Source organism: Cupressus sempervirens, chromosome 9 (genome assembly GCF_028749045.1).
Source record: "Cupressus sempervirens isolate cs-2001-9-10 chromosome 9, ASM2874904v1, whole genome shotgun sequence".
Lineage (NCBI taxonomy): Eukaryota > Viridiplantae > Streptophyta > Pinopsida > Cupressales > Cupressaceae > Cupressus > Cupressus sempervirens.
Genome location: NC_143126.1, coordinates 622,689,056 through 622,761,144, shown reverse-complemented (window position 1 = coordinate 622,761,144; position 72,089 = coordinate 622,689,056). Strand labels below are relative to the sequence as shown.

The 72,089-nt window shown below is 33.7% G+C and overlaps 3 protein-coding genes and 1 long non-coding RNA gene across 4 annotated transcripts; all 4 read left to right on the top strand.

Annotated features, from left to right (window-relative positions):
- Positions 1-5,992: 5,992 nt before the first annotated feature.
- Positions 5,993-6,538, top strand: LOC149540247 (uncharacterized). The gene has a single exon (XM_089802670.1). The coding sequence runs from the start codon at positions 5,993-5,995 to the stop codon at positions 6,536-6,538; it is 546 nt and encodes a 181-aa protein (XP_089658796.1).
- Positions 6,539-6,592: 54 nt separating this feature from the next.
- Positions 6,593-7,606, top strand: LOC149540246 (uncharacterized). Its single transcript, XM_089802669.1, has 2 exons — positions 6,593-6,962; positions 7,263-7,606. The coding sequence occupies exons 1-2, from the start codon at positions 6,593-6,595 to the stop codon at positions 7,604-7,606; spliced, it is 714 nt and encodes a 237-aa protein (XP_089658795.1).
- Positions 7,607-29,262: 21,656 nt separating this feature from the next.
- U1-70K (U1 small nuclear ribonucleoprotein-70K) lies at positions 29,263-37,006 on the top strand. The gene is made up of 10 exons (XM_089801389.1): positions 29,263-29,623; positions 29,817-29,931; positions 30,634-30,713; positions 34,127-34,202; positions 34,282-34,346; positions 34,528-34,590; positions 35,279-35,360; positions 35,683-35,845; positions 35,955-36,029; positions 36,123-37,006. The coding sequence occupies exons 1-10, from the start codon at positions 29,525-29,527 to the stop codon at positions 36,472-36,474; spliced, it is 1,170 nt and encodes a 389-aa protein (XP_089657515.1). The 5' UTR covers positions 29,263-29,524; the 3' UTR covers positions 36,475-37,006.
- Positions 37,007-37,061: 55 nt separating this feature from the next.
- LOC149540244 (uncharacterized) lies at positions 37,062-39,487 on the top strand. Its single transcript, XR_016356376.1, has 3 exons — positions 37,062-37,692; positions 37,773-38,320; positions 38,455-39,487. It is a non-coding gene; the product is annotated as an uncharacterized LOC149540244 (long non-coding RNA).
- Positions 39,488-72,089: the final 32,602 nt, after the last annotated feature.

The following is a 72,089-nucleotide window of genomic DNA, read 5'->3' as shown; positions in this document are numbered from 1 at the left end:
TATGCATATCCTTTAATTGATGCACAATATAGATGTCACAGATACTGGCTCCTCCTTGCATACGATGGCCTAGCTAAAGAAAATCAATGCCTCTTAAGGCATATATCTCACCTCACTTCTTGAGGATATTAATATCACTTCTTTTATTTAATAATTGCCTTGCAAATTATCAAATCAACAGACAAATAAAGACATCCAATCCAATAGAAAAATAGAAATAGAAATCTCCAACAATATAAAATTCTTTGACTTTATTTGGAAAGTATCTTTCCTAGTTCCTCCTTTTGTGGATATGGAGGATTCATGTTAGATGGTTGATGGTTATGTTTCTAAATTCAAAGTATGACTCATATTAGATCATCTGCCACATAAAACCTAGGTCAAATGGGGGTGAGTTTCCTCTATTATGCAATGTTTCCTTTTTAATACTGATGTAGGAGCATCTTGCATGGGAAAATTATTTTAAAAATAAAAAATAAAAAAATTGTGGAGGAGAGAGAAAGTGATGAAAATAGAAAGAGAATAATAAAAACTAGAAAAATAGGAAAAAAGGAGGAAAGAGGAATTTCTATTTTCAAGGCGCAAAGGTGGCATAAATAGGAAAATAATAAAAATAGTTGTTATTCCATTAATCGAGGTGTGTAGGTGGCATCTTAAGAAGTTTGTGGAAAGTTCCTTAAATTATGCATTTAATATTTGTTGTGATCTACAAAAGAAATGCAATTTTCTAATTAGGCCATGTGGTGGTGCTTAGTTGTATTTAGGTGGAATTCTAGAAAGTTGTGGTTATTGTGGAAGGATGTGTATATTGTGTAGGAGGAATTCTAGAAGGTTGTGGATAAATCATGCATTGGGTGGTAAGTGCCTATTTAAGCAAGGCATATGAGCATTTCTAATCAAGCTTTGGAAGGTGAAAGCTTAAAGGTGTGAAAGTTGTGGAAGGTGAAGCTAGAGATGTAGAAGCTTTGGAAGGAAAAGCTTCAAGGTGTGAAAGTTGGAAGGTGTGAAGGCTTCAAGATGTGAAAGAGGAGGAGGAAGTGAAGAGTGAGTTTTCCTAAGTCTGTGGACAAAGCGCCGAATGTGAGGTAGTTTACAATAGGATTGTGATGGAGTTGTGAGTGTGTAGACAGAGCACCGAATGTGAGGTAGTTTACACTTGGATCTTGGATAAAGTTGGAGAAGAGCTAGTGACTGAGGTTTAGAAACAAGGAGGTTGCTTGGTGGCTTGCGAGCACAAGGTAAGATCTCGGAGGTTTCTACTAGAGTGTGGATTTGGACTAGCTTGGGCTTGGATTGGATCTTGAGGGATCTTGTAGAAATGTTATTGTAATTAATATTGGATTTTCAAGTATAATAAAATTGTTTGAAGCATTTTTTCATCTCTTGTCTTCATATTGTGGCATTTTTGGTTATTTGTTGGTAGGGTGGTGTGGCCCTTCATCAAGTGGTATCAAAGCATACCTTCATTAGTGGTATCAGAGCAGGAGTTCCTAAGTGTACAAGCAGATTGCCGAAGTGTGAGGTAGTTTGTACCAGTACCTTAGTTGGGTGAAGTTTATCAGAGCGGGAGTTCTTGAGCGTGTAGACAGATCGTCGAAGCTGAGGCAGTTTGCACTAGGACCTTGGAAGGACATGCAAATTGATCGATGGATGACTAATCTTGTTGAGGCATGATTGCAGAGAGTTTTTGGATTACAGATCTGTTGTCCTAGACTTGTGATGTGGTTCTTGATTGTTCGTGCGAGGTGGCAGGTTGCGATCTGACTTGCAAACAATTTGGTTGTCACAAGGAGCGTGGGAAGGATTTGTTGCAGAGGGTTTACGAAGATCTTGGGAGATGGCCCTGAGAGGATTGGACCCTAAGGTGATTGCGAAAATCCATGATATAGTGGAGAGGAATTTTTCTAAGATGTTTTCTCAGTTGGATGCTAGATTGGCTGATCAAGCTAAGAAGGTCAAGGTGGAAGAGGTTGGTTTTGCTGATCAGTTTGTGGAGCTTGATGCAAAACCTATAGAGCAACTAGAGGTTGTTGCTAAAGATATTCATAACCTTGTTGATGCTAGGACAAAGGTTGGTTTTCATGATCAGTTGGTTGAGTTTGACATGGAGGCTGCATAGCACTTGGCCGTGGATGATCAGGCTGTTGTTGGTGGTGAGTTATGTATTGTAGAGCATCTTGTTGTGAGCAATGATATTGCTAGTTTGGCATGTATTGATGGAGATCTACATGTTGGTGTTGATATGGAGTTTTTTGTTGCTGATGCGGGGTTTGTTTCTACTGGTGTGGAATCACTAGTTGCTAATGTGAATGAAGTTTTGTTGATGAAGCATTATGTGCAGTTTGTTCTTGCGGGTGAGCATGCTAATTGGATGGTTGAGATTCTGGTGTTTGATAGAGCAATGCAGATGTGGAAGATTTGCATGGTGGTTTTCTTGTCCCTATTGAGGTGGAAACCTTTGGTGAAGATGAAGATGGTTGTAGATCTTTCCTTTTGGTGTCAAAGTGTGGGACACACTTTTCTATCTATCGGGGGAGTCTGATGCAGGAGCATCTTGCATGGGAGAATTATTTTTTTTAAAATAGAAATTTGTAGAAGAGAGAGAAAGTGACGAAAATAGAAAGAAAATAATAAAAAACTAGAAAAATAGGAAAAAAGGAGGAAAGAGGAATTTCTATTTTCAACGCGAAAAGGTGGCATAAATAGGAAAATAATAAAAATAGTTGTTATTCCATTAATCGAGGTGTGTAGGTGGCATCTTAAGAAGTTTGTGGAAAGTTCCTTAAATCATGCATTTAATATTTGTTGTGATCTACAAAAGAAATGTAATTTTCTAATTGGGCCATGTGGTGGTGCTTAGTTGTATTTAGGTGGAATTCTAGAAAGTTGTGGTTATTGTGGAAGGATGTGGATATTGTGTAGGAGGAATTCTAGAAGGTTGTGGATAAATCATGCATTGGGTGGTAAATGCCTATTTAAGCAAGGCATATGAGCATTTCTAATCAAGCTTTGGAAGGTGAAAGCTTCAAGGTGTGAAAGCTGTGGAAGGTGAAGCTCGAGAAGTAGAAGCTTTGGAAGGAAAAGCTTCAAGGTGTGAAAGCTGGAAGGTGTGAAGGCTTCAAGGTGTGGAAGAGAAGGAGGAAGTGAAGAGTGAGTTTTCCTGAGTCTGTGGACAAAGTGTTGAATGTGAGGCAGTTTACAACAGGATTGTGATGGAGTTGTGAGTGTGTAGACAGAGCGTCGAATGTGAGGTAGTTTACACCTGGATCTTGGATAAAGTTGGAGAAGAGCTAGTGACTATGATTTAGAAATAAGGAGGTTTCTTGATGGCTTGTGAGCACAAGTTGAGATCTCGGAGGTTTCTACTAGATTATGGATCTAGACTAACTTGAGCTTGGATTGGATCTTGAGGGATCTTGTAGAAATGTTATTGTAATTAATATTGGATTTTCAAGTATAATAAAATTGTTTGAAGCATTTTGTCATCTGTTGTCTTCATATTGTGGCATTTTGGTAATGAGTTGGTAGGGTGGTGTGGCCCTTCATCAAGTGGTATCAGGGCATACCTTCATCAATTATGTTTCTCCTTTTGGTTAGCACATTAGTGGAATTTGATGTTTTGTGTGGACCATGATATCCACATAGGTGCACATTGAACTTAACTATTAAATTAATTTCACAATATTTAAGTATCAAGCCACCTGAGCACAATTTGCATCATACAGGCAGTCATGATAATTCTTGGGGTTCAAAACTTGGTTGTTCCTTTCCATTTTATATTTTTTCCATGCTACTTTCCACTGAAAATTACTTGCAGGGTTTCATGAATAAGAAAGTCAAGGATGGTGGAAAAAAATGGCATTCCTAGTCTGCATTTTGGCCTGGGTGCCCTAGCCGACCCGTGCCCTATTTCATGGTTTCTTCGCAGAGTGTGAGGTGTTTCGGGGGCTGTGGTGCCTTTTTTGTGGGTGGTCATTGGGTTAGGGACCAGTTTGGTCTGCTACGTGCTTGTGGGAGTCCAACCTGCGTGCCTGGTTGCAAATTTCAACACCAAGGGCATGTTTTGGTGGGAGACATGAGGCACACGGTGTGTGTGGGGCCTCTGCCCCGTCGTCCTCCCGTCGTCCTCTTCTTTTTGCTGCGTCCCAGTTCATTGATGAATGGGGGACCGAGGGTTACCGTCTTCGTAGATTTTGATCAGAGATATGGAGATGGGTGAGCCATCCTCTTTGATGCATGAAAATAATAAGACTCTAAATGGTGAAATCTAGGTAGAGGAAGGTGTTTCCTCTCCCAAAGGGATGTTACGATTAAAGAAAGTTAACGGTTACTTGTAGTGATATGAGGACCAGCCTGTTCTGGTTATTCAACCAGAACAAGTATCAAAGGATGTTGAATACTGGAGTAATCATGCCCTTATTTGTAAATTTTTGGGCCTTCGACTCTCTTTTCCTGTGATGGATTCTTGGGCTCGTCGAGTGTGGAACCCGGAAGGAGATATGTAGATTTTGCTAGCAGCAAATAACTATTTTATGATTATCTTTTCAAGCATGACGGATAGGAATAGGGCTTTTGAAGGGGGGCCATATTTCTTTAATTAGGTGGGGCTTTTCATTAAACCCTGGCACATGGGATTCAACTTTGCTGAGGAGATCCCTTCGTGAGTTTCGGTGTGGGTTTGCTTGTTGAGGCTTCCTTTGGAATTCTGGAGGGAGGACATTCTTCACTCGATCTCTTTGCTGCTTGGAAAACCTGTGGGTTCAGCTACTCAGACACAAGATTGTAAGGTAATTTCTTTTGCCCACATTTGTGTTGAAGTAGATTTAAATAATCCATTGCTAGAATTTATGGAGATTTGCATGGGATCATCTTCCTAGATCCAACAGTTGGACTATGAGACCCTTCCATTCAGGTGCAGAATTTGCCATGAGTATGGACATTTACACTGCAGATGTCCCAAGAATAAATCCTCCTCCTTGGTTGCCCCTAGTCTCCCTAAGGAGAATGTGAGGAAGGCCCCCCAATCTAAGTGACCTATTGATAGTGAAGGATTTATTCAAGTCAAGTCTCATAACAAGGCAAGGGTAAGCAGAGAATTGGGGTGGATAGGCAGACTGATGACACCTTTAACAGATTTGACGCTCTTGGAGATATGGTCCAAGAGGAAGGCAATCCAATTAAGCACTCTTTGGGGGTTATAGGTCAACATGAATTTCCAGTTGAGGCTATGCAGAAGGAAGATCTGATTCAACCTGCAAGGAACCAACAGGTTGGATAGGTGGATATTGATTTGTCATCTCCTGCTCAGGACAATGGAGACCTTCGAGGGTCATAGGTTTTGAAGGGCTTAGTCTTGGTGATTCCTGATCTCACTACACCTAAGGGGGGCTCGGATTCTGTTAAGTGCAATAAGGCTCCTCTCGTCTTAGGCATACAAAATAAATCCTTCAAAAAGGGGACTTTAGACAAAGCATCAAAGAGTGGCAGAAAGACTGATCAAGAGAAGGTAAAGATAATAGGTGAGAATTTGGTTGAGTCTGGGTTTGTAAAACCCATTGATTCTCATTTCTCCCAACCCCATAAATGATTTTTTTGTCATGGAATGTAAGGGGGTTGAACATCATCCCCAAAAAAAAGGTTGTTCGTAGATTAATTGAGTCTTAGTCTCCGAATGTGGTCTTTATTCAAGAAACTAAGCTTACAATGGAAGGATTAGCTACTTGTGCCCCATGGATTTGGTCCTAGGGCTCTTGGTAGGGGGTGGGTGCTTTGAATAGTTCAGGGGGGTGGCTTGTCTGTGGAACCCGAGGAAAGTTTCCCCCTATGGTGGATTTCTAACCAAACCTCTATTTCTTTGGTTGCTTCTAGTTTTGAGACTATGGAAAGATGTCTTCTATCCAATATTTATGCACCTACTAACTTTACAGGTAAATCCCATTTATGGGCCCATATTAGATTCATCTAATCCCTGGACCCGTTTCTTCCATGGATTATGGCTGGTGATTTTAATGTTGTTATTAGTTTGGAGGAAAAATGTGGTGGCTTGGCTAGGTTGGATATGTCTTCAAATCTGCTCAGAGATATAATTGGTTTTTTGAATCTCATTGATGTAAAGCTAGTTAACGGTGTCTTTACATGGAATAATCAGAGATGCAGTGGCACGGCTATCTCAGAAAGGCTTGATAGATTTTTAGTTTCCTACTATTGGATGAACAACAAGTGGGCCACTAGCTCTGAAATTCTTGACTGGAGGGGATCCGACCATTGGCCTATTAAACTCTCTATCACCTCATACAGTGCAACCAAGAATCCCTCTTTCAAATTTCAGTTGATGTGGTTAAGGGATTCATCCCTTTCAGATTACGTGTTGGATTGGTGGTATGAGGGGAAGCCTGCCCATGGAACAGCTATGTACACTTTCAGCAAAAGGCTCCAACATGTGAAGTATAGGCTTAAGAGATGGAATAAACAACACTTTGGGAATTTAAAGGCTCAGAAGGTTGCTGCCCAAACCAAACTAAATGATATCACCCGTTAGATTCGAGACCAGGGGTTGACCTTTGATTTGAGTAAACCTGAATCCTTGGCTCTTATGGGATTGGAAGAATGGGAGCTTCGAGAGGAGATTTTCTGGAAGCAAAAATATTGCATTGATTGGCTGCAGGAGGGGGATAGGAACACTACTTTCTTTCATAACTTAGTCAAGGCCTGGAGACAGGGGAACTCTCTCTCCTCTCTTGTTGCATCTAATGGCACTCAGATCTTTTCTTGTGAAGAAATCTTGAGGGAAGTTGTTAATTACTTTTCTAGTTTGTTCACCAGAGAGGACCTTTCTGCTAGGGATGAGAAGCATGCCATCCTGGATTGTGTGCCTTGCCTTGTCTCTACTGAGATGAATGAGGCCCTCTTGTGCCCTATCTTGTTACCTAAATTGGAGAAAGTTTTGTTTAATATGAAGAAAGGTAAGGCCCCTAGCCCAGATGGATTTCCAATTGAGTTTTTTCAGGAATTCTGGGAGATAGTTAAGTACGATCTCCTAGATGTAGTCCAAGAATCCAATAGGAACACACATATGCTGAAGTCTTTGAACTCTACATTCTTGGCTATCATTCTTAAGAAAGAAGGGGCTAATTAGTTGGATCAATTCAGGCCTATAGCGTTATGCAACGTTGTCTACAAGATCATCACCAAATTGATTGTTGAGAGACTCAAGCCTATTCTCGATTCATTGATATCTGTTGAATAGGGGGGCTTTGTTGAAGGTAGGCAAATTTTGGATGGAGTTGTGATAGTTGTGGAGGCGGTCCACTCTGTGGCGACTTCTAAAGAGAAAGCTATGTTCATTAAACTGGACATGTCTAAAGCCTACGACAGGGTGAGTTGGGAATTCTTACAAAAGACTCTTTTGACTTTTGGGTTTGACAAGGAGTGGGTGGATTGGGTTCTTAGCTGTGTGACTTCATCCTCCTTCTCTGTTCTCATAAATGGGGAACCTTTAGACCTATTTGGTGCTTCTCAAGGACTTCGGCAAGGGGACCCTCTATCTCCCTACTTGTTCATTATCATGGCGGAGGGTCTTGGTAGATTTCTAAGATCTCAGGTGTAGTAGGGTCTTATCCAAGGTTGGAGCTGGAATAATGATAGTCCTTCCTATTCCCATCTTTAGTTCGTGGATGACACTGGGTTGATGGGCATGGCTAGAATCAACGAGGCAGTAAATATCAGGAAAGCTTTGGATATCTATTTGAAAGCTTTAGGTTAGAAGATTAATGATGATAAATCATCCATGTATTTCTTTAATACCCCTTAGCTTATACAGAGCAGGATTGCTAGAATTCTTAGGTTCCAAATCGGTCCCTCCCTTTGATGTATCTTAGAGTCCCTTTGTCCTTGGGTGCTCAGCGAAGGGGTTACTGGCACAAGATTTTGGATAAGTTTTGGAATAAGGTTACTCACTTATCTTTTGCTGGGAGAGTGATTCTGTTAAAGACTATGGTGCAGTCTCTTCCCATTTATAGGTGTTGTGTTCAGGTCCCTCCCTCAAAATTTTTGAGGGATTTCGATGCTTTATCTGGTAATTCCTTTGGTCTGGTAACCTTCTATCCTCGAAGTGGAGCTTGGTTAAGTGGGAGTCTGTGTGTAGGCCGAAGCATGCTGGTGGCCTTAGTCTTAGATCGATGGCTCTGGTTGTCACGGCTTTGGCTGCCAAGCTATACTAGCGCTAGTGCAACAATCAAGATCAAGATTGGGCCAAGATTCTTATCCATAAGTACCTTCCTGGAGTTGATCACTTTGATGTGCCACACCTTCCTTTGATGGGTAGGGGCTCTTATATTTGGGACACTCTTAATAAGGGAGCTTATCTGGTTAAGGCAGGTCTCTTCTGGATTCGCAACAGAGTTTTGGAGGCTCTTTTTTGGTAGGACTCTTGGGATGGCCATCCTCACATTCTCTCTAGCTATCCCCAACTCCAGCCTCTTTGTCATACTTTCACTAATGCTGGTTGGTATAAGGTGAAACATTTTAAGACTGTTAAGCAATTAGGTCAGGTGGAGGTAACTTACTGGAAGGATACTCAGGAGTGGCCTGCTAGCAGCTCTAATGAGGACCATGACCCCTCCTTTCTAAAGCTTTGGAGAATAGGTTTTGTAGCTCCCTCAATGAGAGGGATATTCTGGCTTGGAGTCCTAGCCCTAAAGGTAAATATACTATGGCTCAAGGATATGCTACACTTGACAACAACTTACACGGTCCAGATGAAGTGTAGTGGTGGAAGAAGGTATGGAGCCACTTCTCTTGGCCCAAATGTAATTTTTTCTTATGGTTGTTGGCTCAGAAGAAATGCCTCACTTGGGAGAACCTTCGCAAATGAGATTTTTAGGGTCCCTCTATTTGCTTTCTCTATTCACACAATGAGGAGTGTGCCTCCCACTTGTTCTTTCTCTACCCCTTTTCGAGAGAGATATGGCACAGATGGTGGGAAGCTTGGTGTCAGGGATGTACCCATGCTACTTCTCTGATTGATTTCTAGGATAGTTTGGGTAGACCGCCAGTGAAGACTCCTTTCTTGCAGGTGGCCTGGATGGTTGGGCCAATTTTCATTCTCTGGAACCTTTGGTTGGAATGAAATCATAGAATTTTTTGTGATTCCAAACTTGGAAGCTTTCAACTATGGAAGGTCATTCTTAATAGGCTTCAGGAGATTCTTTTTGCTAGGTGTGATATGTCCATAGCTATAGATCATGGTGATCAAGTTATTGTGAGGAATCTTAATTTGGGGGATAACAGTTGGAGATGCACTCTTCAAAAAAAGATCTCCCCCTGTTAAGCAGTGGGTTTGCCGAGTTGGAAGATGGACACTCCCTCTAGTTGGTATCTTGAAGATTAATACTGATGGCTCTTCTCGCGGGAACCCGAGTCATGCTGGTATTGGGGCTATAGGTAGAGGTAACAATGGTGATGTTTTTCTCTTCTCTACTTACAAGGGTCAACATTATAATAACCTGATGGAAGCCCTTGCTATCAAGATGGTTGTTAAGCGTGGATGTTCTTTAGGGTGGAAGAAAATCATCTGTGATTCTAGCTCTCAGATCATTGTGGATATGTTGAACAACTAGAGCTTGGAGGATGTTAGCTGGCAACTTGTTTCTTTGGCCAAACAAATTCTTAGTCTTTGTAGCTCCTTGGACTTTGTCTCTTTTCATCATATCCCTCGCGAATGGAACAAAGTGGCAAATTGTTTGGCAAAATGGGCTTCAGAGAATGTGGGTACATGGGATATTAGAGGTAGGGATGAGTTACCTTTGGAGTATTCTGAGATTCTTGAGCAATTGCTAGTGGAAGACAGGAGTATGTAATGTTTTCTTGGGCCTTTGGCTTATGCTCTATAACTTGGTTTTGATTGAATAAATTTTTACCCCTCTTTTTCAAAAAGAAGAAGAAAGAAAGTCAAGGATTAATATGACTTATTTTTCTTATTTTTTATTATTTGTGTTTGAATTTAGGATCGTCGCGTATGTAGTACGAAAAGTCACAAGCACTCGTATGGTCATGGCCATTAGTCAATGTTTAATTTAGTTTATTTATATTGTCTCTAATATTATCGTTAGGTTGGCTTCGATCAACTGTGAAACAACAGGCCTAACTTACACATTGAATCACACACTCCATTCATTGTACAATCTCATACTTCTAAGTAGTAGTGATCTAGTAAAAACTCGTATAGTTTTATACAATCTTTGACCAACAGTTTAAGTAGTGCAGATCGTTCTTCCTCTCATACAATAAGGAGTGAGTCTCAGATCATAGTCTGAGATCTTGAATCATCTTGGAGGCCCACCTTGATCCATCTCAGATGGTAGAGATTACATACACAACTCTTAGATTTGGATAGTCAGGGGTCCAATGGTAGAGACCGAGAAGCTCATCTCAATGAAGATAATATCAATAAAGATGACCCTATCAAATGTCTAATAAGTGCATAGAATCCAATCTATGCCCTTTCCAATGAATCTTTGATGAAGACTTCCATCATCCCAACTTGTGCTCCATTGGTCTAACCATCTATTTCAGAAAAAACATGTCTTCTTAGATTTGCAAACCTTACTCTAATACCATGTTGAGTAACGAAGATCGTTTCTGCAAATGTAATTATATTACCATTGTTATAGATATGTTCCAAATGCATATTTGGATCTCACATAAGTATGAGAGAAGGAGACATGTCTCTTCAATAACTAAGATTGTTCCTACAAATGTAATTATATTGTCATTGTTATAGATGTAATGCCCCGCCAAGGGATCCAAAGAATTTTACTAAGTTTGCCAAACAATTTATTTTTTAAACATGAAAGATAAAATCATTCATAACATTTGCGGAAGCAAAAGTAACAATTCAAATGAAAATAAACATAACATATATACATAACAGGCTACATTCTTTAAAGATCCCTTAACGTTGTATCACATCTAAATGAACTATTCATCTAACATCCCATCCTTATAAAATAACAATGATACATCCAATGTACTTAAACAATATACAAGTGTCCTTTTGTAATTATATTTTAGTTTAGCTCAATCATCCACTGTACATATCATAGGGTATGAAAAGCTTAAAAGAATAAACATCCAAGTAAATAAAGTACATCATCATCATCTAATATTAATCCATGATGCAATAACATAAATGAAACTACATATCATACATGATACATCATCACAAAAGATATAAACATCCATCATAAAAGATAACCATGTATCACAAATATAAATAACTAAGTGCACGGTTCCTCCCAACCGTAAATATCATCATTAGACCATCGTGGATCTTAGCCATCCCTCTGTGAGTAACATTCCAAAGCACCGAAGAGATCATCAGTATTAACATAGTAAGAATGTCACTCCTAAAACATCCTACTAACATGCAAAGTAAAACATAATAAATCATCAATTAACATATGCAAAATAAAGCAAATTGTCAATATAAGAAACATACCAGTAAATACATCCATCATAAGGTATATTATCTATCATAATGCTCAAAGAACATAATGAAAAATAAATACCAACCAAGGATACTCCAGTCACGGTGTCTTGGACGGATCTCAAATGATAAGAGTGAAAATACACTACCACCCGACCGCGTGGAACCTAAGTGGTCCACTCCCACCATGCTGAGGAGATAATCTCAAGTCCCAAACAGGATATCAATACACATAGCATAAAAAGTTCAGGAATCTTAAAAGTATACTAACTCAATAGTTTCAACACACACAAAATCGACATCTAATTCCCAGAGGCACACAAAGACATGTAGAAAACCTACTCTGCAAGCGGGAAAGTGTCATCGCAATTATCACGTACAAGTTACCCTAGCAGTTAGCTAAACTCCACGGGTCCATACTGATCTCATGCGGCCACTAGTATCCTCTCATACTGACAAGGCATACTATGGAATGCACGGTCACAACCATGCGTTCTCACTACTCCCATCCTAGCCTGTACAAGCACTCAAGGCATGGGCGAGAACATCAAAACAATTATCTTTTTAGGTTCATTTAATCTCCATTTAGTGTGTAAATGTTATCACTTATTAACCAAACTTACAATGAGTTACCCTGATAGCCACTTAGGGCCCCGACCCCCATTGCAAGCCACTTCCCGACACTACAAGTAGATTACCTACTCTAAGCTCATGGAATCATAAATCTCAAAATCATAAAAGATAATCCATAATAAAATCATTAAATATGCATAAAAGCATCAAATATCCATAATAAGAATCATCAAATCTCCATGAGCATCTGAAAAAGCATCCATAGAAAATCATGACCACAACAGTTCTCTATTGGCAACTGAAAGCATCACTGATAATCATAAGTATCAATTGGTTCTCAATAACCAAAATATATCTCAAGATAAATGGTTCTCGACAAGCAACCAAGAATATCTCAAAATTATACTGATCAAAGACTCCAAAATGGTTGAGTCAAACATGTCACAACATGACATCGTCAAGAAATAAATTCACATTTCAGTCTCATCATGGCGACTAGAAAGTAATCCAAGGATAACTGATCGATGACTCAAAAATGATTAGCTCAAGTGTTTCATATACATCTCAGCTTCACATATGAAGACTGATGAACAAATACAAACAGTAAATACAAACATTTCATAGAGCATACGATCACATTACCATGGTTGGGCTTATAAAGATCGAGACCAAATAAGATCAACATGCCAACACATCTCATAACCCCCGAGCCTTTGGTAACAACCTAGGACTGGTCAACACTAGTCAACCCAAAAACTCAAAACAAGAAGCATATAGAATATACGATGCAAACACATGTTTTGGTTTACTAAATTCACATAGTTGAATAATGTGTAGGGGTTTCTAGTTTTCTGTTTGCAAGTATACTTCAAGTGTTTTAAGTTTCATTATTTGACCTACAAGTCAACCCAATTGTTCCCCGCTAGTATTATCCTTCCATTATTAAAAATTACATTCTAAGAATAACTTAAGGATAAATATTTACTCATTAAATCATTTGCTTTACTTGCTAAGATCCATAGTACTAATTGGACAACTCTTCCTTAATGTTACTTCTACATTTCAACATAATCAAAGGATCATTATTATTCATAAAAGAACCAATTATCAATCTTCGAATAAGTTAAAATAATCAATTTAATCCACCAATTAACTTAGGTGCACAATTCCATGATCCATTAACATTTTAATAGTTAAAACTCAATTAAGTATCTCTAACACTTAAGCCTCTTAATTATAATCATTATTAAATTGTCACTAATAACCGTTAAAATATCTAAGTCATTAAAATAAGACTCATCAACTTGATATCAATATTTCTACAATCTTATTAGAAAAATTATATCAATTAAATCTTCATTACATAACTTAATTATTAGTTAAATCTAATTAACTATCATTAATTGATTTAATTAATAATTACATAACCATAGCAACGTTCCAACTAATATCAGTTGACTAATAACCAACTAGAATTCTATAAGTTGAAAGTTAACTATAATTCAATACTCAAATGATCATATTAAGAATTCAATAATAATAATCTTGTTAATAATTAATAATAAGCTATATTGAAAATCTTATTAATAATTCTATACTAACCAAATTCATCACTCTTCAACAAAGTTTTCATTTATATTTTAATAATAACAAGTTATAATAAATCTCCAATACCAAGTATTATTATCTCAAATAAGTTTCCCCTATGTACGTTGATTCAGTTAATCGATGCTTCTCCAAATTATTAACCAATTCAATTTGATTAATATCTTTTACCAAACTTCAATCAATAAATAATCTCCACTAAATTAATTCTAATCAAATTTGTTGATATTTATTTAAACCATTATTTATTAATAGTTTGCTAGTCCTTACAAACATTAATAAATAATAAACTCTTCAAACTATACATACTCGATCTATAGAATCCTTCCATAAACTCATTAGTTAATATTTGGCTAACTCTTAACTCCATTAAGGTATTCAAACGTATTAACCAATAACATAATAATTCAGTCTTAATCCAATATCATTCAGAGTTTTTAAATTTAAATCAACATAATATAAATTATCATCTTACAATTATTTAATCAATATTAAAATCAACCATTAGACTCCATTTTCTAATTGTTCTAATAATATTTTGTCTATATAAACATTGTTTGAAAGAGATCCCTATCACAAACTAATAAGACTCATTGTAGATTTTAACATGAATAATCTCCAAATTCTTAATATTATCATCTTCATTAAACAACTCTAAAATTGTTTAATATATATTAAATAGTATTAAATATACATTATAAAAAGTCCACTATATAAACTATATTAAAATTTCTTTTCTTTTAATTTTCTCTCATTCATTTACCTAGATTGACTAATAATTAATTACACTTCTTCTACTATTAACTAATCTTAATTAAATTTGATTTAATTATATTAGATAATAAACCATATAAAACTAATGCATATTAATAAGATTCTAATAAGGGAAGATTTCAATAATATCTTTAATTCATTCCATGCTTTGATATATATTATTTTTTGTGAAGTTTAAAGAGAAAGAACTCTTGGTTATGGGAAATGGAGAAATATCTGTCCTTGAATAAAATAGTCTCAATACGACGGCCATATCTCCCTAATGAATCGTTGGATCGGGCTGAAATTTAAATATGTTGGAGAGGGCCAAGTTGCGCCACTTTTGATCGGAGCGATCGAATAAATTCGATTAAGATAAAAAGTTATGAATGACTGAGTTCGGGTCTATTCAAAGGGCAGCGACAGGACAATTAAAAAATTTCTTCTTAAAAGGGTAATTGTTCTCCAAATTTATCCAATAATTCCACTAATGGATTTGGCCATAAATCTTGAAACTATTTTCAAATCTATTTCAATTTGATTCTAATTCAAACCCAAACTCGTTTTCTCTTTTTTTTAAATCCATGCATATAAGATTCTCAAATAAATTTAATTGCCCAAATTGAAAATACATACAATAAAAATATGAAATTCCTCAGAAGACATATGGAAGACACGAAGAAGACAGGAATGCATGATGCGGAAATAGCATAAGAAAAAATCACAAGAATCTACCCGGATTCTAATGCTAATTCGCTCTTCTTCAGAAAACTCGTAGAGCAAGCTCCCTTCTTCAGAGTTCTTGAGTCCTCCAATCCTCCAATTGCTCTCCACCCCCCCTCTCTAAGCTTCTATGAATGCCTGAATATAAAGAGCTCTCAAAAAACCTTTGGAATGCTTCTTGAAACCGCTAAAAGGTGTCACCAACTAGACATGAGTCTTTTTCAAATTTTTTTTGATGAGTCATAGAATTGTAGACACCTTGTGCTTAATTGATACACTAACCCCTGTGTTGTTGACACATGTTAATTCTCATGCAAGCTTATAACTCCAATTTACTTTTTAAATAATCTCTATTTAAATTTTATAACTTTCATTTTAATTTTTATAACTTTTATTATTATTATTTTATTTATTACTTTATTATTATTTTATAATTATTATAAATTTTAATTTCTAGTTTTCTTTTATTTAATTCTTTTTGCCCAATAATTCATATTTAATTAATTACAATCAAAATATCAAAGATCGTAATATTTTATTAATTTTTTCAAATAAATAATTTATTAATTAAATCTATTTATTAAGACTTAATTAATGAAAAATTCACCATAGACCTCCAAGATAAAATATGAAAATCCATCATAGAACAAATCATACAAAATAAATCTAAAGGGTTAAAAATCACGAAATATGTCATCCGACACATTCGGTGGGTATTCAACTCAGATATTTGTCCTAATTTTCCAATTAGGACAAATGGCTCAAAGGGTTGGGATTTGGACTTGAGAATTTATCTTCCCTCTCTTATCATTGAGATAATGTGATAGGGTACGCTTATCTTGGCAATTCAGGGAAGTCGATACTCGGTACCTGCAACCTGTATAAAAAAATCATGCATGTACAAACGCAATATATACTAAACTAAACAGACAATGGTAGGAAGTGGTGCATCATGTAGATCCCGACTAGCAAGTAACTACGATTCATTTTCTTAACCACATCAGACACGCCATACAAAAGCAAACACGCAAGGCAAACACACACACCATACACATGCAAGTATGGGGTAAGTATCCATAAGAAAACACATATGATAATAAATCATCTTACTAATCATCATTAATAATTGAAAGCAATGTAATAATCATCATCAATAATTGTGAACACTAAAAATAATCATCATACATACATGAAATATAGAGTCTAAGTAATCTCATCACATAATAAACTGAATCCATAGCACAATATCTGATAATCTCAAAAGAATGCTGCTAACCAACAACATAAAACTAGTTCTAAAAGAGTTCAGCAACGATAACAAAATGTGATCTAAGGGTAGGCACTACAATAGATATGTTTCGAATGCAGATTTGGATCTCACATAAGTACGAGAGAAAGAGACATGTCTCTTGTCTCCAAGGTGTAAACATCATTAGTTAGTATATTAATAGTATAAATAACAATGTGTGTGTGTGTGTGAATCTAACTAAAACTACAAACTTAACAATATATGCCTTGTGTTTGATACATAAAGGACATCTCACAAATCTACGGATTCAAAGTAGACTTCATTAGCACCTGAAAATAAACTTGAATTGGAATCATTCTATATTGTATCTCAAATCTTAAATTCCTTAGCATCAATTACTACAATTATTATTTAGTTATTAATTTATTTCTATGTGTATATTGTGTGTGTGTGTGTGTGTGTGTGTGAATCTGACTAAAACTACAAACTTAACAATATATGCCTTGTGTTTGGTACATAAACGACATCTCACAAATCTATGGATTCAAAGTAGACTTCATTAGCGCCTAAAAATAAACTTGAATTGGAATCATTCTATATTGTATCTCAAATCTTAAATTCCTTAACATCAATTACTACAATTATTATTTCGTTATTAATTTATCTCTATATGTATATTCTTTTACGTGTTATTTTGATTGTTTTAATTTATTTATATATATAAATAACTTGATTGGACAATATGCTAAAAAGTATAATTTTTCAATTAATCATCTATATATTTATTTAGAATGATACATTGAACTAATCTATATATAATTATAATTATATAATGAAATAACTAAGAATTACATCTTATTAATTTTTCTTTTAAAATTATAATTTTAAATTTTTTTAAAAAGAAAAATATTCATATTATAAAAAAATATTATCTAACTATTCTATTAATAAAATACATCTAAATTTAGAAATAGAAAAATAAAATTAAAGAACACCAAAAAAAACTAGCTAAATAAAAATTTATCAAAAAAAAAGCCCAAAACAAGGAAACAAGGACACCAAGCATCTAGTTCCTACCGATGGTACATGGGGCACTAGATATATTTTTAGTAGAAGCATGGGGTGGTAGTAATACTTTTAGTACATATCAGAATTGTTTGATTTTATAATTTGTCATTTTATTTTGCAATGCATTTCATGTAATACATTGTTTAGATACATTTCATATTTCCTAATGTATTGTTATGTATAAGTATCGTAGATTTGATTGTTTATACAATAAATTATGAAGACAAGATTAGAAATGCTATAGTAGCTAATGTTATGGTCTGATAACATTGCCATTATTTTTGTTTCACAAAATAAGCATAACTTATTACAATGTATTTGTGTTTGGTTTTGTATTTAATTTACATCCTTAGAGTTTAAGCATTTCTTGGACTAGTATAGTAGAATGCATATGTATTGTCATTATTTTGCATTCTATTATTACAATATACATATCATTATCCATCACATATTGTTGGAGGGAGGAAAGGTGGAGCATTAATTTACATCCTTAGAGTTCAAGCATTTCTTGGACTAGTATAGTAGAATGCATATGTATTCTCATTATTTTGCATTCTATTAGTACAATGTACATATCATTATCCATCACATATTGTTGGAGGGAGGAAAGGTTGAGCATAATTATTCTTCTTTTGCCTGCAACAAAGTAGGGGAAGAATTGAGTTAGATATGTATGTGTGATATATTAAATACTATTGAATTAATTTATCTTTCACTTGGTTGCTCTATTAACTTTTGTGGTGTACCTTTTGTCCTTGTTGATTGCTAGGGACCTGATTAACATTGATTATTGCATTGGCCTGTGTCAAAGTAAAAATTCTTTCAATGGAGAATTGGCTTAGTGTGAACACCATTTTTTATTTGTCTTCCATATATTCCTCGTAGTTGGTGTTGCAAAGTGTTGGAATTAATTGGTCAACCATTGAGTCTTTAATAGATCATTGGATTGATTGCTTATTTTCAGTAGTTGGAAAAAACTCCCCCAACCATGTATTATTCTCATCTTGATTATCAAATGGAAGTCACACCATTTTTAATCATTAGATAGAGATAAATAGCAGTATAGAACAGTAACAACATAAACATATATGCAAAGGAAAAAAAGAGAGATGATATAGAGGAGAAAGAGGAAGAGAGATAAAATAGTAAGATAGTGATACCAACATAAGTTAGGTGTGTGTGTGTGTGTGTGTGTGTGTGTGAGAGAGAGAGAGAGAGAGAGAGAGAGAGAGAGAGAGATTTTTCTTAATAAAACAAATAATCAAAATAAAATCATGGTTATAATAAAAATTTAAAATATATTATATTTTAATTAATGAAACTAAGAATTTATTTTATATATTAAAACTCACATTTGTATAAGAAAAATGAAATGTATTGAAATATAAAAATATTTTATAAGTAAAACTAATTGTTTAATTTTAGACAATTAGAGAAAGTTTACTATTTAATGTTTTGTATTTCCAAATTTTTCATAAAATTAAGTAATTTTTAATTATGAAATAATATTTATATAATTTAATATGTACATTTGTAAATAATAAATAGATGTAATACATATAAATTTGATGTTGATGAATAAATATGATGTAATAAATAAGAAATAGAATATAATTATTTAATTTTAATACATAGTTTATAAAAACTTAATAATAATGTATATATCTTTTAGAATTGAACTATTTCTTTTTTGTGGTTATTTTCTTTAGTATTTTTTTTTATGTAAAATATAATTATTAATTTAATATTAAAATATATATTTAAGTTTTAAATATATTTAAACTAAATGATAAATTGTTTAAATAAAAAATATTAATAATAATAAATGATATAATTTATAAATTGTAACACTTATCAATTGTACATATCACAAACACTATTATAAAATATAATTAAAAAATAATAGTAATAATTTAACTACTTTTATTAAAAAATAAAGTTTTAAAAAAATTAGAAATTCAAATACAAAGATATAACATATTGAAATTATATTTCTATTGAGAATTAATATTGCTTAGATATGTTGTGTGAGGTGGAAGATAAAATGATTGTGAAAAAAAAAATCTTATCAACTTGTCACAAATGTAAAAAAGATAAAGTTGTAATTAATGCATATGAAGATGTTAGAAAATATTTGTATTTTTGTTGAAGAAAATTAATTTTCTCTTAGTACCCCATAACCTCCAAATTTTTGTTGGCATTTTGGACAAAAAACACTGCATGGACTAGAGAATGGATTTGTTATTTTCAATACTCCATGAAGCTGTTGCAAAGTTCAGTTTGTTAGTTATGTTTATGCTGCATAATAGAAATGTTAAAATCTTCAAAATTAGTTAACATTACCTCAGTGGTCTTCTGTAGTATTTCTTGTAGCAGCTACAAGGTTATTTTATCAATTAAGTTGCAGATGAATGTTGATATTCCTGTTCAGAGTCTTCTTTTTCTATCATTCTTTGTAACAATATTCTTGAAAAGTAGTGTTGGTGTCTCATTTTTGGCTAATTATTCTTGTGTTGAAATATAGTGATGGAGAAAATTGGGATGCATTTCTAATTGCAACAACCATATAGAAAGATAAAAAAAATTCATGTTTGATAATAAATACGCATTTTAATGTACATGTGTTATTGCAATAGTTTTAAGAGTAGTTGTAATATGGAGTTTTTTTTTACCTCTACTTTGTCCTCCTCAGACATACTGTCCTTTATTTGAAGAATGTTGACGTTGCCTTCTTTATGTGTCCCAATGACTAATGCACATATTGTTCCAATAGGGAAATTTCTTGTGCTAGTTAGGAGGCTTTTGATTGTAGTGCTTGGAATGAAATTATATTCATTGCATATTGATTGATTGTTTCTACTGTGCTTGTTTCTGTCAAAAGAAGAACATAATCATAGTCACCTCTGTCAAATTTTGATTTAGATGCAATCTCAAACCCTGTTATTGAGATACCCATTCCTGGTACTATTTTGTTTTCATGTTGTTGTAGAAGGTTGCTATTAACAGTTACAATTATTGTCATTTCTGTCTTGTTGTCTGTTAGATTCGCCCTTAGCACTTCACGTGTTTTGTTGATTTTGTGAAGATTGACTTTGTAAACGACTACGACATCACCTTCAAATGTGGTCCCTGCCTTTCTTGCATTTAGTTGTTCAATCATAATGGGGCCAATACTTTTAAATTTTGTCCTGTAATTGCTTGTTAGAACTCATTCAATATAAAAATGAGCATTGAGAGAATACATTAAAGTATACATATTTTACCTTTTTGTTGGTTGTTCTTGCCTAAATTGTGAAGCCTTTCCTGCTCTTTTTGTTGCATCCATTGTTTCCTATGGTTACTTAGTTGCAAATGGACATTAGATAATGTTAGCATATATTGTTTAAATATATGAATAATTTTGAATTTCTAAAAAAAAATTTAAAAAAATTGTATTTGAAAATTTCTAACTAGATAGTTGAAGTTGTTGGAATGATGCAATGTTTTCTAGGTCACAAAAAAATTGAAATATTATTTTTTTCTTTTGTAATCTATTAATGTGAGTCTTAGTGTATGAAGCTATAATTATTTTTGCAAATGTGATTGTAAGAATGTTGTAAAATGGTCTGACCAATATGCTTCTAATTTATGGACAAAACATATATTTGATGTTGTATTAGACCAGATGTGATCAATAAGTGGTTTATTAATGGTGTGATTATCATTGAGGATGAAGTTAAAATGAAGGTTATGCATTTTATTTTTAAGTATATTGTGTTTTTGTTTGTTGATATCATGTCAATGTTGAAATCCCTAGCAATATAGGTGATTGCGTTTTGGTCCATTGTGCTTGTGATTTCATCCAATGCATTGTTAAATTCTTTGAAAGGAGTATTTGGCCTCACATAGATATTGCATACATTGAAAGAAGTAGTTGATTTTGATATAGTTATTGTTAATACCTCTAAGTATTTTAAAGTGTGGTATGATTTTGTATGTACCATGATTGTATTTCGTATAAGTGTTATTATCCCATGAATTCCATTGACAAGATGAGTACTAAACTCTGGAAATAGGATATTGTGTCAGGATGGATTGATATGTACTTCTTGTAAGCATATTATGTCGCTTGACATAATTTCATTGTCATTTTGTATATCATTCATATGAGCATGTAAACTTCATGTATTTAATGTGCACAAGATCATATGTATTGTGGATTGTGGGCATGTAGCTCGATTGTCAAGTTTACATTGTGCATCTGATTGCAAGCGTTCCATTTCTATATTTATTTTTGGCTTTGCTATGAAATGTTTTGGCAATAAAGGTTTTACAAGAAATAAATTTTCTATTGTTTTTGTACGTGATAATGTTGTGTATGTTATTCCATGTTGCCTTATAGATGTTGGATCAAATGTTAATGTTTCCATTGTTAAATACAAAAATATATTTTGTTAAATCACACAAATCATGCAAATACACATATTTTGAACTTCATTTAATTGCATGCTATCATTTAAATATATCTTTACACAAAAATATATTTAATATTAGTTAGACGTATAAAAGAATAATAGAAAAATATTTTTTATCAAGTAAATACAAACAAACATCATAATAATGTTAATAAATAAAATATTTTAATATTATCATTATTTTTAATTATTACAAATTTTGAATTTAATATAAATTTATAATAATACATAGCTTTTTTTATATATTCCAAATCATTAAAAATATTTTATAAAGTTTAAATACAAAATTAATTTAATTTAAGTAAAATTTTAAGAAAAATATTACTCTAATATAAAAGTTAAATTTTAATAAACTTTTATAGTATTAAAATACTATTAAAAATTATATACTATAATATTATATTATTTCCTACTTATCAACAATATCTATGTTGCTTTCAAAATATTAAAGACATTAAGATATGTTGCTTATAAATTGTTCCATTGTCATTTTTGTACAATAAGATGACTAACAAAAATTGGGCATTAGATGGGATCACATTATGTGCAAATAAGTAATTAATTAATTTACATATTATAAAAAAAATTTACTTCCACCTATGTATCTATTTTAGGTCATTTAATTTTTCAAGTTATATTATTTTATATAACAATTTAAAGAGTACTAAATAAAATATTTTTATAATTGATATAGTAAAAACTATTAACATTTAAGACATATAATAAAATTTCTTTACTTGAATGATATAGTTATAGAATAAGTTTTAATAATTTGATTTTTGAATTAGATAATTATAATAAATAAATAATATTAGTTTAATTTATAAAAAACTATCTAAAATTTAATTGATTAATAAAGAAATAAATAAATGCATAATATGAAATCTATCTTAAGAAATATTTTCAATAAAAATTGGCAACAAACCAACATAAATAAATATAATAACAAAATGATATAATCAAATTAAACCATTTGTCAAGTTAGAATATAACCTATATTGAGCATGTTCTTTATTTCAGAAAACTATGAACAATATCATAAGTTCCAAAATTAAATTTTGGGAAAACTGATAGAAATTTGGTGAATACTGGCATATTAGACCATACAAATTCAAAAAGATCAAAATTTTCAGACAAGTAATTTTAGTCTATCCTTGGATTGAGTGATTTCGTATAGTGGAGTACAAACTCTGTGAAACAAAACTTTTTTATTTAGAATGTTACGAGGAGGAAGTATTTGAACAATCGTACCGTAATTGATTTAAACTAAACATACTTAAATTGTCAGTTAGTTTGTAGAGGTATAATAATTGTGCTTGAGATGTTAAATTTTTTTTTTCCTACTATCCCTTATAGTAAGTACTATTGTTGTTTTGGAGTTCAGATTGTATTTAATTTTTTATTGTCTAGTCACACTTTCTAATCTATCATTAGAATTGATAAGAAACTCAAGAAAAAATAGAACAAGAATTGTGACATATTGTACAATTCATTTGTTCTGGTGTGAAAAAACAAACTTTCTGGAAAGCATGTATATGTTAGATCTTTTGTTCTAGTTTCATGGGATTAAAATTAGGAAGCAAGTCCATTCATGGGAAGGCTAACAACCCTCATTCAATGAAATTGATTTATGACAGAAGCTTGAGATCTCAGAGTACACCCAATACAATCTCAAAATGAACATTAAGGGTTGAGGTAGATTTTTTAACATATGCTCTTTTAAATGTTCAAGTGACACACTTAATCTTGCTTTCAGTGTCATCCCTTCCACAATTTTCTAACATTCCAATTGCTCTTTAACACCCTAATGATGAATTATGAGATTTTATCCACATTAGTGATGGAAAATTAGAACCCGATCATGATTGATTTATTAACAATATGAATGGAAAAACTAACACCCAATCAAATTCAAACACTATTTGATTACATTTGAATGGATTGTAAGACCTTCCTACAATCTAATGTTAAAATGTTTGAAATCTATAAAGTGTGATCCACAATATTATTAATAAGAAATAGCTCATAATCAAATCCAATAAATAACACATAATCAAATCCAAAAGCTATTATTTGATTTGTAAAAACTCCCAGATACATACAAACAGTAAAAACCATTCTTCATGGTGGCAACATTTGTCTGTATTTGTATTGTTTGACATTATTTCAATTATAAAAATTTATGCTATTTGATTATATGAAGGAATAGGTTGTAGCCACCATAAACTCCTTGAAACCATAGACTTATCTTAGATTTTTCGCGAATTGAAGAAAAATGGGTAGAATTTGCAGGAAACATATTACAAAACCCTAAGAAAGCAAAACTTTTTAAAAACCAAAGCAAACCAAAACCAATCTTTCAACAACTTCTTCAATTTCTTGACAATAAACAAATAGTGAAACCAAAATCAGCAGGGTTTAAGGTCTTTTAGGCTTAATAATCCTGCATCCATTTAACAAATCTCACTTTTTTCACATCAACATATATCCGAAGATGCCCCTATTTGGGGGTCAGTTTTTCTAGACCCCCTCCACTTTTATTTGCATCGGGCTAAAAGGTCCTTTAGGATGCCTTAATCTAATGCCAAATTTGTCATTGTTTTAGATATTGTTGTAAGTGTAGCATCTTAGTTTTTGTGATCATTGTTTATAAGAAAAAAATGCTAAAAAAATGTCTCTAATGTTAGAGCTGATTAGAACTAGCTACTAATACTAATCGTTTTCATGTTCTGTCGTGGAATGGAAATCATATTTGGATCACAATTGTGTTTTGGTGTTTTTTTGAGCTAGGGGTAAGAGTGAATTTGAAGATTGGATCAGTATTGTCGAGGGGGATGTATATTTTTGTGTATTTATGAATGTTCAGAGCAACGGTGGATGGCATGAGCTATGTGGTATTATTGAGTCACATTGCCTATGAGAGAGAAAGATACCCAACGAAACTTAACATAGAATAACATTAGTAGTTTGCTGGAGGCCTTCCACCATATAAACACTCAACCAAACTATGTACTTAAAAATTGTATCATGCTCTCATATTTCAAAACAAATTTATTGCTACCCAGGTGAAAGCGATTAAAAGAGAATCCACTTCGAGTAAAAAAAAATCTCCTACGAGTGGTGGAAACATGCTAAAACACAACAAAAAATGATCCGAGTGCTTACAGATTCGAAAAATAAATTGCAAAAAAATACATCAAAATTTAAGAAAAAGACATTTATATACCAATTTATAGCAAATTTGAACACCCATTTTAAAATAACTGCCCTTAAAGAGACATTAATATAAATGTGAACAATATGGTCAAAAATTATTCTCTATGTGGTTACCCTTCATTTTAAACCATTGTGTTTGGATTCTTAAATACATTTTTCTAACACGTAGCTGAAATTTTGAAATATACCATATAACCCGCCACTTCTTGAATTCCTTGATCTAAACATAATGTCGACCTAATAGAAAAATATTTCCATAGATTACAAGTTAAACCAAAATACCTTACATTGAAAGTAATTTTACATACACTTCCCAATACAAGAGACCACGTGAATACATAGAAATAGACAACAAAACAAGGTGGAGGTAGGTCTATGAGGCAATTGGTGAACATTCCACATGCCTTATCTGTGCTTCCACATTTGTCATGCAATCTCTTGAGAAACAAAAGGAAAGTATGACACTTGCATTAGTGATGATTGCACTTGGCACTGCTAAAGGGTCTTTGTAGAGCAGACAAGCCAAACATTTATGGGAATTTGAGACATCGAGAAATTTTTTACAATCAATTCTATTTCCATTGGTAGTGGTCAAAGTGCTATTTTACATTTGTAAAATATGCTTCTTTCTCACTAGAATATCAGATTCATAGTAGTGGTAATGGTTGCCATACCTACCAGGATTCTTCTCCTACAAATACAAATGGCCCTATATTATGGATGCTTAGGTAAAGTATGAATGTATTTGTTTTGATTCATGAATATATTTGTTTTTGTTTAGAATGTAATAAATCATATTTATAACTAATTCATAGAGACCACCGTAATCATTAGCCATGAATTGTTCATTTTGAGGCAAGATTATTTTTAGTTTTGGTTGCTTTAGAAATATGTTTTTATAATCCACTTCTTTTGCTGTATATATGGCTGTCCTAAGTCATTTGTTCAACAATTCAACATTTTGGTTCTGCATCAGATGCACTCAATGTAGTTTCAGAGGGTTAGTTTGGCATGATTTTTCATTGTTTGCCCAATCTCCGAATACTTTGAGATGTGGATTTTTCCTTTGATTTTATGAAGCCTAATCTTTCTTTTACTCTTTTCCATTTCTATCTGACTTTATACAATGTGAAAGACATAAACCATAAAAGCATCAAACTACCAAAACTTTACTCTAAGAACTAAAGACAATTAAAGAAAAAATGTAAGACCTTGAGGTTCTTGGCATTTGTTTCCAAAAAACAAAAAGTTTGCTACATAATGCATTTTGCTATTTGGGTACGTGGTTTTTCTCTTTTTCTATTGCCCAAAACCCAAAATACACTAGATATTTAGCGAATTGAAAGGTTGACAGTTAAGGGATGTGTTGCCCTTGTTCTTTGCCCATGACCATACAAATCATTTACACAAGCACTCCAAATTGATATCCATGCTTTTGTTTGAATAGGACTAACTATTAACACTACTAGAATATAGTTGCAAATAGACAGACTCTAAAGCCATGGTGCTCGACCAAAATACATAGAAACAACACTTATTCTTCCTTTTTGTTTATCATTAAAGAAAAACAACAGATTGTATCGTTCAGGAATTGGTGCAAGTTATAGATTTTATATTATATTAGTAGGTTAAACGAATAATACAAGTCAAATAAATCAACTCTACAAATCATAGTAATGTTTTTAGGTTAGTTGTTGAGAAGCTTCTGTGCTGGAAATGATGGCTTTACAAATAAATACTTGGAATCATCTCAATTGTATTCAAGATGGCTAATTGGTTTTGTGTTTGAGCCTTTGGCTCTACTTTATTATGTACTAATTTTATATGGTATTAAAGTAGGTTTCTTTTGAGTTCTCCATGCAAGTTTGCCCTTGCTATTAAGAAGACTTGGGTAGTGTGGTAGTGTGGTTCAGGTGCAAAAGTCTTTTCATATGGTAGGACTCCGACATAAAAGCATCATTGACTGGATTGAGTAAGATTCAATTTGGATTTACTAGTTGCAACGACACTATAGTTGCCTACTCAAATAATGGGAAATGGCTAGGATGGCTTGGAGAGATAGATTTGTTTGATCTTGGCCGAGCTTGGTGTGGTAGGTTACTTGGGTTGCAACCTTGTGTTCAATATTGTGCAGTAATTTTGTGCATATTCACATGGTTATCAAAGTTTTCTGTAGTGATAGAAAGTAAACATTTTGCGCTAGTGGTTTTTACAATAATTTTTCTAGCAGCTTGAATATTCAGTTAAGTATGGTTCTGCAATACAAGATTGGCATCAAAGGAAACAACAACAAACATTTTCTTCAAAAAGAGAAAGGTATAATGAAGTAAAAAAATAAAATTGGTTAGGATATTAATTTGGGTTGATAAATGAAGAATAATAATTTAGAATGGTAAATGAGATATTGTGTTAAAGTTCTGTCTGAATATGTAATTCTGTTGTGCATTTGCTACACCCAATTTTGTCAAGGATAAAAGGGAGAAATAAACTCAAGCTATAAAGTTCCATACTATTACTAGTCATTTTAGAAGAAAGTCTTGGCACAACGTGGCTTATTGAAACCCTACTTGCGTAATGTGAACCTCTAGAAATAACGTGATCTACAATCTACAAGAATTCATACCTTCTTTTGCAATTTGAGTTTCAAAAAGAGAAAAAATGTCTAGGAGGGTTAAAGTTGTAATCTTCGTCTTTTCTTTTCATCCAACTATTGTTATACCATTTCTGCATATAATTTCATTCAACATAGACATTTATTCTGCTTTTCTAAATTTCTTATGACAGACTCCAAATCTAGCCTTGTTTGCATTCATTTTACAAATAAACTTGATGGATCCATATATATTTACAGTTTCTCTTCAACTATAAAAAAGCAAACGAGGAAAAGTCAGTAGAGAAGAAATTTGAGGTACTTGTGCATGAGCAGTTCAGAGCCTGTGTTTTTGATACAATTCACTCAAATTTTATATGATGGCATAGGAAGCCTACAATTTCATGGATTTCACAAACCTTAGGTCAATTGCATGTCCAAGGAGAATACAATTTAAATAAATTGCAGAAGCAAAATAAGGTAAAAGAGATGTTTGGAGAAATTGCTCACCTCAAAACAACAAAGAACTATTTAGAATGAACAAAACAAAATGCATGTGCCCTAGAATGCAGTAAGGAAATTGGCTTCTTAGAATTTGGCAACCCTGTAGGTTGTGTCATATGTGCATTTATAGGTTGCAAACACCGACTACAAAATTGATGTTCTTGCAGTGGACAAGTGCGCCATTGTTGATGGGGAAGTGTGCCATTATTGATGGGGAAAACTTTATTGTAAACAGTATTAGGCGACATGAACATTTATTGTAGGGAAGAAGAAAGTTACTCCCTAGATTGTTGATGGTAATCCTAGGGAAGAAGAAAGTTACTCTCTAGACTGTTTATCGTGGTCCTGTTCTTGCAAGTCGGTGGAAACCACTGTTTGACTAGAAAGTCTACCTAACCATTCAACATCATCATTTAAAGGAACAATTGGATTTGTATACTTTCTAGATTTAAAAGTCTACCCACAATCTGTATTCAATGCCAGGAGATGAATCTAGATACTCCAGTGCCTAAAAAGGAGTTCCATATCTATGCCTATTCTACACATAGATTAGAAAATCCAACTTAAATCATAGACAAGTGGAAAGATGCACCGATGCCTAATCTACACATAAATTAGAAAATTCAAACTAAATCATAGACGAGTGGAAAGACGTGCCACCTTGTCTTCATGCAAAAAAGTATTCAACTCATTTATTAGTTATTAGTTGAAAACATTTACCACCAATTATAAAAGAAACAAATAAAAAAGACAAAAAACAAATCCAATTTCAAAGCACTACTTGAAGCAAACTAGCAAATGAGAGAAATCAAATTAAAAAAATGAAAAATATAAAACTTAATGTTAAATATAAAAACTATATACTATAAGAGTGGCTCTCAAAAATAATTGAATTCCATTGATCGATTAAAAATAGAAATTTACATGCACTAAATGTTATAGTTACCTAACTTCGGCAGGAAATAATAACTGGTACGATGAATTATTGAAAAAACTTTCCTCATCCTTTCTTCTTATTACCCTAAAGTGCTTTCATGAATACAGTAGCGATCTGACATTTTGAACCTAATTTTCATCGTTATCTTTTTCGCGAACACCCACTCCAATCTTTCCATCGTTTCCTCCCCAAAACCCTCCTTTTTTTTTTCGGCTTACAAACTCTGTTCTCCACAGATCGGTTGAGCACACAACTGAACGTGGAAATCCAGTGTGGAAATCATAGCTGTATCAGAGGCATTAGTTGTTATCAAGGAGAAATAAAACTTCGCAGGACATTCTTCATTTTCAAGTGTTACTGCTGAGCAATGGCTGACTACGGGGATGTGTTCATGCGCAACAAAGATGCTGCAGCACAAGCGCGTACCAAGGCCCAAAACCGAGCCACCGTGTTGCAATTAAAACTGGTAAATGCTTCCCTCGACAGTCCAGGGTTTAATTTATTGATCTAGAATGTAGATAGACTGTGACGATCGTGCCGTACAGAGTTTTTTCAGTAACCAGCAGCTGGAAGTCATTCCAAGATGTTCATGTTTTTTTTATGCGAAATTCAGTAATTTTAAGATTTCTCATTCTCTGGTTGCTAATGGTAATGTGCAGATAGGGCAAAGCCATCCTACAGGTCTTACCAGCAATCTGTTAAAGCTTTTTGAGCCACGGCCTCCTCTCGAATTCAAGCCGCCTCCTGAGAAAAGAAAATTACCATCATACATCGGTATATTTAAACTTTCTGCTTGTTTTCATCTTGTGTCCTAACTATTCAATTTGTTTAATGTAGCTGTCTATGGATCTCTACGTTTGGGGATCCCTTTCTATAACTGCATAGTGGAAAACTCATACTCCAGCCTGTATTTGGGCAGCGAACATACACGTTGGACATGCTTTGCGGTGTTGTTGGAGACAGTAGTCTCAGAACTTAGTTTTTGTTTTTCTGCTGTTCTGGAATCACTGCTTTCTTTCGTTTGTTTCCAATTTAAAAATTCTAATCTTCAAAATCTTTTTTAGTGATAAATCTTTATTCAAGCCTATTGTCTGGATCCTTCTCCATAATATGACTTGTCAGTCTCACCTTGAAAACCTCTCCAGGGATATGGATTGGGAACTAAATTATTTACTATAGCACCAAGTATAAAAGTTTAGTAACGTAGTTGATAAACATCATTTGATGCAAGGGACATGCTACTAAACTTAATGTCAATTTATCTTGTCTACACTAGCATTTGTAGGAACTGATTTCGTGCAGGTAACAGGATATAGGGCACTCCCTTTTCATAGTTCTATTTTTAGTCGTTTCTTTAACTTATGACATCAGTCCAATTCGTAATGTGTATTTAATGTGACATTTTGTTTATTAAAACTGATATGGAAGAGGGTTTTCTGTAATATTTAATAATTTTTTTTATGATTTTGTGGGCAGGCATGGGTCAGTTTGTCAATCATTTTGCAGAGCCAGGAGATCCCGAGTATGCACCTCCTGTTCCAGAGGTTGAGACTCGGGTATGGTATTTCCATTCCTATTAAGAAAATTATGACTACGACATGTAGATTTAATTTGCTTAAACTTGTAGTTGAAATTTGATATCTGCCCTGGACGCTGTAATGAATTCTTAAACGTGTTATGCAGTATTCTGGAAAGGGTTAATTAATTTATATGCGAACCGTTTAATGAGAGGTTTTGATTTTTACCGAGCCATTGACAGAGTTATAATCACATAGGTTTTTTTCCCGTGCATGATAACATTTAATTATCTCAGCCTCAATGTTTCAAAATGGGTCTATAACGTTTTCTTTGCATTACATTTCTCTATGATCTGTATGGCTTTTAATCCATGTCGCTCTTTCTGAATTTTTTTTAATTGTGAGTTATGATGATTTCCTGCTGTTATGCTGATAGTTTCAGAAATTGCTTAAAATCTGGGAAAAATCGTTATTAATTGTGACTAACATCTGTTGACGTTTTCCCCTAAAAAAATGCTGTTCTTTTGAATTCTAATCAGTTGATACTAAAAAACTGCACTGGCAAAGTGTTGGGGAAAAATTGGAATTTTTATTGCACTTTTTTTTGAAAAACTGGATAAAATTTGGCATGCCCTGATTTGTCTGGGTTTTTTGCAATGTTTTTTTGAATCATAAGCTGATTTTTGCTGAATATTTTTTAACATTTTTTGTTTAGTCTCTCGAGTTATTCCCAAAAACAATATATTATACTAAGTTTTTGACATTTATCCCATGGAAAGTGGGATGATTGAGCAAGTTTGGTCTCTGATATTTAGAAAATAAAGTGTGGGAACAGATGATGGTTGTGAATGAAGATATATGAGTGTGATTGAGGTGAGAAGTGGAGAACTATATAAGTCAGTGGCGACAAGGAGATTTCTTACTTGCTCAATCAGATACAGAATATTTGTATGGCAATTCTTTTTGGCTGGGAACATCTGTACACAAATATATATCAGAACCACAAATATATAGATATTTTACAGCCTTAAAACTGCATAATTTCATTATCATTTTAACATAACAGCTATACTAACTTGTAAGGCATGTTAATGAACATTTATCGAAGTTTTTGAGTCCAAAATACTTACTCTATGGTAAAGAGTTTTGGCAAAATTTTAACAACCATGACTTGTTAAAGCTATACCACAGGATTGCAAAGTTCTCCCATCATTGGAATACTTGAAAGCAATTTGACAACTTCCCATCCAACTTTAAATTGCCTGGGTATCCCCTTAGCTGATTCTGCATGCTAAATAGTGAAAACCAATCCCTGACTGATTCTGCAGGTGAATCACATCCCAATCTGATTCTGGGATGAATTTTACCCAGGAATGTAGGGGTTTTCCCAATTTGGTAACAGAAGAAAAAGTGTAATTAGTTGCAATTGCAGATAATTATGCAGGAAAAATTTGATAAGGTTTCCCTGTGGAAGTCCTTAGTACCTAAGTTACCTGGTTTTGTGCACCCCCCCATCTCCAGATGCAGGTGTGTCCGGACGCAGATGTGGATGTGGGATGTACCCGAATGCGCACTGGGAGCACATCCACTCTCTGTATTGAGAGGTTGTCTGAAAGGGTGGGCGTTGCTTCTGAGATTGGCAATCCTCAGTTGTGTGTCAGTGTGCTTAGACTTAGAGCGGTGGTGGTATGATTTCATGATTCTTCTTTGTGGGCTATTGTTGAATCCCAAAGCAATAGTACTTTCGGATGGAATTTTCAGCCAGATGATGGTGCTGCTTTATAAGTTTACATTGTCACTGGGCATGGGAGTTTTGACAAGAGTGGGAAACAAGCTCGGTGTAAACAGATCGGTCAAGGCTCTCATGGCGATTGTAGTAGCAATTGCATTGGCTGCTATCCTGAGCTTTGTACCGATAGGCTTTACACTATCCATGCATCAGTCGTGGGGTAGAATGTTCACCAAAAATGAGCAGATACTGTCGCTGGTCATGTCTGCATTGCTGATAGTAGGTCTCTGTGAGCTGATGAATATGGTAACAACAGCACACAGAGTCCTCAGAGATAGCATGCAACCAACCACTGGAGCTAAAATAAATCTGGGTTCTTTCTAATAATATATATCCTGATAGCTCTCATCTGCACTGCCGATAGTAGGTCTCTGTGAGCTGGTGAATTGGACACAAACGATGGCACGCAGAGTCCTCTGAGGCAGCATGCAACCAGCCACTGGAGCTAAAATAAATCTGAGTTCTTTATAATAATATATATATTCTGATGGCTGTTACGATACTGTGGACTAATATCCCTTTAGTTTATATATATATATATACACATGCAATCACATCCAAAATCCCCAATTTCTTTTTTCCATGTATCCATTCACCGGGTTCTCTTACTTGCATCCATATCCAGGTTCGTACTGGTATCATAGCTTAGTACTATTTTTTCTAAAAAATATTACCTACTTTGTTGTAATTTTAAAAGTGAAGTTTTGCAATTTTAGATATATCATCTCTGTACTTTGTTGCAATTTACTATTTAGAAATGAATAAGAATTGTCTAACTAGCAATTACATGTGTTTGGTTGATATACAGAGCTATTGGTGTTAGTTGTTTCATTCTCTAGTTTTCTGCTCTTATGTAAGGTATTAATATCCTGTCTTCTAACCTTATGCAATTAGAGCACTCTGCCAATTGTGACCGTCTGATGTCTTTTTCTGAGTTAGTTAAATAATAATTGCTTGTTCTAGGGAGAAGTTTATTCTTAGTTGTTTTCTGGTCCCCTTGGCAGAGCCTCCTTTGGCAAGGGATAAATGATAGATGTCAAAGCAATTTCAAAGGCTGAAATGTCTGCTAATTGGCCAATAATGTTGATACCTGTATAGTTGCAATATGCTCTTGAAAATATTGATGTGAAATGCTCTATTGTTGTGAAATCATGTCCCCTCTACAGTGAACTAATAGAGTACCGGGTAACATGGTCATAAAAGCTTGAGGCTACATCAAAAATGTTGAGGTTCAACTTGCTAATAATTCTATTTTTAATTTTTGATGAATTACTATGCCCATGCCCAACTTCTTTGAACTTGTTGGTAACTCCGTGCTTTTCTATTTTCAATGTATTTACTTGATTTTCCTTATATAGGTTAATGGGGTATATGTTGCATTTACAAATGAATACATTTAATTTTTGGAAATTCCAATATCACCTCTCATCTCTCTTGTTCATAAGCATGCAACATAGTAGGTGGCTGAAAACTGCTATAATAGTTGGGGAGTTGTTTGGTGATTCCTTCTTTCAAGAATTTGTAATAGCATTTTTATCTTGCAGTAGTTTCTAGTTCATACCTTTCTTGTTCAGTTTTTTCTTATTAGGCTAACATAAATATGGATATTAACTATTTCTTTCAAGAATCATTTCATTCTTTTTGTATTTCCTGAATGGAACAGACAGAGAGACGGGCAAGAATACACAGGCTTCGAGTGGAGAAAGGTGTTCAGAAGGCAGCTGAGGATCTTGAGAAATGTGTGTGCCTCTTTTATTTTTTTGTGCCTAAATTTATAAGACCAACAGAGCGCCATTGACTTTGTACATTTTCATGCAGATGATCCTAGTAAAGATCCAAATGTATCAGGTGATCCATACAAGACACTGTTTGTTGCAAGACTTGTAAGTTGTTTGATAGTGGTTACATGCCTGCTTTTTTCTAAAAATAGTGTTAATGTATGCACATATTTTTCCCCATTTAGCTATTTTTGTAGCTTATGCTGATGTGCTTTACTAAACTGTGAGTATATTTATTTTTCTAGATTTTAATTATTCTATAAACCTTTTTGAATATATTATGCAGAGCTACGAGACAACGGAGCAGAAAATCAAGAGAGAATTCGAAGCTTATGGGCCAATCAAGCGGGTAGGTATTTTAGAGCAATCCCATAATGGGTCTAGGTTTGTTGCTCTTGGGTAAGAGTTTCTTGCTGGACCATGTTATCTTGTCAGATTTGGCAATGAAAGGTTTTTGTTCAACTTCTTGTACTGGTTTTCATCACTCATTCCTACACTGCGCCTCATGTTTAGAGTTGGAGCATAAGAAAGTTTGTATTTGTTGGCGACTTGGGTACGTTTAATTTAAGGTTTTGTTGTTTCCAGGATTTTTGATTCAATATACATGTTGATCGAACTTGACTTTCCGCAATAGTTACTTAGTACTCTTCCAGAATTCCTTTTTTAGTATTTAGTTTGTTTAAGTGTATCATCCTTGGTAAGGGGGAAGGTTCCATATTTTTTTGGTAAGTCTACCACCTACATTGGTTTGTTCTGCCAACGCATTTGCCATGAAGGCGGGGCTTTTTCAGTTGAACTCACGTGGCGAAGCTGTACACCTCAAAGGTGAGCACGGCTAGTGGGACATAGTGCCTGTCTGCCGTGCTAGTTTAGGTTTAGAAGTTTGAAATATTATAGGTGGTAAAATGAAGTGCTGTTTCCTATAGCTGCTTATCGCTCAGGTAGTCTGAGCACAAATTTGTTAGCATGTCAAGCAAAGTTGTCTCCTATAATTGTGAGTTCTTGATTTGACTTTCTATGTCTTCTGTGTTGTCTAGGTTCGTCTGGTTCATGATGAAACCACCAAGAAGCCAAGAGGTTATGCCTTTGTGGAGTACATGCACACAAGGGATATGAAGGGTAGGTTACTTTCAGCATTGCTATTGTACTTTTTGTTAATTGTAGTATGTTGACAAATTGTATCTTATGTACGGGGCATGCTCCATCCTCTACTTGTCATATTTTTGCTCTTTGGACCTATTATATATTGTAAATTAGTGGGGGATATATTACATGACCATTTCGGAACTGGCTGACTTCTTTCCACAAGTAGCTTCAGATAATTCCTTATTCTTTATTTTAAGTTTATATCAACTATATAAAATGGTAAATCATTATCTAATCAATTAATATTTATCAAAGTGTTTGGAGAGAGTGCCTTTTAACACATTTTGTTTTGCAGCTGCATACAAGCAAGCAGATGGCCGCAAGATAGACAATAGGAGAGTGCTTGTGGATGTTGAACGTGGGAGAACTGTGCCCAACTGGCGACCGAGGAGGCTGGGTGGCGGCTTGGGATCCACGAGGGTTGGAGGTGAAGAAGTTAATCAGAAATATTCTGGAAGGTTAGCAGGCTTGCTATATGGCTTTTGGTGGAATTATTTGCTGTCTATTTCCTTGATTTAGGGAAAAATTATTTGATTGACGGTTCTTTGATTAATTGCATTTTTACAGAGAGCCTCAGCTGCTTTCAGCTGGACCACCTCGGTCTGAGGAGCCCAAGATTCGAGAAGAACGATATGATGATCGGTATCATTTTTGGTTTTCTTGTTTTATTTGAGTAGTATGCTTATTCATTCCAACATCAGGGAAATCTCAGCTATGTTTTTTTCGCATTGATAGTGAAAGGGATGGGGACCGTGAGAGGAAGGACAGGGAGCGAGATCATGAGCGTTCACGTGAAAGATCTCATGAACGTCCACGTGAAAGATCTCACGAACGTCCACGTGAAAGATCTCACGAGCGTTCTCGAGGCCGAGACAGAGAGAGAGATCGTGACCGAGACCGTGATGTTGATCGTGATCGTGAGGTAAGAGAACATGATAGGCATTACAGAGAAAGGGACAGGGATAGAGAAAGGGACCGTGATCGTGGCCGTGACCGTGACCGCCATCGTGGCCGCGACCGTGACCGTGAAAGGGAGAAAGAGCGTGTGGAAAGGTCTCACTCGCATGATTATGAGCGGGAGATATGAGGTGCTGTTATGATATTCAATTATAGGTAAATCGGGTGAGAATATAATGTTTTCAGAATTCATTTTTGCTCTGAAACAATGTGATAGATATAACACATTAGTTTTCGGTCCATGAAACAAATGGAAGCTATAGAAACTCTGGCTGTATCTAGAAGTCATGCTATGGTGCTAGATCTGGAGAGGCAAACCATATAGAACCTTAAATATTCCTGGTGTCAATGTTCAACCATGACCTATGTATGCTGTCATAGTGCACCGCAAATGCTTTCTTTGTTATCTGTGCATTCCCTTATTTGTGGAAATGAATTGTTTCCAGTCATCCAAATTGGGCTTTTTGCCTTGGCATGCGGTAGGTTTTCTATTGTCTTTGATGGCTTGCTACCGAAGTATTCTGAGGAGATTTCAGATGGTAATGGCTACATTGCAGTTGATCTTCCAAATTTGTTTCAAGCTTTGTATCATTTTCAAAACTTACTGTTTTAGTAGAAACTTCAGACACTCTTGCATTCAATTGAAAGGTATGTTATGTTTTTACAGTTTGTCTTTTATAGTTGACATTATTCAAAAATATAGTTTTATGTTTACAGGATTTCAAATACCCTTTTTTATGCTTCTGACAGAAGATGCCTAGGCATTTTTGAGGACAGCTCAGGACAGTTAAGTTAGCAACATAAACAATAGGGAAATCTGATTATATAATCGTAATTACAATGGAAGAATAGTTGTCTAAGAAGCTTGTCAAATGAATGGTGTATTTCAATTGTTTAATGAGTTTTTGCAGCTAAAAGTATATATTTAACAAAATAAAGCTATTCTTTATTTTTCAAGTTTTTCTGGCATTTGTTTTTTCGGAATTGCTATTCTACGCTCTTGCCTCTGTCGGCCTCATAGCTTCTTCTTGTAAAGAAGATAAGGTATAGTAAAATCTATGCAATGTTTATTTTGGTATCATTTACTTATACGAGTTGGAAACATGAATCAGTAGCAAGCTTACTTATTGACATGGAAATGTCTTTTGGTATGGGTAAGCACTCTCTTTAATTTCACTGACGTACGTATGAGTTCCTGGTTGACTTTGATTAACTCTTTTGGCAGTGGAATTTGTTCTCCTGTTCATCATTTTGGCAGTGGCCTTTTTCTTGGCTTTGGCATGCATCAGAAGTGTGCACTGAAAGTCTTGTTGAAATTTTGAATGAGGGGTGGATAAGTATCACATAGGTATAAATCTGTGCTTATGTGCTTAAATGTTGTTACGACCATAATAATTTTATATATTTTGACTTTTCTGTATCTTGCAGCCACATACAATATGCCTGATTCTCTACACATTCTTTCCAGAATCCTTTGACAGTCTTCACTTCCAACAGATGCCTGATTATTTCTTTATTAGTAGGAACAGCATATGATAATCCCCCAGAATGCTTCTTTTACTAGTCCCACATTTGCCTACCAGACACATCAAAGCAGAGCAATGTCCTTTGGATGGAGCTGTGTAGTCTCATCTGATTAGACCTTTTACTGCTTTGAATCTCACATTGGGTACATGGTTCACTCAATACAGGCTACATGCACCAGAGAAATAACCATCCACTTACTTTTATTATCCATCAAAAATTAAATGTCAGTCACAGTGTACAGAAGCTTCAATTCACACTATCAATCTTCTCTAGTGCTATTCCTAACCATAGGTTAAGATCCATTACATATCGATTCAAATTTTGTTAATAACCATGCTTAATTCCATCTCGGTGCATCTGATACATAGAATTTAAGTTCTGCCCTGGGCATAGTAAAGTTGAAGAGCAATGGCATGACTGGGTTCACATTGATCGTTTGGAAAATGATGGTAGTATATCATTCCTTTTTATCTCCATTTATTTATTTATTTCTTAAAATTTATGTAGTTGCAGATATAAAGAGATCTTCCATTGGGGATACAACTGTTGACTACTGCCTTTTTGGCTTTATGTATGTTTGAAGCAAAAGCAAACAAAGAGGAATGAATAAGATGAGTACAGATAAGGAGATCTTGGTAACTGTAACACAGTATAGCAATAGAGTTATCGATCAAATCTTACAGGTGATAAAGCTGTTTGTAATTAAACTTTTGGTAGAGGGTTTAGCAGCTGATCTGGTAGGTTGAGCATTGTAGTTCACCATCAGTATCTCTTTTATTTAACTGAGTAGAAGTCTCAACGGACAGGACAACCTGTGGTTTGTTTCCTTGCCCCATATAAACCCCCAAACTAACCAACTTATTTTGTCATTCTATGACAAACAGTGACATTGGGTTATAGAGGACCCATTTTTTTGTTCTGTAGCGAAGAATCTTAAAAAGGTAAAGTTCAAATTATAACTCCAAATGACCATTTGCCCATCTAAAGTGAAGATTGTAAACTGCAGTGATTGTACAAAATCAGGAGTAGCAGGTTCTATCTAGTAGTGGACCAGAAATTACAGGAGTATGGTGATGTACAAGGCAAACTTTGAAAGTACAGCAAGGCAAAATTTTAGAATACATGATGTGTTTATCTCTTTTAACAATGAGGGCAGGACAAGGAGGACAGAGAAAAATGTTGTCAATAGCAGAAAATAATTGACAATAGACATTATGCGTTATGGGGAATGATATGATTGAGAAAATCTGAAAAGTACGGGAAACAATGTTTTTCAACAATGAGGCAGGTTAGGGCAGGGAAGAAAGGACAGAAAAACATTAATTTTTACACACAACCTAATCCAGAAGTGCATCTCTCAAACAGGAAAACATTGTTTATAATAAATGCTCTGCATTATGTTGAATTATTTGAGAGTCTGAAACAGACACAATCCTGTAGATTGAAATAATGGATTGTTCAGTCTCTCAATAACGTATGATAAGTGGGCCTCCTCCAACTGACACAGTCCTCATTGGTGACCAGTGATAAAAACTAAACATTGTTTATAACTGGATTGAATTATTGTTTATAATGGAAAATAACTAATAATAGATGCTTTGCATTATGCTGAATTATTTGAGAGTGAAACAGACAATAATGCTGTATATAGAAATAATTGCTAGTTCAGTCTGTTAATAAAGCACAATAAGGCTGGGGTCCCATGGAGGGGACTTCCTTAAACATAGAGCAGGGTAGCTGCTGAGAGTTTTTAGGAATATTTAAAGGGAAATGGTCCCATGATTTTTCTTAATTTCTTTGAGCTTTTAAATTTTGGCTCCTAAATTTACGGAAACTGGTGGTCCCATGAATATCATTCGAAGAATTTTAATTTATGATATCATTATTTTATTACTGTCATAATTAAATTCTTAAACTAATTAATAGATTGTTGACATGTGGCAAAAAACACCTCCTAAGTTGGTGAGGCTAAATTGAGCTCCACCCCATTTTCACCTGATCTCCTATTTTGTAGAAAAAGATTCCAATTAAACCTTTAGCCCCCTCCAAAAAATTACAATGGAGGTACCCACTCCACAAAAATAGAGCCCAAGCCCCTCCCATGGGACCCCGGCCTAAGTGGGCATCCACCAACTGACAAAGTCCTCATTAGTGAGTGGTGATAAAGACTAAACATTGTTTAACAGGATTGACAGAGTATTAATTCTGGGTGATTAAATTTCGTCTTCCCTTTATTGATAACCATTTTTACAAATAGGTAGATTGTAATGGCATCACAATCGTAATTAATGATGTGATAAAAAATCATTCAATCTTACAAGATAGCATGACAATTATTTTCATTTTTATTAATGGATGGAAATTTGAATGCATACTTACATGTTCGATGTAATCAACGACACTTCTATGTTTAGTTCAGAAAAGGCATTTCTGCACATCTGCATTAAATATGACCTGGAAAATGGCTTGGGGTTTTTCAACATATAGCATGAGATAAGTTTATCTGAAGCTGAATGCTAGAAAATATTTCGAGAGTTTATAATTTCCAAATGGTCTGTTAGATCATGTGACCTCTGCACAAGTAAACAGACCCTATAAATTGAACTAGTCTTTATCGGCTTGGATTTCTGACATTGTGTGGCACACAAGTTTTTTGTTTTGCTGAAGATCCTCAAGGTTATGGTCTCAAGACCCACAAAATATTAGAGGGAGGAAACTGGTTGCTAGTAGCAAAGCTCTTTGGGACCTTAGAAATATACAAACCTATTATAATGCTGCAATTTGAATGGTAGCATTTACTAGCAACCAGGACCAATGTATAAATTTCATAGACTGAAAGTGAAATTACACTTTGGCCAAACTTACAATTGACTTGGTCTTTTTCTGGTGACTTATCCCTCTAATATACATCTTTACATAAATGAAAATTAGTCGATTCTTTTTCAAAGGAGCTTGGGCAGCAACAGATTTTGACAGTTTCTAGCAGTTGCAATTTGAGTGCACTCTTTTCATTGCTACAGTAATTTTCAGTTGCACTTGCCTAGCAATAGTTTCTACGGTTCTACTCACTGTGCAGAAGATGGAAGGAAGAAAAACTGAAAAGTGAGGCAACAAGATCAAGGAGAAATTCAATCAGACATTGTCAGAGTAGGGTAAGGAGTTTTATAAGTTTTGCCTATCTTCTTGTCATCTGTCTAGACATCCTAACATGTACCATAAAACATATTCACGATTTGTCTGTTACTTTTAGATTTCCAATATGGACCTAATAGTCAGAGGGGGAAGCAGTGGACTGCCCATTTTTATCCTCCTTATATTACCTCTATTTTCAATCCGTTATGCAGTCATAATTGCAAGTCCTGATCTAAAAAACTAACAGAAATATTCTTTATACATATACAATGCATTATAAAGAATTCAGGAGATATCCAAGCAATCATTATGTATATGCAGATACAAGGGATTTGGTCACGGTATAGTATCTCTCATTACCCCTCTATTTTGAAGTTCTCAGGTATTTGTCAATATAAGCAAATTATTTTTTAGGTGGCAGGTAAAAACAAATGTGCCTGTATTTCCAGGAAATCATCAACCTGTCGCTTAACAAGCCTGAAAAAATAGAAATTGTTGAAGTCTATTACATATTGTCAATCTAATGCGAACTATAAACAATCACTTACCATCATTCAATTGATTTCTAATTATGCAGGTGTTTGGGTGCCAATGCCAAGGCTCATGTATTGCAAACTTTGATGCAGAAATCATGATTATTAATTTGCTGTCCTAATTTTAATTAAGAAATGGTTACACTGATTATTTGGCCTTTATACAAAACCGAGAAGCTATAGTAGTATAGAGGCCTTTCATTGTTGACACTCTTTTATTAACTGAGCAGCAATCACAATCCGTGGGATCCTTGGGAGTGAACTTTGCCTGGTGGCAAAAAACCTTATAGAAACAATCAAAAGATTTTTTCATGAGAATTCATGTTGGGGTTCTTCTGACTTGTGCTAATCCCTATCAAGCTGCGTTGCATTTATGAGATGAAATGCAGAGATCTCACAATCAGTGAGATTTATGTCTAGTGTAAACCCATGTGTATTAAGAAGACATAAACCACAATTTTAAATATAAAATGGTAATTTCACCCATGAAGTTTACCAGGCAGGCATGCTATTTAGTACATCGTATAATTTCTGCCTTCTGTTTTTTATCACAAGTCACATGCAGGGAGAGCTGTACAAACTGAAAAATTCATGGTTTGAGGCAAAAGGGACAGATGAATACAAATGATTTTATATCGTTGAACCATTATGATAGGAATTTCTGAGGTCTTGCAATTAGTGTACTTTCTGATTTCATATTTCCAGGCTCTGCATCACATACTGTGTGGAAGTCGGGTAGATAAGTTAGCGAAACCATGTAAGCATGCAAAAATGTAGAATCATACATAGAGTTGGTTAGTCTAAATTTCTTCCACCACTTCATTACCTCTTTAACATAGATAGAAAACCTTGGTAGGAAATAGCAGTAGTGGTACAATGAAATATCAGACAACCCATTTGACACCTGTCATTTTTATTTGTTTGTTTTTCATTACATAGTATATTGCCCCCTTTGATTGTTGACTCTTCTTGGTGTAAAGATGAACATGAATTTTTATTTGTCTTTCATTACATTGTATATTGCCCCATTTTATTGTTGACTCTTCTTGATGTAAATATATGAACATGAATTTGTTGGGTGGGTTGATAAGAAGGTGCCTGATGGGGCATGTTGATTCTTTTTTGTGTTGAAGAAGATCTGAACTTAGCATCATCTAGGTGCCTACAACATGGATTTTGCCATTAAACCAAGTGTCTCTTGGCTGGCATGTTGAATCTTTTATGGGAAACCAGCTTCCCAAAGTTGTCCTCAAGCATTACAACTGTTATGCTCAATCCCTAGTTGGTTGGTGTGGTAGCCAACATGAATGTAGAGTTATCTAGCAATTGAGCACCCTTTTACACACAGAATCGGTGTGCATTGGTTGTTTAGCACTATGTTGGTTTGGTTTCTTGTTTTGCTTTTCTCCCAAGCACTCACTAGTTATGATATTTGCACCTAGGCTGCAATTTTTGGGTAGCATTCTTGGATAAAATTTTTACAGTTCTTTTCAAAATACATGTATTCCACATAATATTAGGATAGGATTAGTTTCTTAATAACTCTTTTTTCCTAAAGAATCACATAGCTAGAATTTTTGGAAATTTGCACAAGAAGACCTAATTAGTTTATAATTTTTCAAATGTCTTGTACTTTATTCTGTTGGCTTTCATATACCCCATAGTAAACTGCGAATGTCTATGTCGTGAACAGAATCACTACTAACGTTGTCATATAGAACTTTTCCTAGCAAGGTCAATAAAAAAAAACTGTTTATGAGTAGTCTCCATCCAAATTATGCTAGTGGTAGTTCTACAAAATGCTTTGTGAGAATCCCGCCCATTCCCAAGCAAGTAGCTAGTGATCTGATTTTTTAGTTCACATAGTAAGTGATTTGATTCTTTGTCTCCTAAACAATCAAGACTTTCACTAGGTGCAGTTGAGTCAAAAGGCTTTGGTTCTTTTGATGCTTGCAATTTAGGTTATTCTAACAACTGGTTTTAATCATAGTTACGGGATTCGGACTCGCCTTTGACTTGGAAAGTCAAAATCCGACTTGGACTCGCGATCGAACTTGGTGAGGACTCGAAAAATTAAAAAACCCATGAAATTTAAAGATTTATAAGGTTTTAATGGTTTTTTCATGCATCATTTAGTCAATTAACATCAAATACACAATAATTGAGATAAATAGAAGCTACTTAACACTCATACACAATTTTGAATAGATCACATAAGTATAACAACAAAATTTTGAAGGAAAAAAATTGAATAACATAATATAAAGTTGAAAATTTAAGATTTAACATTCAATCCTTAATAAATCCGTGACATGCCTCATCATTTTCAGAATTAATATACATTGAAAAAACACCTTTGAGAAATCTCTATCGTTTTAAATTAAAAAAAAAATAAAAATATAAAATTTTAAAAAAAATTACAAAAAAGAAAATTTGGGGAGTCATGGACTCGAGACTTGGTGAGTTCATGTGGACTTGGCCAAGTTTCAGTCGAGTCACAAGTCCATAGGCTATTTACTTCGAAAAGGCCGTGTTTGCCTTGGACTCGCCAAGTCTCGGAACATTGGTTTTAATACACACACACACACAAATCTCTCTTAATGCTTAAAACTCATATAGTAGCTCAAGGGAGTTCAATTGATTTGATTTCATGAAGATGTATAGTTGGTAGGTCAAGTGAATGACTACTAACCATGCATCTTCACGAAATCAAATCGATGAGACTCCTTGAGCTATTATTTGAGTTTTAATCATTAAGCGAAATCTGCATAGATAACCTTGGCAAGGTCTTTTGTGTACATAATCATGCATCGCAATTGATGATATTCCTTAATACCTTGGCAAGGTCATTTGTGTATATAGTCATGCATCACAATTGATGATATTCCTTAACCTTTGAGGTGAACTTTTGTGTTATAAGGTAGTGTTCATAGGTTCCTCAAATTTGAAACCTAGGCCCTCAAGATTTTGTTCAGCACACTCTAGTCCTTTCGACCATAGTTGATTTGTATTGATTCTCTAGCTCACCATGTATATGAGTGAACTTAAAGTGAGCAATATATTTTAGGAGACTTCAACCATTGGTCCACTATATACTTTTTGTGAAGATGGTTTTGATTCATCATTGGGTACCAATTTTTCATATGAAATGGTTAGATGATATGGCTTCAATACTTTGTGTAGCTTATATTTGAGTTTTTATTTAGCTGCTTACCAACCACTTTTGTTAACTCTAAGCAAATAAATACATACACCTTTGTTCCCCATTCCATTCCCAAATGTTGGGCATGTCTCTCCCTCGTGGCGCCTATGTGGATGCTACCCTCATAGATGCCATTTACCCTAGTGTTACCTTTTAAATAATATTTTCAATGTTTCTATTGAGATCATGAATATATTACATTTGCATACACAATAAAGCATTTTCTATGCATCTTAGGTAATGACTTCTAGAGATAATTGACAAAGACTTCTATTGACCATTGAGATGAAATATGGAGATAGAGCCTTCAACTTCTTAGACAAGAAATTGATTATAGTAATTGAAGGATTCATGTTAAGTATTTATACTTTGGATTTAGTCCTAACATATAATTAGGTCTAAACCAAAGTTGGTTGTTAATACAAGGAAGAATAACATGTACACATCTTTACACTTTATAGTTATATATATCCATTTTCATTTCAATCATCGATATCTTCCATTTCCTGATATCTTTCCTATTTCTCCTATCATATATTAAATTGTCTTTATATAGTATACCTAAAACATATTTTATATTCCAAGTTTCATAATCCCATGGATTTATGTGGTTAGATTGATAAGGTCTACAAAATTTTGGTCAATGTTTTAGGTAAAATGTGTCTATTAAAATCCCCAAACATAATTACTTTGTAATCAAGAATATCATTGATTCTGTAAGGTCAGAGCTTGAATCATGTTGTAAGGTTGGAATTGCTTTGTTATGATGTTTTGGTTTTGGAAGTTATTCTAGCTCCCTTTTGCCCAAATATGTGATTTTGTCAGTTGCCTTTCTTCATCTAGTTTATCCAATTTTTCTAATTTGTGTTTTTGGAGTCCTCATCAACGAGTCTTAATGTTATTATTCTAGAGATTATGCACATGATCTCCAAGTACCTTGCATCATAGGTTGTCCTATTAGTATTGCATATTTTAGATAGGGTAATGCCAAGTATTTTGTTTAATTCATCACTCACCCAATTTACTTGTCGATTGATAAAGGATACCCTAATTATTGGTTATCATAAAGTCGGCTAATTGTTCCTTCACGGTTTTGTCAACAAAGTGCCTTCATTGGTCAGTAGTAATATTTAATGATATCTTAATCATCTAACCATTCTTTGTTAAGGTCTTCCTTTAGGGATGACATCAATTACCATTAATGTCTTCACAAAACTTATTAAATCGTGGCATCGAATTGTCAAGAGACAAAACTCTCTTTAGTCCACATAATAAAATAGTTATTGCACATGCAAAAGGTGGTTGCAGGATTTGGAGATCATATTCCTCAAACATCATATTTGATGAAAGAGACATCTTCTCTTTCCTAACAAATGGAATCATAGTTGAAAAGTAACATTCTCTCCACCCACACCAATAGACTTCATCAAATTATCACATTCTTCCAAAATAGGAACCATATCCATTTTGGCTACTGAAAGTTCTTCTCTTTCTATTCAAACAAAATGATCAGCATAGGAACAATTTGATTTTAAAGATTTTTCATCAATTTCACTTGTAGATTCATCAAGACAATCATCACATTATTTAAAATCCTTTTCATCGAAATCAAGAAACTAAAGGGAAATTTTCTGAATTTGCATAATGTCTTCTTCATCAAGAATACCACTAGAGGTGATAAGATATCTTTTAATTTATTTTCCTTATTGATAAAAGGAAAATATAAATATTTAGGTTGAACATCTTGGCCGATATTTGTTTTATTAATAAGATCTTTAGTTTTCTCTTCAACTTTGTAAAAACTAAAAGCTTTCATTTTTGGACCATAATCTAAAGATTCTTCCATTGCCCCAAGCAAGATGTAATCTTTTTCTTGATTCTTTTTCATCCATATTAAAAAAAGAAGTTTCTAATTAAGAAAGAAAAGTGCTTGGAGGAACAAAAGTATTTGTAGCTTTCTTTGCATCATTAGAGCTACAAATAAATTTTAGTTATCCTGACGTCGGTGATGCTACCATTTGCATCTACAATTCCACAACGGAAATCATCCTTTGTCCCTTTCAAAAAATGTTAGGTACACATATTTTTATATTCTTCTTATGTTTTAATAGATTTGTCATTGCTCTAAGTTGTAATAGTACTTGAAGTTTTTTTTTGTTGTGTTTCAAGTTACCTTCTCAATGCATAAGTATATATGATGTTATGAGACACAATTAAATCTTAATAGCAACATCACAATTTGACTTGCTGTGGAAATTATCTCCCACTTGTCTATTGATGAGCTTAAGGGGCTTTCTAATGAATGGTTCATAAGGCACAACACTTGGTGAAGGTTTTGCAAATGGGGTTGCAATCTTTGGGTTTAATCATGGATGAAGCTCCATAGTTAAGTGCACTTAGGCTGGAGTAGTACTGGATGGGTGACCTCCCCAGAAGTCCTAGTGCTTCACCCCTGTGAGCATCACCTATATCCAATGAGTGCTAAGTGTTCCATTTATTCTCATGAGAGATGGATTCATATTTAATCACTACTCATGAAACATGGATCAATGAGTTTGACTCAAAATCACATAGTTAAATTTTGATAGCAATATCATAAATTGACTTGTGCTGGAAATTATCTCCTACTTATCATTATGAGGCACGTCTCCATAGAGACTTGTCTCTTTAACTCTCATCAGTTATGAATAACATTTGCTTAAATTATAATGATTGAAAATGTGATAATAACTTACACACACACACACACACACACACACACACACACACACACACGTATGTGTGTATATAGATATAGATATAGATATACATACATACATAATTGTGAAGGATAGATATAAATTGTTTGAGATCGCGAAGTCATTCAAACATTTGGTTTTATCAATTGGAATCAGCTGCTTGATACTACAATCATTAGCATTTCATAACATGCTAAAATTTCATAGTAATTAATTAATTGGAAATATCTCAAAAATAACATTCTTTTCAATGTAACATGAAAGGTAGTTATGTCTACTTATGCATTTATCTCACTTTCCTTTTGTTGACATAACAAGTAAATGATTAACTAATCTAATTGCTTTAGTCGTCTATGTACATGGAAACAACCATAACTTCTAATTGTAATTCTTAACTGGAAATTGTACAAGCCTTAGCTATTAGAGGAGAGAAGCATTGCTAGTGGGCTTAACCTCTTAATTGCAGATCCTTAAGTATCCCCACACAATCTTTACCGAGAAAGGGCCTCCCCACCATGGGAATTAGGCTTGGGGCACCATTGTTTAGTCACTGAGCATCTTGGTGTTATATCGACTAATAATATATTTGTTTTTGGATATGATTGTTGTATCAACTAGTTTGTTGATGAGGCTGTGCACATCTTCTATCAACCTATCTTCTAATTACTAGCACTTTGACTTGTTGTGATCATAATAGCAAGCATGCCACTAACCTAGCTTGGCCAAGGCGATCACCCACTGCTCGACAACAAGACTACATTAAAGACTATCATAAGCTAACACGATTTCTTTTAATAACTTATCTCTTGTTTGAGTTATTGATGATTCCTTGTTTTTATCATGAAAGAGTATCCTTTGTTCACATGAGTAATTGTAATTACAACCAATAATTTGCCTTTCTGGCCCTTGTTTAATAAAGATAATTATGAATTTAAATCTTGATATGCATGGTCAATTCTTATGCCATTTTGGCGTTGACATTTGAAAAGGGAAATCCGGAAATGATTAAGCATTCATATAACAACCAATATAGCCTCCATTCTGGCATTGACAACATAATGATAGTTTCCTTTAATCAATTTAGTATTCAACCATTTTGGCTTGCTAATACACTTTGGTATAGAAGTTTGGTCTTTTAGAAATCTGAATCTTCAAACTACATAATTCTCATTGCAATAAGTATATAGAAAATATTCCTATATAAGATGCACTTGTGTTGGTTTATATTTCAATAAAAGCTTTCAAAAAAACACAAGACTTTGTAGTTCAACACAATCATGTGATGTTCATAAGGAAGATCATCGTTTCAATCACAATGAATAAAACAACATAGGAAATCTTCAAGTGGCTTCAACCATACCTTAAAATCTATTTGCAAGATATATTTATACATGTGCATAGGTAACAACATGACCTCGATAATGGTCGAATTGCACAGTGTGAGCAACTTTTCCTGATGCACAGAATGTCCACTCCAAGAGGCTTCAATATGCTATGATTGATTGTGCATTGATGTAAGAAACGTTGAATGTCGCTTGTAAGAGGTGTATCAAGTTGTAGGAAAAATATTGAGAGTGGAACAAAGATGGAAAATGAGATAGTAATGACTTATTTTTGTCAAGAGAAAATGATATATATTTGATCAGGAGCCATCACATAAAACGTAGCTTTCTTGGCTCAGTTATGAGCAAGATACAAGGGTAGCAAGAGTTACAAGATTCTTTGGCCATCGGCTCCATGTGGCAATAATAATATTAATAATATGGCTGCCCAAAAATAAATAATAAAAACGCTGATGAGAGCAATATAGAAAGGTGACCACTCAAACAGAAAATAAACCATTGCTAAGAATTATTAATTCATGCATAACACTTTAGTACAATAATGTCATCTGCCACCTATCTATACTTGTATTTAACACATGTCTTATATTATGTGGACAAATACATACGTCTAATTCACACATATACATACATATATATGACACTAATGTACTAAGGCATGACAACATCACAAGAAGTTTTGAGATCATCACTTAGGTCAAAAGATACATTTTAATTAAATGTTTAGTGTTTTTTGATAATGCACAATTATTGACTAGGTAGCTCATGGTAGTCCTTGACATACTCTTTCTTGCCTAGCCGTTTTACCCCTTAGCCTTTGTGGTTAGGTTTCATACTTTGCGACCCCTAGATGAACTAGTGTCCCTTGCCTATCTCCTTTCTTGGCAATGCTTCCCCCCTTCGATGTGCTCTTGTAAGAAGAAAATCTTTCATAATAATATCATTTTCTTCAAAATATTCAAAATTATTTTAACAAGCTATTAATCATAAATCATAATGGCTAACTACCATTTCATTTCTAACGAAAAAAATCAACTTCCCAATATTTCAAGATAGCAATATAACATCTTAAGTGATAACTAACATGTCATCTTCAAATGAAAACGTAAGATTAACCCTCTTACTATTTCAAATGATCATAACCATTTTTAATTGTCAATTGACTTCACATGAAAACACAATGGCTATATGAGCAATTTAAAAATCAAGAAAAAATTGGGATGCAACACATTCCCTCTTAGCTAGGGAAGACAAACAACACACTTAGATATTGCTTCAATACAATATTAGGCATGACATGTTTAAGACTATCTGTGATCAGAAAATCACTATTTCAATATCATCTCATGATATCAAGAGTAATGACATCAGAATATCAAGTCATATTATTTACCAAGTACTTAAATGCTTATAAGGTATGTGCACATGTATTCTCAATAATACTCATATTAAGGACATTATATTCATGGATTTGTTTAAGAAAATTAATCGACCATGCAAGATATAATCTATTATGATCTGCTTAGACATCATAAGATATCCACCATAATAGAATATTAAGTTATTGTAAGATCGTCACCTTCTAATAACTTTAACAAATACAAGTGACAATCATTTGGAAGTCATCACTTCCTCATAAAATAGAGGGTGTAGACTCATTAAAATCATGGAGTCATACACAACATAATTTTTTAATATGAGGTCACCGCATATACTTTCATGTGGTGTTGTCATGACATCCACCATGCAGAGAATAAGGCTTTACACCTCAAACTTCTCTCTCATAGCGACAAATGTATTATGAAGGATTTCATTTTGAACTTTGTGTTTACGAAGAAACACCAATCTTTTGACCTCCTTGTCCAACGTTACTTCCAATGAAATGTCAAACTCCCTCTAAATCTGATATCAAGTTTTTTGACTCCTCATATAAGGTTGCCTGTGATGAATTTTCAAACTGCTTCTTAATGTTAGAACTTATCTAGATATGTTCCACTAACTCAACCCCATTGTAGCAAAATATTTTGCATTCTTCGACATGAAACTTCACCCTATGAATCTTGGCCCTTTTGACTAATTATAACAACTTGTATTATTGATACTTCAAATATTGTATCTTCTATTTTCTTCAACAATACTTGTTGCATCATATTTGTTGTCCTTCAACCATCACTGATAGCTTTTAATCTTATCAATATCAACTACTTTTCAATACTCTCAATGTTCCAACATTTAAATATTTATTCATTTCGTGCTTGATCACCACACATAGATTTTGTCCCATAATTATTATTCTTATTACTGATTGAGTTCTTTCCCTAATTAATCCATTATTGATGCCTACTCAATTTGACAAATTTTTGTTTTCTCTAATGACATACAAAGATTTGTCACTTATCTCTACATTTTTTCTTAGATCACGCTTCCCACCTCACTCCAAATTCAATAAAGTAACTCTCATAAAATCTGATCCAATTGTCATACGCATGGAAAGTGACGAAAATTCTATGGTGATTTGAGTCCAATAAAGAATTTCCAAGATTCCTCATAGGTAACAACAAGATCGTAGAAGGGTTTCCGTAAAAATGATTGGGCCTGTGTGGGAATGAAGAGGCACCCCCATTAAATGAGGCAGTCCCTTTCATAGTTGGGAGGATTTTGGGTAAGGGATGGTGTTGGTCCCCAAGGTCTTGGAACATAAAAAGGCCCTCCCTCTTTATTCTTTGGAGCGCTCCACCCTTGCTCCCTTCCTTCCAATCATTTTCTACTCATAGAAAATAAATGAAACATGTACCCTTTATGTCTATCATAGTTGACCACCCTTAAACATCACACACAAAGGAAGAAATTAAGCTTGGAAAAATAAGTCAACTTTGACTATTTAACACTTTTAGTTTAAGAATAAAGCCTTAGTGTGTGATGTTTAAGCTGTCCGGTCATAGTCTGCTTTACTATCCGAACCAACTCTTAATTTCAATTCAAACTCTTTAGAGAAAACTGGGTGAAATCCATATACTGCTTCTCCCAATTATGGAATGGAAAATTTAATAAAATAGAAGTGTAACATATTCTGAATTAGGCATTCAACATTCCAACCATCAAATTTTCTTTGCAAATAGCAATGTTTCATCATCTATCAATTTTTAGGGAATGCCAATTTTTTTTTACAAACTTTATCACCATGTTAAGTTTTAATAGATTTCTCATTACTGTAACTTGCATTGACACTTGGAGTTCTATTTTTTATTTTTTTGGGTTTCAAGTTATCTTTCAATGCATATGTAGATGATATTAAGAGTCTCTATAACTCTCATTAGTTATCAATAACATTTTCTTATTATATATATATATATATACACACACACACAACACATCTCTCTTAATAAAAGTGCATATTTTTGATCTTGGGAAGGATGAAACCATGTCTTCATAGCTTCACATATACTTTGTTTAGCAAAGCTAAGAAGCACATGAAGCATTTTGTCATCTACAACTGACACTTCAAAAGTTGGTGGAGACCTTCTCTTTTCAAACTAATCCATCTTCTTGGCTCGGTGACCTCAAATCCACAAAGTTGTTAACATAATTTTCGAAAAGACATCAACATAAGCACGAAAGCACCGATCTTCTTGCTATCCCTAGTAGAGTTGCCAAATTATTTTCAATAAATTGATTCACACTTCAAAAAAACCAACTCAAGCCAACTCACAATGCCTAAAAGGACGTGAAAATGATGCTAGTAGTTGAGGAAGTTATCATCGAATTGTTGAAATATTTCCTCTGAATTGTGAGGTTCAACTCCTTATGATATGCAATGAATAAAAAATACTAAATATTATTTTTCCTTGAAAGCATTAAAGGTAGACCAACATATGTTCATAATCATAATGCATGTGAAGGACATACTTACAAGCAAAAGGAATAAAGACAAATGAATCAAAGTCCATTCATTCTTAACACTCTATTAGCCAATAAATGAAAGAAAGATTCAATACCCTGCTTTATATAGATATACATTTGAAAAGTCAAAGTTGTTCAGATTGCATAAATAAATATTGTAAGGAACATTGCAACAATACAATGCTTGATTGACAATTGAAAAGACAAAAACAAAATCAAAGTTTTGCAAAATCTTTTATCCCTAAAATGTAAAGCACCTAGTCCAAAATGCATGTGTATAATAACCGTATCTGAAACAAAATATTCCCTTCTAGCTTAGCATGAAAATCCCCTTAAAAAAGTTCCCTCCTTTTTCTGTTACAAATTCTACTATAAATAGTTATACAATGTCTTCTAAATTTCGGTGTCCTTTATCTTGAAAATTCTTTAATTTTCCCTCAACTTTTCCTGGGCCCCATTCTTTGTGAGCATTAAGTTATAATACTAATAATGTAGGTGTCTCCTAAAACAAGGTTCATACATAGATTTTTAGATAGGTGGCAACCTTTAACACATTTGGTAGATTTAGTGCCTAGTATCCTTTAGGGCTCATTTGGTTGCTGGAATTCGCTATTCTGGATTCGCTATTTCAGATTTTGTTAGATTCTTTGATTCGATATACTAGTTTTGTTATTTTGGACCTAACTTGTTTCGGACAGCTTAAATATCACACACTAAGCTTCATTTCAACACACAGTGTTAAATATTTCAACACACTAATACAAAAATATTTCATAGCTTCTTTCATCCTCGTATTACTGTCAAAGATCTTCTCTTCAATCTTTCTATAGTGACTGAGCTTCTAAACTATTTGTTTTGAAGTGGAGGAATGAATCCCAATGGTGGAGTAGAGATCTCTCAGAAGTCTCAACTGCTCTGCAATTAAATTCCATTGTGTGCCTCCATTGCTACTCTATCGATGCCGATGTTGCTTGATGTAACTGAACACTTGCTCACTGTTTTCCATCCCGATCAAACAACCCACTTCAACAAAACTTATCGCCATTTTATTGTTGCTAACAAATTATCAAGAATTTCCCTTATTTAGACTAGTAGCACATTGTGTGTTATTGGAATTCATAAATTTCACCTACTCTCTAGCTAGATACCAACTTCGATGAGGTTGTACCGATGGTGCTGTAGGATTGAACTCAAAATGCATCGAACATTTGATCAAGCACCTAGTACATTGTGCATGCGCATGACATAGTCTAAGAACACACCTTCTCCAAGGTACCTCCGACGTTGCATCAATCAGGGATCTACTGGGGCTATGTTTTTCCTAGTTCCAAATTGCAGAGATATCTCTTCTTTTAAACTAATTGACTCTACCAAATCATCATGAATTGAGAAAAGCATTGCATGATTCAAACTGGCGATGCACAATTTGCATCATCATGGGTTGTAAAATATACCAAGCCCGTGAATGCTACTAATTGGTTCAGGTTTAGCATTACATTTTCAAAATGTCGCGACACCTGAAGATCCAAATGTAACTACAACCTTGTCATCTTCCGCTACTAAGATAAAGCTTGGTGCTGCTGGTTTAGTCCAGTACGGTGTTGAGTCTGTTTTGGCTGGAAGTGATCAGTGTAAAGGCATTAATCATAAATCATAAGAACTAACTACTATTTTATTTCTTATGGAAAAAAATCAACTTCCTAATATTTCAAGATAGCAATATAATACCATCTTAATTGATAACTAACATGCCATCTTCACATGAAATCTTAAGGATTAACCATCGTACTATTTCATATGATCATAACCATTTTTAATTGTCAACTTACTTCACATGAAAACACAATGGCTATATGAGCAAGTTAAAAAATTAAGCAAAAAATGGGATGCAACACATTCCCTCTTAGCTAGGGACACGATATCAAACACATGTTTAAGACTATATGTGATCAGAAGATAATCACCATTTCAATATCATCTCATGATATCAAGAGTAATGGCCTCAGAATATCAACTCACATAATATTTACCAAGTACTCAAATGTTCGTAAGGTATGTGCACATGTGTTCTCACATTATATTCATGGTTTTGTTTAAGGAAATTAATCCACCATGCAAGATATAATCTATCACGATCTGCTTAGACATCATAAGATATCCACCATAATAGAAGATTAAGTTATTTCAAGATTGTCACCTTCTAATGAATTTAACAAATACAAGTGATAATATTTTGGAAGTCGTCACTTCCTCATGTTGTACACAGGTGCAAACTCATTAAAATCATGGAGTCATACACATAACATCAAAATTTATATGAGGTCACCACAGATACTCTCATGCAATGGTATCATGACATCCACCATGAACCATATCAAAGAATAATGGTTTTCACCTCAAACTTTTGTCTCATAGAGACAAATGTATTATGAGGGATTGCCTTTCAAACTTCTCCTTCACAAAGAAACATTAATGTTTTGACCTCCTCATCCAAGGTTACTTCTAATGAAATGTCAAACTCCCTATAAATTTGATATCAAGTTTTCCAACTCCTCATATAAGGTTGCCTGTGATGAATTTTCAAACTCCCTCTGAATGTTATAATTTATCTAGATATGTTCCACAAACTCAACCCCCTTGCAACAAGTTATTTTTGCTTTCGTCAACATGGAACTTCACCTTGTGAATCTTGGTCCTTTTGACTGATTACAACAACTTGTATTATCAATACTCTGAATATTGTGTCTTCTATTTTCTTTAACAATACTTGCTGCATCATATTTGTTGTCCTTCAACCATCACTGATAGTTTTTAACCTTATCAATATCGACTACTCTTCAATACTCTCAATGTTCCAACAATTAAATATTTTTTCATTTCATGCTTGATCACGACGCATAGATTTTGTACCAAAGTTATTATTCTTATTACTGATTGAGTTCTTTTCCCAAATACTCCATTATTGATGCCTATTCAGTTTGACAAGATTTTGTTGCTCCATACACTCACGTTCTCTAGTGACATACAAAGATTTGTCAATTATCTCTGCAATTTTTCTTAGATTGTGCTTGCCATCTCACTCTAAATTCAATAAAATAACTCTCCTAAAAATGATCCAATTGTCATACGCATGCAAGGTGATGAGAATTCTATGGTGATTTGAGTCCAATAAGGAATTTCCAAGATTCCTTGTATGTGACAACAACATCATAGAAGGGTTTCCGTAAAAATGATTGGGCTTGTGTGGAAATGAGGAGGCACCCACATTTGATAGGGCAGTCCCTTAAATAATTGGGAGGGTTTTGGGTGAGGGATGATGTTGGTCCCATCTCACTATAGCATGTCTTGGAGCGTAACAAGGCCCTCCCTCTTTATTCTTTGGTGTGCTCCCTTCCTTCCAATCATTTGCCACCCGCAAAAAAAGAGAAGGAAAATGTACCCTATATGTCTGTCATAGTCTACCTTACTATCCAAACCAATATCTTAATTTCAATTCAAACCTTTAGGGCCCGTTTAGTAGTCAAAATTCTATGGGAATAGCAAAATCCGATTGCTAGAATTCAAAAATTCAGCATTTGGTTGTAAACACGAAAAGTAGAATTAGAATTTATTAATTCTAATTTTAGCCCAAAATGAGCATAGTGGAATTCCTACTTAAAAGGTGGAATAGGAATAGCCTATTCTTATTCTATTTTTTCAAAACCAAATTTTATATCTTGTCGGGCCCAACCCTAGTTGCATAAGCCAAATTATTGGAGGGAAGTTATTTTTTGGTGAAATGTGGTGAGACAGGCAACAATGAGGCATAGTAGGGGAGTTTGAACAGATTTTTTTCAAATGTATTGAGCAAGCCCAACTAGGCTCATTAATGTTGTTTGATGCTCAAATTATTAAAAAAATTAAAAAACTTATTCCAATTCCAATTTCAATTCTTGCAACCAAATATAGAAGATGCATCTTTCGACTCCTCTTCCAGTTCAACCAAACAAGTCCAAATGATATTCTAGAAATTATTTTAAGAATGCTCAAATTCTAGAAGTGGGCTTATTCCAACATTACTGAATGTCGCATTCGGCAATTCTTGCAACCAAATAGACCCTTGATGAAATGCATAGACCGCTTCCCCCAATTATGTAATGGAAAATTTAATAAAATAGAAGTGTAACATATTCTGAATTAGCCATTCAAATTTTCAACCCTCAAATTGTTTCATAATCTATTAAGAGTCTCTCTAGCTCTCATTAGTTATCAATAACATTTTCTTATTATCATGACTAAGAATAATTGTGAAGGATGGATATTAAATGTTTGAGATCGATAAGTCATTCAAACATTTGATTTCATCGATCGATGCTACAATCATTAACACTTTTGATGATACTTCTTTCATGGGTGAAATGAATGATTGTTACATTATGGAAACCAAATGAAAATTATAGTTCATTTTAATACTAGATATCCTTCCAAACAAATTTCTATGCAAATAAGTTTTTTTTGACAAGTTGTGCATGCCAATTTGATCAATAGGTATACTCCCATAACATCATTTTTCTTTATAAATTCTATAGGGACCCAAAGATGAAGAAATGTGTTGAAACGACCCTAAGCTTTTGTTGTGCTGATAATGGGGGACAATAGACTATTTTTTAACCCCTGCAAATGGGTAATGCCTAGTGCATTTTCATATTGTACATATGGACATAAAACTAAGATGATTTCAATTTTATTGAGAATCTATAGATACTGCAAACAATTAGACAACTCAATATGAAATAACAACAACAAGATAGAAGACACATACACTAAATATAATAGTACCATCAACATTTGTTAAATATAGATGAATGCAACTCTTCTCATGTGATGTCAGTGGGAGTGAAGATTAAGCGAAACCAATTTTTTTATCAAATAGTTAAAACATAAAGAAGTATTGGAATTGCCAATTCCAATTCCACCTTTTGAGGCGAAATATCAAATTCTCATTTTGGATCCAAAATGGAAATACAAATTTCAATTCCCAATTTCGATTTGAGAACTAGAAATTTTAAGAATTTACAAATTCCTACACAAAGAAAGAAGCCCTTAATGGTGTATGGGAAAAATCTTTAGTGTTTTCACATGTTGAGTACTTTCTTCTTCCAAAACTTAATTTCCTTAAGTGTTGAGAGAAGAAGATTCCTCGAAATGACACTCCTTCCAATTACCTTGCTCTTTATAAACTAGAACAAATAAATAACTCAATTTTCCCATAGCTTCTTTCATCCTCATGTTAATATCAAAGAAATTCCCTTCAATCTTTCCATAGCGATTGAGCTTCTAGACTATCTAATTCGTAGTGGAGGAATGAATCCCACTATTGGAGTAGAGCTCTCTCAGAAGTCTCAATCGCTCTACAATTAAATTCCATCACGTGCCTCCATTGCCACTTTGCTAATGTTGATATTTCTTGTTGTAACTAAACACATGGTCATCATTTTCCATCTTGATCAAACAACCCACTTCAAAATTCTTTATCTCCACTTTATTGATGTAACAAATTGTCAAGAATTTCCATTATTTAGACTAGTAGCATATTGGTATCTCTCTAGCCAGATACCAACTTTGATTAGGTTGTATTTATGGTGTTGTAGGATTGAACTCAAAATGCTCTGAACATTTGAACAAGCACCTAACACGTTGTGTATGCACATGACATAATATGAGAACATACCTTCTCCAAGGTACCTTTGATGTTGTATCAAATTGGCTTTAATGGGATATAAGGGGTATATGTCTTTCATAGTTCCATATTGTAGATATATATCTTCTTTTAAACTACTTGATTGCCAATCATCATGAATTGAGAAAAGCATTGCATGTTTCGAACTGGCGATGCACAATTTGCATCATCATGGGTTGTAAAATATACCAAATGCTGCTAATTGGTTTAGATTTAACGTTATATTTTTAAAATGTCTTCACACCTGAAGATCCACACATTATCATCCAAAAATCTTTGGATTTCTCCATAATGTAACTACAACCTTGTCATCTTCCACTACTGATCAAATAAATATTGGTGTTGCTAGTTTAGTCCAATATGGTGTTGCTGAGTTTATTTTGGTTGGAAGTGATCAGTGTAAAGGAAATGTGGCTTTTGTGGGAAAGATTATTGATGTTGGCCCTATCCAAAATGGTTTTGGTAATGGAGGATTTGTTGGATTTTTCTCCCTTGGTACCACTGCTCGCTTTAATGGTGTTGGTTTAGTTGGTTCTGATAGTTCCGCTAATCCGCTAGCTTGACACTTTGTGGTGGCTAAGATTGAAGAGGGATGGATTATTGTTAAAGGAAACCATTCAAAGAAATTTACCTCTCATACTTTTGATTTTTGTGCTAACTCCCACAAAAAAGGAGTTACGAGGAAAGCTTAGTTCTATATGTGGTTCATTCAGTCATCTCATTAGGTGGTTTGGTGTTTGATTGCTTTATTCTCATGACTGCTAGTTTGTATTTATGGGGCTTGTGAGTTGTTTTTCTCTTCCTTCTTCATCTAGATCCTTTTTTGTCTTTGTTCCGTTTCTCTTTGTGGATCTAATTGTATATTTTTTGGTGTGGGTTTCAGGTCCCCTTTTTAAAAATCTTCTCTATGTAGGATTTCAAGGCCCATTCAAAACTTATTTTTACTTAATAAAAAGGAACAAACTTGTCATAATGATTAGCCACCTTTGATCCATATTAACTTGAAACTAGGGAGGACGAATCCCACTCTACATCACTTTGTTCTCACTTACTCACATTGTCAGTATGTCAGGAGTTTTAAAAACTTATGAACTAAGTCATATGCCTAATACCCTAACAATGTAATATTTGGATGTCGCATGGACGATGAACTTTTGGGCTAATTTATTTTGTGCTTTATTGTTAATAGTATTTGTACCATGACTTAGCTTTCATGATTCAAGGTTTATTTAAAATGATTCACAAAACGACTATGGGGCTTGTGAGCTTAATTTGAAGCCTATGAAGTATCGATGTGACGATTAATATTATTAGAAATTTCAAACCACACATATAACCTGATAAGTTTTTGCCACTATGTTAGTGAAAATAAAAAACATTAGAATCACTTTTGCATTCGATTCTTGGGCTAACAAAATGCTTGATATGCTAATAATGTTTAGACTAAGAACTTTGTTAAACTCCCTTGTGATTAGTCATCAAGTCTACCTAACTTCTATTACTTCTTCTATTTTTTTGATTATGAAAATTTATCTAATTGTTGATATTTTAAGCTAATCCCAAAAGGTTGGTTAAATTAGTTACTCATTTTGATTTCATATAAATAGAAATATTAGTTATTAAATTTATGTTTCATGTGGAATGGAAAATATTTGTTAGCCATTTGGCTATTACATGAATTGGAAATGGTTAATCAAATTGGTTATTAGTTATGATAACTAGATTTCATTTGAACGATCTATGCTTTCATCATGTCATTTCTTCTCACACAAGCATGACAAAAGGGGGGAAGCATTGCCAGAGAGGGAATAGGGAATGAGAGCACCAACCTACCACTGAGCCAACATGTATGAGTCTAAACCAACTATGTCGTCAAGTTTAATAAGATACATAAATATATATTCACTTGAACATTAAGTGAAGTGAAAACAATTGTCACCTTTGATTGTGTATCAAAATAATCTATAATCCTTCTTGTTATGTTAGACATGATTTATTATAATGATACCCATAAATATTTACACACATCTGTACATGTTACATCTATATATATGTATGCATGCGTATATTCAAATATAACGTGTATAAAAATACATATATTTGAAATATAACATGTACACATGTATATGTACAACTAACACATACAAAAATGTGTAAATAATATAAGAATTACTATAACAAATCATGGGAAGGTTTTTATATTATTTTCCCTTATGTCAAAAGTAAATTATTGCATGGAGTCCATCAGATTCTCATTTTTGACCCTTGCATTTGTAATTCAAGACTGTAACTCATTCTGCCACCTTTCAAATCACCCATGCACGTAACCCTTCTTGGATGACATTATAACCTTAAAATGATCATTAAACAAGGAAGTAAGAAATATATATAGCTGCTCAAAGTTCTATTCTTTTTTATGCTCGCCTACTACATCCATGATAGTAGAAATTTGCATCATATTCTAAGAGGTGCTAATCAAGGCCAACAAGTCAACATTTGAAGCTTGCAATTTAGGATTCAGATGCACATTACCTACATCAACAACTTGCCAGGTCATACTCTATAATGTAATAAATCTCCCATTAATCCTTGTCAATTTCATGTTTCTAAAGCATGTAAGAAAGTCATTTGTGGATAATAATGTTTAAGTTATATTTGGAATCTCTGCCAGTTATAATTAATTCATTGAATGGGTTCTTTCTAATGTATTTTCATAAGTTTTGACCTGATAGACTATTGTGGCCAAGCATAGACGATTGAGAATGAAATATACTTTTTCAATTGATCTTTAATGCAAATATCTTTTCCAAAGTTTAAAACAAATTGAGTTTGGCACAAGTTGTATACTCTTGTACATGGGTGTACACATTATATGCCTCTAAGACAAGAATAAGTACCATTACAGTATGTTAATGACTTTATTGCAAGTCATGTTATTTTCTTGATAAAATTATAAGACCCTGATTGGGAAGAGAAATTATTACTATAAAGTAGCCTGGAAATTAAATGAATGATGGAGAGTCACATCAAGGATCATCGAGGATGACTAAGCATGGTTGAGATAAAAGGTGTAGATTGTGGACAATGGATTGTGGGACATTACTGCAAATCAAGAGGTTCGATCAATAATAAATTAAGCATCAAAAACAAAATTGAAGACTAAAATTGTAAACCACGTAAGCTCTTGGTGGGCAATTAGGCATAGTCTTGCTTGTAAAATCGAACAGTTGGAGACTAGGCACATAATGTCCATGTAAATCTCTGGCCATTGTAGGTTTAATGAAAATGATGCTACTGTGATCACTAGAGGTCAAGATAACTAGCAATTAGATGAACTAGTAGTAAGATGGATGAGCTGATAGGAAGGTTCCATGACCTAGCTGGATTTATAGTTGACACTCTAACAGGAGGATGCTTAGGTGGCAGGATGAGATGGTGTTCTTGTGACTTATCCCATGTAGGGTAGGGAAATTTGTAATTGAGAGGGGGGGAGGGGATACACTAGGTCCATAGTTGGATGGTTAAGCCTCTGATAATGCTTCTCCTCTCCACCAATGAAAAAACTTACACAAGACATATAAGGTTTGTAATCTTAGCCTAATATGGTCAATGGGTACCTTAATTTCCTTTCTTGTTCATCCAAAGTTCAACTAGATTTATATTTATTTATATTGTAGTTGCATTTATTTCTTTGTAGTTATATGAAGTGATATTTAAATGTATTAATTAGTTAAGGATCTTTCTCCCTTCCATGAAATTAATCTTTTTTATACAAATGAAATAAATTCCCATTTGTTAATTTAGGCTTTTTAAAAGAACTAGTTAATTTGTTACAACTATTAATCCCATGCATGTGAATATGTAAATAGTTTTCTCTGGATAATAAATAAATAAAGGGTAGACAGTTGGTTGTTACACTTCTCTATATTGGATGCTTGTTCCAACAAAAATTTATACATGTTTTCTCCTTTATGATAATTGACTCATTAGTTGCATTCATTTCAAAACCTCTCTTGAATCCATACATGATCTTCTCTCTAGATTGATCCTCTATAGCCATGCATATGTGCCTTTCTTTTAAATGATAACTCACCTACTTGTGCATTGAATGCTTTTTCAACTAGATAGTAAAATTATCAAAAGTTTAAAATTGGGGCATGCTAAAATTGGGCTAAGAAAGTTCTAGCAACATCAATTTTGGAGTTGAATTAATCAAAGCTGGAAATCAAAGATTTTAAGAAGAATCAAAACTTCATTTTGTTTAAGGGAGATTATGTCGAGCTCTAATGAGAGTTGAAGATCTTGTAGCAACCCTTTCATGCTCATTTTGGAAAAATGAAGAACACATAATCATGAGGGACATAAATGATATAGTTCACGAGTTTAAGAATCTTCTAAAATCCATCAACACAAAAGAATTCATTGATTGGATGAGGGGAATAAAACAAGATTTGGGTAATATGTAAAAAATATTACCTCATCTTGAACATTATGCAAATAAATTAAAAAAACATTAAGAAAGAATCAACAAGCTCAGTTGGAGGCAGTTAAGATGATCACGAAACTGCAATAGTTTCTTTGGGTCTTCTTTTCTGGTTGGGTTCCTATTTAGGTCCTTTTTACTGGTTGTTACATCTTGTTCTTGTGTTTGATCCTGTTTTTTGGTTTTTAGTTTAAAATTGTATTGGAGGTTCCAGGTCCTTGTAAAACCTGGGTACTTTAATTGGACTATGTAAGTGGTTTCAAGTCCATGGTAAAACCCTATTTTGGTGCTGCTTCTAGTAGGTTTTAAGGAATTTTTTCCTAATGGTTGTCTTGCTTTTTCCTTTTTGAGGATGTGAAAGGGTTTCGGGGTCCCTTCAAAACCTGTTTTTACCGTAATCTAAAACAAGCTTAGTTGGAGGTCACCAAAATGCCAAATATTAATGTAGTTGAAACAACAAGAGAATCTATGGAGGCACTCATAGAAATCATGACTAATCTTAAAGTCACAAAGAATATTTTGTCACATATTTCATAATTTTTGATCATCTATAAAGAAAATAAATGTAAAATTGAATAATGGCTATATTTTTTTGCTGTTATGAAAGTTTTTCAAACATAGAATACTCTTCCAAATGCTCATTTATATTATCTCCAATGTTGCGAAAGCAATAAGGATCAATTTCATAGTAGTTTAAACTAAAGAAATCCATAAAAATGGATTTGGGTGAGTGTAATGTTAAACCATCATGTAATAGTTTATGAACAATATTTCATGTAGTTTATTTTCTTGTTTTATTGTACTTAGGAAAAATGGCCAGAAAACCTAGTTACAAGTTTGTAAAATTGAGATTATAAAACTCTATTTATACCTTAACTTTGATTAAAATTAGTGTTAGGATTTGTTTATTTGAGAAAAAAAATAAGCAAATGGTGTTGTATTCTCAATGTGTGTTACTATTGACTTCAAAAATTTGAATAAAAATTTTAGATTCAAGATCTATGCATTTGTTCATATATTTACCAAAAAACTTATTTAATTGGTATTATCTATTAAATACTTTTCTATTGTGGTATACAATTTGGTTGGATTATTTCTATTGGTTCCTTGGAGGATAATTTTCTTTTTCATATGTACATGAATGGCATAGCTTTGCAATTTGATGAAATTTAACAATTCTTTCTTTTTTATTTCCTATAAAGATTTCTATTTGATATTTATAATTTTTTTTTATGCCAAGCTTATAATTTCATGGTTGTGTGATTGAATCTAACTACCTTTATGCAAACTTGATATTTGAAGATTTGATGTCCATGGTACAAATTTAGTTAATTTCCTTTAAAGTCTCTTGAAAAATGATAACTTTTTGTTATTTATTTACTATCTAAGATTGAATTTAGCTTGTTATATTAGAATATAGTTTGTATTTAGTCACATATCTTTCATGCATGTATTCTATATCCATATGTCTTAAAAAATCATCTAAAAGCAATTAAAAGCCTATAATTTTCATTCCCAACCTTAAGTTTCTCAAACCTGCAAAGTCCTATCTTGTGAAGTTTTACATAATTTTCTAAGACCTGTCCCATGTCACTTTGGTCTAACCTTTTGTAACCTTGGAGTGATTTACTTCCAATTGTTGAAAGAGGTATTATGATCTATTAATCCCAATCATTGTATCATATAAACATAATGGTCCACAATGACTAAATCTGATAACTAGAGATTATAACTAGCTTATAAACCAAAATTTGAGCCAAAGCGAAATGATATGGGTGACTCAATCACCTTTTTCTTGGATAAGGGTGACTCGCTCAAAATTTTCCTAGCACTTTATGACAAAATCAATTGTAGACTATATCCCTTTTCTTCATATATCTACAACTCTTCCTATACGTTCACCAATTTTTCCAACAAACAATTTTTTTTCGGAAAAGGTTGTGTAGAAAGGGATTTGCTCAAGTTAAATCTTGATTTTAGAACTTATCTTTAAATATAAATGAAATAAGTTTGAAAGAAAGATGTGTTGAATTTTAATAGAGGCTAGATCTTTAAAACAAATGTTTTATACTAAGTCAATTTGATTTCCACAATTTATATTGAATTTATTTTATACTTCTAGGATTGATTATGTAATAGTTTTTAAGCATCAACATTTCGTATCATGCTACACGATCTATCATTAGGCTGCAAGAGAGAAAATGATCATGCAAAATGCCTTTATCTCTCGCATCCTAAATGATGGATCCTGTAGTATGTGTTGGAATTCTTTAGAATAACTAAGAGGGGGGGGGGGGGGGTGGGGTGAATTAATTATCCAAGGTCCAGATGTAGAATTAAAACTTTTCACAACTTAGTGAACCCATATCCATAAAATATTTTCATCATGCATGCATCCATTAGATTATGCAATCACTTAAACTTTTAGGTTACTATCAAATCAAAATTTTTGAAATGTAAACATTTAACATAATAGATTCAATAACACATTTGACACAATGATTTAATGTGGAAATAGTTTGGGAAAAACCACCAGTAACATGATACTCATTCTTACTCTTCTGAAATGATGCCCTGTGAAAGGCCAACCCTGTTAAAGATTAAAATGCATATTGTTAAATGTGGCCTGGTTAAAGGATTTCAATCACCTTGTTAGGAGTGAGCCTTGTTAGAGGACTTTAGATCATTCACTTAGAATTTCACCCGGTTAAAGGATTTACAAATGACTATTAGGTCAACCTTAATCCAAAAGATCTATCCTAGACTGATACAATGATTAGAAAGTAACAATAAAGCTTGATCTGATAACAACTTACAACACACTTGCAAATTACATATCTCTATTTCAGTCCTCCATTTTGCTTGTCTTTCACACACTTTAGCTCTGATAGTTTGTTTACCCTTCAAACATCCATACCCTTAAGCCTTCCTGCTTTGCTTGCCAATGCAGTCTCTCACTTAGGTCACTGAATGAAGTAATACACTAGACTCCTTGTCTTCCTTAGGTTCTTGGACATGACAACCTTTGCTTATGACTAGCCATCTCTATAAATAGATAATTAAGATCTTTTTCCATTCATTCTTCATTCTCCATTTTAGGTTTAGGTCAGATTAGGTAGGATTCAATGAATCTACCTCTCATTTATTTCATTCTCTTCTAGAAACTTCTCCTTCAATCTTATTTGAATTCACCTCAAAATAGTTCATCATGAATTCTGTGCCACCAGCTCATCAATCTTATCTTCCACATGGATCACACAATCTAAGAAATCAAACTTGTTGTCTTAGATTCATCGAATTCTTTATCTTTCTCATAATGGTGACACTCGGCATTAACTGGCTTTTGATCCTCAACACATACCTTGTTGCTTGACATCATCTATCAAATCACTTGGCACAAACTAAAGTTTACCGGTGCTCAGCATAAACTAAACTTTACTCGGCTTACAATGTTTCACTCGGCTTACACTAAAATGAACTTTTCTTGGCTCCAATTAATTTTATACTTGGCTTGCACTAACTTTTCTTGGTACCTACTATACAAAATGCTAAGCTTGGCAGACAAACTTCGTTTAACTTGTTCTTCTGAACTTAATCAGTGTAACCATCCTTTGCAACCTTAATTAGATTATCAATGCACTATAATATCATTGTCTTAACTAATCCTTGTACTCCTTTTTCATATCATAACTGAACCTTTCCTCTAGGTGCTATTGTTACCTCATTTGATCAAATCCTCTTCATCAATCAAACAAATGATAGTACTTAAATCATATAAGGAATTGTCTTACCAGCAAGTAGCAGGTTTGACATTAGTGACAAAACAATGATTGAAACAAATTTATCATACTTGTATCAATATTTTTTCAACAATCTCCCTCTTTGGAATTGATGGCAAAGCAAACTGACTAGACTTAATTAGTATGACCAAAAAAATACCAAAAAGAAAATAATTTCTTGTATTGAAATCTCTCCCTTTATCAGCAACTGTCATCTTCTAAATAGGTTACAAAATTCTATTTTGATCAATAGACAATCAATCAACTCATTCTTATGACTCCCTCTTGATTACTTCTTATATCTCCCTCAACATTATCTCCCTTTGACTAGGTAGATGCAATCAACATGTACACTTTTTCCCTCCGAGTAGATATTCCATGTTTCTTTTATCTGTATCTTCTATCTGGATTTCTCTCTCTTTGACAAAAATGCCAAAGACTTGTCATCTTCATATGAAAATATGAATATTTTTAGTTTCTCCCTTTGTCACCTTGCTTTTGACTAATTTGTAGCTTTAGCTCTTTGATCACTTCATGCAGCTCCTAAAGTAAGATCCCCTGCATCAGTGTGTAACATATGTCAATCAACTTGTTTGATGCAAGGCACTCCTCATGCTTCTTAGAAAACTTTTGATAGGGGTATCACCCCTAGTTTACCTCTTAGATACTCATGAGCATCCTTAGGTAATGCTTTTGTGAAGATATCAACTATTTTCTCTTTTGTGTTAACATATTCCATCTTCACCTCTTTATCTTGAACTAATTCTCTCAAGTAATGACACTTGATTGCAATGTGCTTAGTCTTTGTCTGCATTACAAGATTCTTTGATATATTTATATCACTTCTATTATCACAATAAAGTATCACATTTTCAGTAATTTCCTTCTTCATACCTTTGAATAGTTGTTTAATCCATACAATGTTTGCACAATTTACTGCAGCAACAACATATTTAGCTTCAACTATAGATTGAGAAATGTAGTTTTGGTTCTTGCTAGTCCATGTAACTAGCCTTTTGTCTAAGAAAAATGCTCCTCCATTGGTGCTCTTTCTGTCATCAATATTTTTAGCCCAATCAACATCAATGTAGGCTATCAATTTAAATTTCTCATTTTTTATGTAGTATAGACCATAGTCCTTTGTTCCTTTTAGATATCTCATTATTCTCTTAACAACCATCAAATGATTCTCCCTGGGATTAGCAAATAATCTTGCTACTATCCCTACATATAGTGCAATATCAGGTCTATTGTATACTACATGTTGTAATTTTCTAATCATAGACTTGTATAATGTTTGATTCATCTCAGCTAAATCATCATTCTTTAACAATTTATGCCCTTTCACCATAGATGTACTTAATGGCTTGGAATCCTCCAATCCAAAAGTTTTCAATATCTCCTTAACATACTTTGACTAAGTGATGTATATATCATATTTCATCTAATGTACTTGTAAGCCCACAAAGAACTTGATCTCTCCAAACATAGACATCTCAAATTCTTTCTTCATTTCATTTGAAAAAGCATTACATAAAGTATCTTGTCCTCCAAATATGATATCATCAACTAAAATTCTAGATAGTAAATACCTTTACATTTCTCTGTCCTCAAGTATAGATTGCCATTATCATCAGTCCTTTCAAATCCAATCTTCACAAGATAATTATGAAGCCTTACATACCGTGCTCTTGGTGCTTGCTTCAAACTATATAGAGCTTTGTGTAGTCTACATACCATGTTTTTGTTGTCAGCATCAACAAATCCTTTTGGCTATTCTATATAAATCTCTTCCTTTAATATACCATTCAGAAATATATACTTAACATCCATTTGATAAATTTTAAAACCTTTGTATACAGAGCAAGCAAGTGAAGTTCTTACTCCTTCCAGTCTTGCAACAGGGGCAAATGTTTCTCCATAGTCAATCCCTTCTTCTTGTGCATATCCTTTAAAAAATAATCTTGCCTTGTTCCTTGTGACTTCACCATTTTCATCTAACTTTTTTTTGTATACCCACTTGGTACCAATCACATTTTTGTCTTGCAGTCTAGGAATTAGAGTCCATGTCTTATTTTTCTCAATTTGTTCAATCTCTTCTTCCATGGCTTTACTCCAGTCCAAATCTTCTAAAAAATATTTCACTATTTTGAGTTCTTGAATGCTCAACAAACATGTTTCATTTCTCAACTTGTTCCTTGTCATTGGTCTAACATCTTTATCTCCAATGATTTGTGCAGAAGGGTGATGTCTCTTGACATACTTAGACAATCTTGGTTCTACTCTATTTTCTTCATTTGGTCTCTCAACTTATGAATAACTATGTACATCTCTCTTAGATAGTTCAACATCTCTTTCATGTACACTAATCTTAGAATCAGAATGTGCCTCAACTACATTCTGTAACTCGACACTTTCCACAACTTTGTTAGTGTTAGTATTTAAACACTTATAAGCTTTACTTCTTGTGAAATAACCAGGAAATATATCTTCTTCACTCTTTGAATCTAGTTTACCATTCCTAAAATCTTTGAGAATATAACACTTGCTTCCAAATACCTTAAAATATTTCACATTGGGTGAGTATCCATACCATAGTTCAAAAGGTGTTGAATGAGTACCTTTCTTGACTTGCACATGGTTGAAGGTATAGACAACTGTACTTAGAACTTCTCTCTAGTATTTCAAAGCAACATTTTTCTCCATTACAGATTTATTTCTCCTTTCAAAAATTCCATTTTTTGGAGGGGTTCTAGGAGCAGATGTCTATCTTTTGATTCCTTTATCATTACAAAAATCTCAAACTCAGTTGATGTAAATTTCTCCTCCTCTATCAGATCTCAAACATTTCAGGCTTTTACCCATTTCTTTCTCAACTCTTGCTAAGTACCACTTAAACATTCAGAAAGCATCAGATTTCTATTTTAGAAACTTAATAGTTATCATTCTAGAATAATCATCAACAAGAAACATAATGTACTTATCTCCTTTGTAGCTTTTCACTTCAATTGGTCCACACAAGTCAGTACAAACAATCTCTAATATTCCTTTAGAGGTAGGAGTCTTACTCTTAAAACTTGACTTTATCATTTTGCCTAATAGATATTGTTTGTAGTTCAACTTAGGCAAACCTCTGACTCTTTTCATGTTAATGATACTAATCAAATTATCAAAATCAACATGACATAACCTCTTGTGCCATAGCCACACATCATTAAATTCTACAATTAAATAGGTAGCATCCTCTATATCAAGGTAGAATAGATTACTTCTAGTTTGATCACCTTTTCTAATTAGTTTTCCATTAGTATCATATATCTTAGCAATCTTGTTTCCAAACTTAACCTTACAACCTAAATTATTTAGTTGTGACTTACTCATCAAATTATAGTTAAGTCCTTTAACATAGTAAGCATTATCACATAAAATCTTTTTTGTGAGCTTGATAGAACCTTTTCCTTTTATCAGACATGGTGCACCATTACCAAACCTTATACTATTTCCATCATAATAATTCAAGGTAATGAACTTACTTTGATCTCCAGTCATATAATGTGAACACCTACTGTCAATGATCCATCTATCATTCTTGTTCACACAAGACACTAGTGTAGTTGCCTCATCCTCATCAGATTCATCCTTCATTGTAACATACACCACTTCATCATCATGATCATCATATCCATCTTTTGTTTTCCTTTCAGCAATCTAGCTAGCAAGACTTCTTGCCTTTATCTTTGTAATCTTTTCCGTCTTCATCTCTTCTACTTTTGTACTTGTCACCACCTCTCTAATTCTTTTTCTCTAGACATCTAGTAGCAATATGACCAACCTCATTGCAATTGAAACACATAATGGGTAACTTACCTTTGAACTTGCCTTTACCTTTGTGAAATATCCTTGCTAGTAGTGCTTCAAGTTGATCTACATCTTCCTCATCTGTATCATTGTCACTGGACACATATTTTGTCTTCTTCTTCTTCTTCTTCTTCTTCTTCTTCTTCTCATTAGGTTCCTTCAATGACAACTTAGCTTTGAAAGCAGATTCAACATTGACAGGTTTGTAATTATCAAAATTAGATAGCTCAAAAGCAGGGAGCTTACCTACCAGGCCTTCAAGAGTTAGATCATTCCTTGGCATACATCTTAGTTCTTGTATTGTAGAAACTCTAATAACATTGATGGGCATAAGTGTTCTCAAAATTTTGCTCCATACAATATCATCATCTATTATACTAGTAGCTCCTCTTATTGCATTAACATCTTTTATCCTAGAGAAATATTGAGCAATATTCTCACCTTGGATTCTCATATCATCGAACTTACCTCTAAGACTTTAAACTTTGGCTCTTAGAACATTCTTGTCACCTCCATAGATAGTGTATAGAGCATCCCACATTTTCTTTGCACTATCAAAATCCTTGATATCACCAAACTCGACATAGCTTAGGGAAAAGGCAATCTCCAACATTGTCTAGTTGTGTTCTTTCTTCTTTTTTAATTCTTCAGCGGTTAGGGCTCTATAGGATCAACATGCTCAAGAACAATGGTAGATTGTGCATGATCTCCAAGACCTCCTAGGTGTAGCTTCATCAGACTTTGCCATGTTGGAAATTTATCTTTGTAAGAATTTTCCCAAGGGAAAAATTCACCTAGGAACTAAGAACTCAAACACAAGCACACAGTAGACCAAAGAGAGAGAGTATGATCAGAATGACAATGTCATAATTAATGCAATGATCAGTTGAGAGTACACTAGAAGTGCCTGAATATAAAGGCCTCTGAGATACATCTAGAATGCCTCATAATCAACACCATGATGTGTTATACAACCAAGCACATGTCCACCAGATATGGGTTATCCTCCATTAAGCACGAAAGTAAGTGCCATGATAAGAGGATAAGCCTACAAGGGTGTGACACATAAAACAGTATTGTAGACACCATGTGCTAAAATAGAGTTGCGTACTCCTGTGTTCTCTACATGACAACTCAAAAGGTGTGCAAACTCCTAAGTGTCTCACAAATAAAAATAATAAAATAATACAAAATAATATAATAATGCATTAACCTAAGTAAACTTAAGTAAGTGTAATAAGTAAATACTTATTTACACCAACACCCCCCCCTTAAGTGAAACTTAGGGGAATGCCCTTAAGCTTACGAACTAGGATGAAGATGCATAATGGGTCCCGGCTACTAGGCCATGTTGGTACCCATGTACATAATGAAAATGTAAAACTCCCATAATGCAAGGAAAGAGGGAAAACCTCATGGGAAAAACTCTCCCCCAAAAAAAGAGATAAGTAAGGATGCATTGATGGATGGAGTAATCAAGACCCCCCCATTACGACATACACCTAGTATATACATAAGAGAATGAGAGAAG

What these genes read in the sequence shown, in the direction of transcription:
- U1-70K (XM_089801389.1), top strand. Translation starts at nt 29,525, where the DNA reads ATGGCTGACTACGGGGATGTGTTCATGCGCAACAAAGATGCTGCAGCA. An exon ending in CTTATGGGCCAATCAAGCGG is followed by an intron (nt 34,591 to 35,278) that starts GTAGGTATTTTA and finishes TGTGTTGTCTAG; the next exon opens with GTTCGTCTGGTTCATGATGA. An exon ending in AATCAGAAATATTCTGGAAG is followed by an intron (nt 35,846 to 35,954) that starts GTTAGCAGGCTT and finishes GCATTTTTACAG; the next exon opens with AGAGCCTCAGCTGCTTTCAG.
- LOC149540247 (XM_089802670.1), top strand. Translation starts at nt 5,993, where the DNA reads ATGGCTGGTGATTTTAATGTTGTTATTAGTTTGGAGGAAAAATGTGGT.
- LOC149540246 (XM_089802669.1), top strand. Translation starts at nt 6,593, where the DNA reads ATGGGATTGGAAGAATGGGAGCTTCGAGAGGAGATTTTCTGGAAGCAA. An exon ending in TTTGTTTAATATGAAGAAAG is followed by an intron (nt 6,963 to 7,262) that starts GTAAGGCCCCTA and finishes GCTTTGTTGAAG; the next exon opens with GTAGGCAAATTTTGGATGGA.